General features: G+C 37.3%; 4 protein-coding genes across 7 annotated transcripts in view; 2 read left to right on the top strand and 2 right to left on the bottom strand.

Annotated features, from left to right (window-relative positions):
• KPNA1 (karyopherin subunit alpha 1) overlaps positions 1–25,085 on the bottom strand; it is a 50,419-nt gene extending 25,334 nt beyond the window's left edge. The window contains exons 1-4 of the mRNA XM_011370383.2: positions 24,903–25,085; positions 11,178–11,311; positions 2,133–2,240; positions 222–321 (exon numbers count right to left, since the gene is read on the bottom strand). Coding sequence (XP_011368685.1) covers positions 222–321; positions 2,133–2,240; positions 11,178–11,306 — 337 coding nt within the window. The 5' untranslated portion in view covers positions 11,307–11,311; positions 24,903–25,085. The remainder of the gene's footprint in view (positions 1–221; positions 322–2,132; positions 2,241–11,177; positions 11,312–24,902) is intronic.
• Positions 25,086–34,896: 9,811 nt separating this feature from the next.
• PARP9 (poly(ADP-ribose) polymerase family member 9) lies at positions 34,897–60,156 on the bottom strand. 2 transcript variants are annotated; one of them, XM_011370084.2, is made up of 11 exons: positions 60,023–60,156; positions 57,422–57,525; positions 56,451–56,592; positions 53,942–54,789; positions 51,016–51,243; positions 49,751–49,966; positions 46,231–46,291; positions 43,390–43,770; positions 40,277–40,413; positions 39,442–39,616; positions 34,897–37,546 (listed from the first exon to the last, which is right to left on the bottom strand). In XM_011370084.2, the coding sequence occupies exons 2-11, from the start codon at positions 57,434–57,436 to the stop codon at positions 37,173–37,175; spliced, it is 2,577 nt and encodes an 858-aa protein (XP_011368386.1). In that variant the 5' UTR covers positions 57,437–57,525; positions 60,023–60,156; the 3' UTR covers positions 34,897–37,172. The 2 variants fall into 2 exon arrangements, with proteins under 2 accessions (XP_011368386.1, XP_011368459.1); XM_011370157.2 differs by having other exon boundaries at positions 56,559–56,592.
• DTX3L (deltex E3 ubiquitin ligase 3L) lies at positions 60,157–68,467 on the top strand. Its single transcript, XM_011370265.2, has 5 exons — positions 60,157–60,414; positions 61,252–61,463; positions 63,265–64,815; positions 65,227–65,444; positions 66,473–68,467. The coding sequence occupies exons 1-5, from the start codon at positions 60,225–60,227 to the stop codon at positions 66,540–66,542; spliced, it is 2,241 nt and encodes a 746-aa protein (XP_011368567.2). The 5' UTR covers positions 60,157–60,224; the 3' UTR covers positions 66,543–68,467.
• A 3,112-nt stretch (positions 68,468–71,579) lies between these two features.
• The window catches only part of PARP15 (poly(ADP-ribose) polymerase family member 15), a 35,977-nt gene continuing 35,467 nt past the window's right edge, over positions 71,580–72,089 (top strand). For 2 of the 3 annotated variants that reach the window (XM_023520730.1, XM_023520701.1), the window contains exon 1: positions 71,581–71,816. In XM_023520730.1, coding sequence (XP_023376498.1) covers positions 71,814–71,816 — 3 coding nt within the window. In that variant the 5' untranslated portion in view covers positions 71,581–71,813. Of the gene's footprint in view, positions 71,817–72,089 lie in introns of all 3 variants that reach the window. The other variant, XM_011369971.2, reaches the window with a different exon arrangement.

The raw sequence follows: 72,089 nt of genomic DNA, 5'->3' as shown, positions 1-72,089 counted from the left end.
AATGAAAATAATGCTGCTTTCTGGTCCTGGTAAGATCACACAAATCAGTAAGGAAATCCAAAAGTTAGCCATGGCTCATAATTATTCATGTTTATATGTGTTCTTTTATTCTGTTTATAGGCACACTCCAAAGCAAGTTATCTGTGATGTGAAAACAGGTTATGGGAAAGTAGTGTTTTGTAAATAAATGAAAAAGTATACTTAACATATTCAGAACGCACCTTTTGAAAGTAGTTTTCTGAATTTTTGCGTCGCTGAAAGCTGTTGCTCTGGGCTATTGGAGAATATCATTTCAATCATGTCGGAAGTAATAACGCCACCCTGGGATCACAAACGAAAAGCAAATATAATGAAATTTTAACTTTAATTCAAAGAAAAACAAAGATGAATTGTGGCCAAGTTATTAAGTTAATCACATTTATCTAGAAGAATTACACAAAGGGAGGATAATCTTTTCATGTAGGAAAATATAAAATTATTAATAATGTGATGAAGCCTTATTCTTCATCATTAAAAAGCTCACAACAGTGAGAAAGTAGTAATCTTAATAAATACTAAGACAAGGTGTTTTATTATTCTTCCTCTCCTTGTTCATTAAAGGGCTAGCTATTCATTGTCATTCAGATTAAATGTTAAATTCTAAAAGGTTTTTCATGACCTCTAAATCTATAGCAGCCACTCCATCTCTATCCTATCACTCTATTTTAATCCTGTGTCCAGCCCTTTTCACTATCAGATATATATTTTTCTTGGTTATCTGTTTATTGCCCAGGTCTCTTCCGTATTCTGTAAGCTCCTTAAAAGCCAAAGACCCTATATTACTACTCTACCACTGATAGCTGGCATATAATAGATGCTCAACAAATATTTATTGAATGAGTATAGTCTTGTATAAATCACAGATTCTAGCCACTGCTAAATTCAATAGCTGACTCCTAAATTTATTTAAAATTTCTATTTTTGTTTGATTAAAACTTTTCAGTTTCCTACTATTTTCTTGCTTTAGAACTTTTCTATTTCTCACTACCACCCATCCCCCATATTAGTATTTAACTCTCTTCTCAGGATCATTTGTCAATGGAGTAAAGTTCTTACCATTTCATGAAGGGTTATAGTCAACAAGATAAACTGTGAAGAAAGCTGCACAGAGTTGTAAATGCTAGACAGTAAGCAGTACCTAATACTTAAGAATCCCCATGGGAGAGAATGATGCATTCTGCTATTAAAAGTCAGAAAAGTAACTACTTTGAAACTTACAAGACTGATTCCTGAACAAAGGTACCTATACAATTGTTTTATATATATATATATTTGCTTCCTTTTCTTATCCCCTTATAACATATGATGTACTGACTTTACATTCATAGTATTTAAGTGTCATTAACTTTACATTACAGTATTTAAGTTCCAACACCCAAGAACTCTGCATCCTCTCTTGGGGAAAATCTACAAAATACTGTGCATAATATATCATCATGGGGAAAAAATGAAAGGGGAAAAAATTTATTTTCTCAAAAAGAATAAGAATCTAGTAACAGTGGTTGCCACTGGGCAAAGAAAATGGGTGACTGAGGTAAAAGAGAGTTTTCTTTTTCTGAAAACTATGTATAAATATATATACACATATATGTATGATCTATAAAAACATCAAATTTATTATAAGAAACTGGAAATCTAGACAGGTGTAATCAATATAAAGCACAATTTTTATCTCTATAACCTCAATACAGTTCAAAAATGGGTTATAATAGAAAATTCCAATAGTCGTGATATAGAACCAATTTTGTAAATCATATAAACATGTCCAATTCCGTAACTGAAATGAGAAATGAAATGAGGTTTCCTTTAAAGCATCTGTTAGTCAACTTTTATGGAATAATTTTATTTCATAATTATCTTTGTAAGGGTTAACAGCTGAATTAATCCTCATAATTTAGTTAATCCTGTTTAGTGGTGTTATTTAAAATATAATAAACATTTAATGAATCCTGAGATTAAGTACACAACTTCTTTTTTAAAATGAAATGCCAAGTACGTTTTTTCTTAGCCTGTAACCTTTTTTAAAAAACATAGAGATCAAAACCTCATGTTTATCAGAAAAACACTAAAAAGAGTTTCTTTCATTATCTTACTGGTGCCATCTCCATGTTATTAATCTGAGCCTCATGGAAGCCTCCATCTGACATAACTTCCTCTTCTGTTTCTTCTTCTGCTGTAGCAACATTCCTTCGCTTGAATAACTGAAAAATAAAAGACTGTTACTAAACCAATTCTAGCACAAGGGAGTTCAACAGCCAAACACTAGTCACCCCATTTAAAAGGCAAGAAGGATGAAAAGTTTTGAAACTCATTTAAAAAATTCTTAAGTTAGTGCTGTTTTCAACATTTCCTGATGAAGAAATGTTGCAGTAGATTATAAGACTTCAGACTTCTCTACAGTCTTATAATCTACTGCAATTAACTATCACTTGATATGGTAAAACTTACTGAGATGTCTGACACTGCATGACATAGAAAAAAGGTTGGAAAAAGGGGCTGGGGCAGGCTTGGCCTCTTTCTTCTATGTAAAGTAGGTGACATAATAGTCACAATACATCAGGAGAAATTAGTATAAAAATGATGTCAGGATGACTTAATACTTTCCTCCTAGCCCTCAAAGATAGTGGACTGAGGCTTCCTGGCCTTCCCAATCTGTCTAGCAACCAGTGACAACAAATGACTACTACGTGAACAATTACTTCAAAGCATCCATTAATTTGTATAGGCAAAGGAGAATAGTTCTCTCCAAAGGCAGCCCACTAAGGTGGTTTCCATCACATCCTAACAATCCTAAGCAGTACATTTATTCACCAAGCCATGAGAGTAAAAATAATTTATCCTCTGATCCTACATGACTTTAAAAAAGCAGACAAAAATCCATAAAATAATGTTTCGGCCACTGGACAATGGATAGCACAGGCAATAATCCTTCAGAAAAGAAATAAACAACATTAGTCCTATGATTGCCTCAGTTTATTGCCTGGAGAGTTTCCAGGTTGCAGCACAGGGAGGGTGACCCCAAACAGGACCTGGAGGCTCCCTCAGTTGAGGAGACAAAGTTGAGAACCAAGAAGGCCGAGATCTAGAATCCACAATGCAGAGTACTGAAAAAGAGAGATCAACACAGAGAGAACTCCAAAAATCTGTAAAAGGTTATTCTTCAGTCTTTAGTTTATGCAAGTATGTAAGGAAAAGATCTAAAGCTGGAAAAGGAACATGCAGAACATTTTCAGAGGTCACACAGGTCAAGGAATAGTTTGTTTTGACTGGATGCTATAAAAAAAACCTTCTAATATATGGGGCATTGAGTAGACTACTCAGAAGGGTATTGACTCAGTAGTGATGCTCAATTAGCCCTAGTTAAAGGCTATTCTGGTCCAGCCCACGTAAAAGCAAACTGGTTCCAAGTAACTTAACTACATCCAATGACAATGTCTGAATTACACATATTAAAAGAATACAAAATTATACTTAAATATATATATTAAAAACTCCAACACAAAACAATGTCAAATTCACAATGCTTGACATTCAATCAATAACTACCAAACATGGAAAAGACAACCTACGAGGAAGAGAAAAATTAACACCTAGAAATGACAAAAGTGGAAAACTGGACAAGGATATTAAAACAGTTGTTATAAATATAGCCACATATTCGAAAAGGAGAAGTATAATCATAAGGGGTGATAGGAAAACATGGGGGGGGGAAAGCAAATCAAAACACCTAAGGATGAAAAATACAATTTTTCAGATGAAAAGTAATGCTGGGTGGAATTCACAGATTAGATATGAGAGGAAAAAACATTAGTGGATTTAAAGACATTGCAATAGAAATACTCTGAATTATAAAAGAGAAAAGGGCTGAGAAAATATGTACAAAACATAAATCAGCTCTGGAACAAGGAATATATTTAAACAGATTTCATTAAAAGCAGGTATACAGATGGCATATAAGCATGTGAAAAGATACACTTAACTTTAGCCATTAGAAAAATGCAAATTAAAATAATAAAGCATACTATTACTCACACTTTAAAATAGGTTAAATGAAAATGACTGACCATATCAAATGTTGACAAGGATGTGGAGGAACAGAAACTCCATATATTGCTGATGGGATGGTAAGTAGTACACCCCTTTTTGGCAAATAGTTGACACTACAGGGGTGTACCAGGCAAGTTTTGGGAGAGATAAATATGTTCACTATCTTACAGTGATAGTTTCACAGACTATAAATATGTCAAAATATTGAATTGTACATTTTGTAGTAGGTCAACTATACAGCCAAAAAGTTTTTTTAAAAAAGACAAAAGAAAGTAACAGCTGCAGTTTATTTTAAGTTCTTAATAATATTAAAACACTCACACTCTACTGGGTCCCACTGGAAGATGCTAAGGAACCAACTATTTTGAAAACAAAGGGAGAGAACCAAATATTTCTCTTTCTTATTTGATTAATAATTCAGGAAAACCAAAAACTTGAGGAAAAGTTTTTCTTTAGGATGACCTACCAGCTAGGTAGTAAAAGCAGAATGAATGATAGAATGATCACTGTAACTCTTAGTAATGGATCTAGGCAATGACCATTGAAGATTGCTAAAGGCTGGGGTTAAAAACTGGTGGGTATTGATTAGATACCTGATATTAAGGAACTGTTAACTTTTTTTACACTTTTTATTTATTAGTTTCAAGTATACAATACATTGGTTAGACATTAAATAGTTTATACAATGATCCCAATTGTTCCCTCCCCTCTGGCTCTCCACCTAGCCATTACATTAATGCTAAATGCATTCCCTATGCCATGCTCCCCATCTCTGTGACTATCTATCAACTACTCATTTGTATTTCTTTAACCCTTCACCCCATCCTCCCAGTCCTCCAACCCCCCTTCCCTGCCCATCACCAGATTGTCCTCTATATTTGTGAATCTGTTTTTGATTAGTTTGTTCTTTTTGTTCCTTAGATTCTGTATATAAATGAAATCATATGATATTTACCTTTCTCTGACTTATTTCGCTCAGCATAATAACTTCCAGGTCCAACCATGTCATTGCATATGGTAGGATTTCATTTTTTTAAAAGCTGAGTAATATTCCATTGTGTATATGAACTATAACTTCTTTATACAATCGTCTGTTGATGGACATTTAGGCTGCTTCTATATCTTGGCTATTGTAAATTGTGCTGCAATGAACACAGGGGTGTATAGATTTTTACAAATTATTGTTTTGGTTTTCTCTGGATAAATATCCAGAAATGCAATTGCTGGGTCAAAAGGTAGATCCATTTTTAATTGTTTGATAAACCTCTAGACTGTTTTCCATAGCGGCTGTACCAATTTGCAATTCCATCAACAGTAAATGAGGGTTCACCTTTCTCCATATCCTCACCAACCCTTGTTCTTTGACTTACTGATGAAAGCCATTCTGACACGTATGAGGTGCTATCTCATTGTGGTTTTAATTTGCATTTCTCTGACGATTAGTGGCCTTGAGCATCTTTTCATATGTATTGGCCATCTGTATTTCCTCTGGAGAAATCTGTTCAGGTCTTCTGCTCATTTTTTAACTGGATTGTTTTTGTTGTTGAGTTGTATGAGTTTTTAAAGTACATAACTCTACTCTGGTTTAAGTTTAAAAGTATTTTTTTGAGATATTTAGTGAAGTATTTATAAATGAAATAGCTGATGTCTGGGATTTGCTTCAAAGTAATCCAGTACATTATTTTACTTCCATCTAAAGGATACCCTTTAACAATGCTTGAAGTTCAGGTCTGATGGTAATGAATTCTTTCAGTTTTTGTACATCTGAACACATCTTTATTTCACCACTGCTTATGAAAATATTTTTGCCAGGTATAGAATTCAAAGTTAACTGTTTCTCTCCTTGAGATTTTCCAATGTCTTCTGGCTTGTATGTTGCCAATGAGAAATTTAATGTCACCTTTACCTTTGTTCCTCTGGATATAACATGTTTTCTCTGGGTGTTTCTAAGACCTTTTTCTTTATGACTGGTTTTGAGTAGTTTGGTTATAATGTACCACGGTGTAGTTTTCTTCATGTTTTTGTGACTAGGATTCACTTAGTTTCCTGGATCAGTGGTTTGGTTTTCAACAATAATGAAAAATTTTAGCCATTATTTTTTTCAATATTTTTTTCTCTTCTACCCTCTCCCCTCTCCTTGAGGGACTCCAGTTGTCCACATATTAGGTTCCTTATAAAGTAGTTCTATAGCTCACTGATGTCTTCTCTTCCATGAGTGTACATGCATGTATGTGTATTCTTTCACCTCTCATTTCATTTTGGATAGTTTCTATTTCTATCCCTTGAAGTTCACTAATATTTTCTTCTGCAATTTCTAATTTGACATTGATCCTATGTGTGTATTCTTCTCAGACATTAGAGTTTTTATATCTAGAAGTTCAATTTGAGTCTCTTGTATATCTCCCATGTCTCTACTTAACTTTTGAATATATGGAATACAGTTACAATGATGCTTTAATGTCATTTTCTGCTAATTCTAACATCTGTGTCAGTTCTGGGTCAGTTTCAATTGATTTTTGTCCTCATTAATGGTCGTGTTCTCCTGCTCTTTGTACACCTGGTAATCTTCATATGCCAAAGTCAATTTGACTTTGTTGAATACGGGATATTTTTGTATACCTATAAATCTTCTTGGCCGTTATTCTGGTATGCAGCTAAGTTATAATAGAAACAGTCTGATCCGCCTAGATCTTGCTTTTATGATGTGTTAGGTAGGTTTGGAGCAGAATGAAGTCTATGGCAAATTAATCTCCACTACTGAGGCAAGACTCTCCTCAATACCCTACATAAAACCCCATGAATTCTGAGTTTTTCTAGTCTGGCTAGGAGAACAGGCACTATTCTTAGCCCTGTGTAAGTGCCAGACACTATTCCCTCTAATCATTTGGATATTTTCTATAGCCTTGGAGTTTCCCCAAACACATGTACTGACAGGAATTCTGCTGAATATTCCAGAAAACTCTCTGAAGAGCTCCAGGCTTCTCTCTCTATATATAGGTCCCACCTTTCTGGTATTCCATCCTATGAACTCTATTTACCTTGGTCTCCCTGGATTCTCTCAAGCTCTGTCTTCTCAACTCAGGGAGGCTACGGGCTCTATCTTATATCCTGGGTCCCTCTCCCTGAGTTGCAACCTGAAAACTCTCAGAGGCAGTGAAGTGAGGCAATCACAGGGCTCACTTCATTTGCTTCCATCTCTAGAGATCACTGTCATTCATTGTTTGATGTCTGGTGTCTTGAACTCTTGTTTAAGGTATTTTTATCTACTTATTCTTGGTTGTTTAAGGTAGGAAGGAAGATAAATCTGGGCCTTGATACTGCGCTTCAGCTAGAAACAGAAGTCCTCAAAATACCCTTTCTGATACTCAAAATATCCACTTTTAGCTAATGGGAGCCTGTTCAAGCCACCTCCTGAGTCTTTTCAACACAATTTCAGTGATATTAAATTACTTCTTTGCTTTACGTTATGAAAAAATATTACATACAGATTCATCTTGAACATTCCCTTTCTTTAATCAAGAATCAACTATTTTTCCAAGAAGCCTGGTTCCTGTGAGAGAAAAATTTAAATGACCACAATCTCAGCCTGCTAAGTATGCTCACTGCTACAAGAAAATTCACTATTTCTAGGCCTTTTCAGGACAGAACTGAATGTGTATATGTGTGTGTTGTGTGTATGTGTTTTAAAAAGAAAATACATCATGAATCCCTACTGAAAGTACCAATTCAAAGTTATATAACTTCTTTGATTTTATATTTCTATACTTTCTTAATTTAAAAACTCCAGGTTCCTAAATTAACATAAATACTTATTTGCTGTATCCATATACAAATAGTTTCAGAATAACTATCAATCCTACGATTACTAAATACAGTTGAAGATTTGTTTATACTTCTTTTTGACCTTAAGATATATGCCAGGAGAGAGAATTAATCATATTGCCATATTTTAAATGCATTAAAATAATTCCTCTCTCTGGTTTAGCCACAAGCATGACACACAGGGCCATTTAATTCCTTTTTTAAAAAATTTTTTTACTTTTAAGGATTTCTTCCCTCATTTTGATTTAATTTTGTTTTACAATTACTTAAAACATTTACATGACTCCCAAATCAAACCTAATCACATCTACTGGTACTGCAAAATTTATATCCACAGGCAGCATCTTTAATATGGCATGACAAGATGCTGTTAGTGATCTTTAATTACTATAGGCCATGAGCCATACAACTGCTGATAACAAGTGGAATTTGAAATTAAAAACACAATACCATTTATCACATGTATCAAGACAAGAAAAGAGATGAAAAATTCCCAGCGAAGGGAAGTCCTAAGATTACAGCTATACAGCAAACCCACAGGAGAAACAAAACTGACTGGAGCAAAAGGACAGAAAATGTACAGTGGTGGTCTCCAGAGGAAAAATATTAGAACTGATAAATTATCTGAAAAATTTAACCAAGTAGGAAATCATATAAAAATGATTTAAAAGAGCTGCAGGAGAAAATGAGATGGCAGCCAGGAAGTCAAAGAAAGCCAAGCAGGTAAAAAAATTAGACAATTAACTCTAGGAAACGTATAAGAAAGGAAATGTCACAATATACTATTCAGCTCAGCAACAAATAATACTTAGATATTATAATACAACTATACTAGGAAGAAGGATGTTAAGGGGAAGAGTGGTGTCAGAGCTTAAATCTTCACCTCTCACAATATCTGAATAATATTTTAACTCGGTGAAGTTATATAGTAACATACACATATTACTTAGAAATTTAGTAATATAAACCAGACTGAACAGTTAAGAGAGTCGAAAGTGGTTTACTTGAGATTGAGACTACTGCTGGTTTGGTTCCAAATATTTCACACTATTTAACTTTTTCAACTATGTACATGTATTACGCAGAGAAAAATAGGTTTTTAAAAAGAAAAACACTGCCAAAACAATTATGATTTGTATACTTTATTTATAGACTACATGTTGCCTGAACTTGTCAACCAATTTAACCAATGGGAAAAGCTGGCTGTCTGTAAGTCTGTCGACTTGCTCACTTAACAAGACATTTTTTGTAACTGAAAACATTGAGCAAGCCTCCATCCATCATTATGGTTTTTACAACTTTTCAGCAGCACTGTTACCTACTCAGATTGAGTTAGCAAGGGTCTGTTAAAGTCAAAGTATTTTAACAGTAAATGTAAAGTGTTCATCTTTTGTACATGAAAAATTACAAATACTGGCTCAATCAGAGTAATATCAACTAGTAAATTTTTTTTTGCCAAAAATATAAGTATTAGTTTGGTCTGTCAGTGCCAAATAGAGGTCATTTATACAGTGATCCCTACATAACAGGTATTAAGCACTTGTCTGCTAAAAGGATAGCCCTAAAACATAGTTATCTTTTATATACTCGGCAGCATCAACTCCTATACTACCCTCAAATTTAGCTGTTCTACTGGCCTCAACCTGTGACTTTTCTTGATAGATGACAAAGCAACTGTGGAAAGATAAACAGTACCTAAATAAATCTGTATTTTATCGATGTTTACTACTTTACAAATTAGGCATGAAACAAGTACTGTGGAGATATTAAACCTGATTAGTTTTACCAGTTCTCCCTACATAAGATGGCATATATAAAATAACAAAACTAAGATTCTGAATAGAGCAATATTCCAGAAACTTATCTCAGAAATTTTTATTAAAGCCTGAGCACAATTTCAGATCTCATACAATGAAGAAAACAAAATCTCAATTATAAATGTTTTCAGTCAGACATGTGGGGACATACTTCGGGCAGGTAAATGAGTATGAAATATTTTAAATGAACACTATTAATGGTAGAGTGCCATTACTACAGCTCCAGATGTCTTTATGCCAAATAGGATGCATAGGCTGTGGTTATAGACAGACCTATACTTGTGCTCGTGTGCATACATGTATTCACATTTACATTTGTGAATATAAATATGGCAATGCTGTTGTGATTTCTGAAATTTATCCGAAATATAAAAGCTAATATAAAGCTAATCCAAAGAAAAGGTTCCACTTCAAATAAGACACAGAGATAGAGGCAATGAGAAATCAAGAAAAACTCATTCTTTCACAAATAAGTGGTTACTTTCAAAAATGATAAAGCAGAATGTCAAAAACTAATAACTTAATTTGTTACAGTTAATATAAACTCTATTATAATATTACAAACTCTCCCTGCCCCTCAAACATTAACAGTGATAATTAACAACAATGATAAAGTGTCTGAGTCAAACATCTACAGTCTTAATAAAACACTGAGGTTGTAATGTACTCTTAGACTTCAACTAACTGGATTATCTAGTGAAGTGTTAGTCCAAAGCACAGTTTATGTTGAGACCAGCTCACTATAACTGCAAAATCTTTATAACAGATCACTTTATTTCTCAAGTATGAAGAGTTCTAACTCATTCATTTGCCTTTTATGGAACTTTTGTAGTGTGAGAGTCAAAATGGTCCTTCCAAGTTCAAAAATCTCTCTTTAGCAAAAAAAAAGTCACCTAAGGGTTATATCTTTAAATTACTTCGCCAAAACTGATGGACCATTTGTCCTAAGCATTTTTAGAGGAAGGTAAAGTAAGGGTGAGTACCAGGTTCTCCTGTAGATGTTTTCAAGTTAAAATGAATTAAAAAAAAAAAAAAAAAAAAAGGTCCTAAATGTCCTCTGAATAATAATCAATTTAGGAGTGAAAAGACATTTTTTTTTTATTATGTAGTGTTTTAAAGCAAAATCTCAAAGATGTTTTCAAATTAAAATTTATAATGGAAAGTCTGAGAATTCATTAACATGCACATAAAATCTTAAGGAAGTTGCAACTTCAGAAAAATAAAATACACCAGAAACGAAGAGGCCAAAGTACGAAACAGTGGTTATATTGGAAACATAGGAAGCTAAGAGATTCTTCATCCTTACTTTTCATTACCTCCTCTCCTCCACCCCCAAAACATGTTGATTTTATATAGTAAACATCGTTAAAATTAAAATTAAGAAAGGTAGTTTCAGGCTTAAAATGGAATATTAAGTTCTTTAAAAGGATTTAATAAGGGCAAAGGACTTACCTGCTCTTCTCTTTTCTGCTTGCGTAACTGCAATCCTTCTTCCTCCCTTCTCCTGCGCATCTCATCTGGATTCAGGGACTTATTTTTGTAACTTTTCAGGCGAAAGTTCTCTTTTCCTGGGGTGGTCATGATTTCTACCAAAATATGAGAGGAAGGGAACAAATGAGCTTAGTTTACCGTAAAGAGCTCTGCTATTCTAACAGCTCAGCCTTTTACAGGTATAAATGCCCATGCCCATAACAGAGACACCAGAAATGGTAACTTTTTAAAACAGCTTTATTAAAGTGTATGATTCAATGGTTTTTAGTATATTCAGAGCTATGTGGAACCATCACTACAGTCAATTTTAAAATATATTTGCATCACCTCAAAAAAAAAAAACAAAAACAAAAAAACTGTACCATTTAGCCATCACTCCTATTCTGGACAATTTATATGAATAAAATGTGTGATCTTTTGTGCCTGGCTTTTTTCACTTAGCATAATATTTTCAAAGTTCATCCATGTTGCAGCATATATCAGTACTTTATTCCTTTTTATAGCTAAATAATATCCTACTGTACGGACATACCCCAATATATTTATCTGGTCATCAGCTGATGGACATTTGGGTTCTTTCTACTTTTTGACTAGTATGAGTAATACTTCTATAATTATTTATAAATAAGTTTTGCATAGACACATGTTTTCATTTCTCTTAGGTATATACCTAGGAATAGAACTGCTAGATCATACAGTAACTCTGATTAATCGTTTGAGGAACTGCCAAAATATTTTTCCAAAGTGGCTGCACTATTTTACAGTCCCACCAGCAGTACAGAAGTGTTGCCAATTTCTCCACAGCCTTGCAAACATTTGCTTTCATGACTTTTTGATTCTAGCCATCCTAGTGGACTAGATGTGTTTTCACATATTTATTTCCCAACTGTATATCATCCATAAAAAGTCTACTCAAATTCTTTGCCCATTTTCAAATTCGAGTTGTAAGCGTTCTTTACATATTTTAGATAGAAGACATTTATCGGATATATTTTTTAAATGTTTTCTTCCATTCTATAGGTTGTCTTTTCACTTCTTTAATGGTGTCCTTTGAAGTAGAAGAGTTTTTAATTTTGATGGTCTAAATTCATCTATTTTTTCTTTTGTTGCTCATGCTTTTAGTGTTATACTCAGGGATTATTACCCCTAAGTTCCCAAGAGCTTTAAAGTTTTAGCTCTTATATTTAGGTCTGTCATCCACTTTGAGTTAATTTTTGCACATAGTATGAGGTTAAGGACCCAACTTCATTCTTTTGCATAAGGCTACCCAGTTGTTCTAGCATCATTTGTTGGAGACTATTCTTTCTCCATTGAATGGTCTTGATACCCCTGTTGAAAATCAGCTGACCATAGATATATGGTTTTATGTCTCAATTCTCAATTCTATTCCATTGATCTGCATATGTATCCTTGTGCCAATTTCACACAATCATGATTACTACCTTTGTAATAAGTTCTGAAATCAAGATGTGTGATTCCTATTTTATTCTTTTCAACACTGTGTTGGCTCTTCTGAATACCCTGCAATTCCATATGAATTTTAGAATCAGTATGTCAGTTTCTACAAAGAAGTTTGCTGAGATTCTGACATTAACTGTATTAAATTTGTAGGTCAATTTGCACAGTCTTATCACCTTAACAATGTTAAGTCTACCGATTCTCAAAGATGGGATGTTTTCTATTAACGAAGATCTTCTTCCATTTAACATTTCATAGTTTTCAGAGTGTTTCACACTTTTGTTAAATTTATACATAGATACTTTAATCTTTCTGATGCTACTGGGAATAAAACTGTTTTCATAATTTCACTTTCAAATTGTTGATAACAAGTCTATAGAAATACGATTGACTTCTGTATATGCAAACTTGCTCAACTTGCTTTTTAGTTAATATTTTTTTTTAGTGGACTCCTTAGGCTTTCCCACATACAAGCTCATGTCACCTGCCAGAAAAAGTTTTGCTTCTTTCTTTCCAATCTTGCTGTCTTTTACTTCCTTTTCTTGCATAATTACTATGGCTTGAACCTCCAATACAATGTCAAAGAGAAGTGGAAAGAGCAGATAATCTTGTCTTAATCCTTACCTTTGGGGAAAGATGTTACTTTTAGATTTTTCATAGATATCCTTTTTATATTGAGAAAGTTCCCTTCTATTCCTAGTTTTTTGTGTTTTTGTCATTAAATGCTTTTGTTTTGTCATGTTTTCTCTGTATCTATTGCAATGACAATGTGACTTGTTTTATTTTACTGACATATTACATTTATTGTCTTTATGATCTTATGAAACCCAGAAGTCTACAACTACAGCATGATCTGTCCTTCAGAAAGGTGTGAACCTAGCTATTAAACCCATTACAGCTCTTGGAATCCCTGAAAGAACTCTTGTATTCTTTTAATAAATTTCCACTTTAAACTAAAAAAAATTTTTTTGCTGTAAAATAGTATCCATGTTTACACCAGCAGCATTTCATATATCTCGTGTTTACCACATCTCTTGACTGCATCATTTTGTCTTGTGATTTAATCTTATGTTTGTACAGTAGTAACATGCTGTACAGGCTTGCAGCCTAAGAGCAACAGGCTATAACGTATAGCAAGTATATCGTAGGCTATATCCTCTAGGTTTGTGTAAGTACTCTGTGATGCTAGCACAACATAATCACCTAATGACTCATTTCTCAGAACTTATCCCTATCGTTAAGTGGCACATGTCTATGTATTATTCCACCACCTTCTGGCCTCTATCATTTCTCCTGAGGAGTCTACTGTTATTCTTATCAGGGTTCCCTTGTTAAGTAACTGTTGTTTTTCTATTGCTATTCTGAAAATTTTCCCATTGTCTTTGATTTTCAACATTTTTAAACTGATGTGTCCATTCATGGATTTTCTTGCATTAATCCTACTTGAAGTTAGTTGGACTCCTTGGATATACAGGTCATGCTTTTCAATAAATTTGAGAAATTTTCAGCCATTATGTCCTTGTATACTTTATCTGCTTTCTCTCTCCTCTCTTCTTCTGATACTGTCATTATGTGTATAGTGGTACACTTAATGGTGCCCCACATCTCTCTGATGCTGTTTTCGATTTTCTTTTTCTCCCTTCCCTGAATTTCTATCAATACACTGGCAAGTTTGCTAATTCTTTCTTCTACCAATTCAAATCTACCACTCAGTCCCTCTAGTCATGTTAAGTTTCTCTTCAACTGCAGAAATTTCCATATGGTTCCTTTTTGGGATTTTTTTATTGACAGGCTGCATTTGATTTGAGTTGTCATCATATCTTCCTTCACTTAAGGTTTGCTATGATTCTTTGAATATTTATAGTAGATACTTCAAAAGTCTATTTCAGTTAAATCGAACATCTGGTCGCTTTCACAGTGTTTTTTCTAGTGTTATCAGCCATACTTTCGTGAGGTTCTTCTGTTTGTTTGCTTGTTTGTTTTACATGTCTTGTAACTTTTTATTAGAAACTCAGTATTTTATATAATGCTTTGTGGCAACTCTGGGCAACTTTGAGGTTTCCTCCCCCCTCTCCCCCCGGCCCCTCATTATTTGTTTAGTAATTTGCAGGATTATTTTTTAAAAGTCAATTTTCCCACCCCCATTCCTGTAGTGTTAAGCCTCTCTGAAGTTGATCCTTAGGGAGACATAGTCTGAATATGCCCCCAGTCACCTTCTAGTATGGCAGGGCTCTGTCTCTTTCCCTGACCACTCCCTGCTGTTAACCTGCAATAATCATGGCCAGCTGATTGTTCTACTGTTTTCGACAATGGCTTCCAGCATAAATTGCTCCACAGAAGGAATCAATCAAATTCATGTTCCTCTGAAGGAGCAGTTTCAGAGGTCAGTGTCTGACATACACTCTGATCCCAGGAAGGCTTGCTCTAGCTATCTCTTATCCCAGTTCTCTCCAGCAAGCCGGCTGGCTTGTGGTTTAGCCTCTATCTTCTTGAATCTACAAATCTCCTCCTAAATGCTTTTCACCACAACCTCCATGGTTTTTGAGAGAACCCTTAGGTTTGAACTTTTCCAGGTCTATCGCAAACTCAGTTCCTTAACGAAGACATAAGAAGCTATGTAATTTATGACATGCTTCTTCCCCCATTTAGACTTTATAATAGACTGAAAAGGTGGGTGCAATGCAGTGAAAATTTACAAATAATTCTGAAGGAATCATATTTAACAGTGTTACGAAATGATAGAGAAAGCTGGGTTCCTGAAGCAGGCTGTATTTTGGTTCTGAAATATCACAAAACAGAATAGCAGTGTTGCAATGATGATTCAGGTCAAGAATCAAAAGTTTTAGGTCAAAGGAAGGAGAAAGCTTACAGTAACAGAGCAAGATTTAAAATTTAACAAGACCAAAAGCCAATAAGACAACCGGAATCCTGTATTCAATATGGAACTGGAAGGGCAAGCAATTATGAAAAGGCAATGTTGGGAACACAGTACACATGTACAAAAAGAGAATAAATGATAAAGCAAATGGAATAAAAGGTAAGAAGAACAATTGGGGAATGTAAATTAGGAGGTTTTATTCATTTCTTAAAACTTCTGTAAGCCTGAAATTATTTCAAATAAAAATGTATTTATATACCAAAAAATCTACAAGAAATATTCAAACAAAAATGAACTATTCACTTGTTTCTTTTTATTAAAGTGACGTAAGAAGCAAGTCCAGAGAAGCAGTATGGCCTTAAAGTCCTGTTTTCAAATTTACTTCTTGGCACAATGATGAAGGGAAAACACTCAGCTTTTGTGAGTTTTGGTTTCCTCATATTTGCAGTGGAGATAATACCTTATGAGGTGAAAAGAAGTAACATATGAAATACGTCCATTGTCTGGCCCATATATAGCTCAAACCTGATGTTTGTGTAATGAAGAAATGGCTATAAATAGCTCCAAAGGTTCAAAAAAAAGATCTTTGACTAAAGTGATCAAGGATGGCTTCGCAGAGATGGTGTTCCAAACAGGTTTGTTAAATTGTGGTATCAAAAAATTCACAAATAGCTCTAACATTTAACAATGTCGACCATCCATACAGTGCACTTGTGCCTTTGAAATAGTCTTCCTTTTTAAATTATAAAAAGGCTCAGTTTCCAAAAAAAAAAAAAAAAAATCCAAATATGGAAGGGTATGAAGAAAAAAATTAAAATGTACCTTCCCTGGTTTATAAAGGAAGCCGCCATCGAGTTCTCAGTATAGTCTTTCAAAAATTGGTCATACAAATATACACATATCCCTTTGGTTTTTATTGTACACTGATGGGATAAACACACACAGTTCTAGACTTTGTGTCAATTTTGGACAACTTTCCTTACCAATGCCTATAAAGCTAATATTTTTTAACTAATATAATAGTTAATTTTTATACCATAATTACCAGTCCCTAGACATCAGACAATTAAGCTTGTCTCCAATTTTCTATCGCAAACAATGCTGTAACCAGTAATCTTTCATGTATTTGCACACATTTTGCAATTATATCTATAAATGAATTCTAAACAATGGAACCTCAAGGTCAAAAATATGTACATTTAAAATTTCATACTGTCAAAGTACCCACAAAATATTGCACCAATTTACCAGTGAATATGAGTATCCCAGTTCCCCATAACCACCAGGACTGATTCAAACTTTTCTATATTTGACAATATATGTGGGAAAAAAATGTATCTCATAAAAACTATTTTCATACTACTACTAAGATGTTACATGCTTTTTTCACTTTCACTCATAAGTTTTTCAGAGGCTTCATGATGTGATGGCATCAGTACTCTGATGCCTAATGGAATGTGTTCTAAAATTTTGTTTTAATTTCGAATACAGTAAATGTTAACAAGTACAAAACAATAACAAACAAAAGTTCTTTTGGGTCCTAAATAAGTTAAAAGGATAAAGAAATTCTGAGACCAAAAAATTTGAGAACCCTTGGTCCAGATAATCTTTTCTATCTTGTTAAGAAAAAAAAATAGTCCTTTAATATTCAGATAGCATTCAAAAGGAAATGCAACATCTTTACAACATGTAATTCAAGAACTAAATGTATTTCTATTTAACTTTTTTGTTACAATGATAAATGTGAAGTTTCCTTCAATTACATTCCAACTGCTACTGTCTATATATAGGAAAATTACTCATTACTATATATTAATTTTCTTAAGGCAGTCAATGAATTAAATCAGCTACTGAATTCTGTTTCTAATACTTTCAGCTGTTACTTAATATTTAATATCTGTAAAAAATTATAATTTTTGCCTGCGCCGTTTTAATGTTTGTATCCCATTTCACTTATCTTCTTAAAATATTAACTAGTATTTCTGGGACAACGTTAAGAAACAAAGGTTAGAGTTGGCATTTTTATCTCTTTTCTAATTTTGACCTATGTCTAGTGTTTTGCCACTAAACATAACACTGGGTTTTTTTTTTTAAAGGTCAGGTTTATCGAGGTATAATTTACATACAGTGAAATTTACCATTTAAGTAAATACCACCACAATTAAGGTAAAGAACATCTCCACTACAAAAAGTTCTGTCAGGTCTCTTGCTAGTAAAACTACTCTCCTCAATATCAGGCAATCACTGATTTCTTTTGACCCTACAGTTTTGCATTTCCCACAATGTCACATAAATGGAATTGTACAGTATGCAGCCTTTTGAGTGTGGCTTCTTACACTCAGTATTAACTAATTTAAGATTCATCCATGTTGTCTGTATCTATCAGTAATTCATTTATTTTATTGTGGAATTGTATTCTACTGTATTCCACAATTTGTTTATTCATCAGTTGCCAGACATTTGGGCTGTTTGCAGTTTTTGGTGATTATGAATAAGCCACTATAAACATTCACATATAGTTTTTGTGTGAACAAACATTTTTATTTTTCTGGGTAAAAATCTCAGAGTGAGATTGCTCGGGCATATGGTTAAATTTATGTTTAACTGTGTAAGAAATTGTCGAACTTTTTTCCAAAGTGGCTGTACCATCATGCATTTTAACCAGCAATGCATGAGAGCTCCAGTTGTGTCACAGTATTGTTTTGGGATGGCTTTTTAAAAAGATCACACCTATCCATACCAACTTTACTATAAAGTTTTTAAAACCTGAAATGTGCTTTGAATTATATCAAATGCCTTTTGTTAGTTATTAAAATGGTCACTGTTAATCTCCTTTGACCTATTGAATATAGTAAGATATTAACAGATTTCTTAATATTGAATGATTCTTCATTCTTAGAATAAACGTACCTAGTCACAGTGTGTGCTTTTTAATTCTGTTAATGTTTTCTTAAAATTTTCTATACCAGTATCCATAAACGAGATTATTTATATAATACCCTGCCCCCTCCTCTTTTGAGGGGGAGGACAGGGGTATTATAGTCATATTGAGAGCTTTTTGAAAAAAAAAAAAACAAAACAAAAAAAAATGGGTTTGATTCCAATTATGTAAAATTCTGGAAGAGGCAAAATTTTGAAGGCAGTTAAAAGATCAGTGCTTCACCAGAGGTTTGAGGGGAGGGAGGGAGAAATAGCAGAGCACAGAGGATTTTTATGGCAATGAAACTAATGTGATACATATCATTATACATTTGTCAAAACCCATAGAATGTGCAACACCAAGAATAAACCCTAATGTAAATTATGTACTCTGTGTGATAATGATGTATAAGTGTTGATTTAAATATAACAAACATATCACTCTGATACAAATGTTGATGATGGTGGGGGAAACTGCGAGTGGGGGTAGGAGAAAGATAGAAACTCTCAATTTGCATTCAATTTTGCTGTGAACCTAAAACTGCTCTAAAAAATAAAAATCTACACTAAAAACTTAAGAATGAGCTCTAAGAAATTTAAAATATGGATAAGAAATTTAAAATTCAATAGAAGGGTTGGATGATAACACTGAAGAAATCTCTCAGGAAACAGAAAAGACTAAGTGATGGAAAATAGAAGTGAAAAGAAAAAATTAAAAGAATTATCTTAGAGTTCCAATACTCAAATATACAAATACCAAAAGAGAGAACAAAAAAAATTGATGAGTAAGAGAGTATCGAAGAAACAATGCGTCAAATTTAGAATATCCATTCAATGAAAGAAAACTGGACAAAATTAACAGAAAGATGACAGGGTTAGAGAAAATATTTTCCAAGCCTAAAACCAACAGTCCATTCCTATCCAACCTCCACAAGGAACTTCTACCAACCAAAAACAAAGACATAAAACCCAAAGGATCCAAAAACTGCTCAAAGTCATTTGTAATCGGAGAATGTAAATTGAACCGAGGTGCCACTTTATACCAAATAGACTGGCAAAAATTACAAAGTTGGATAAAACCAAGTACTGGCAAAGATGTGACCAAACAAGAACCCTCCTGCATTGCTAGTAGGAACATAAACTAGTTCTATGACTCAGGTATCCTACTCCTGGGTATATATCCCAAAGAACTTCTTATACAAGTCCATGAGGATGTACAAGTAAGAGTACATTTGTGATGCCAGAACGGCAATTCAGGTATCAATCATTAGGTAATGAAAAGTAAAATGTGGTAGATGTATATTATGGAATTCTACATTATACACAACTATATGTACACACAACAAAGCAAAAAGGTCTGAAAAGCAATGCTGTTATAAAGTAAGAAATAGGATAAGGTCTGTAAAACAATAGTTAACTCTTGAATAACCCAGGTTTGAAATACATGAGTCCACTTATACTCAAGATTTTTCTTTTTTTCAAATATCTGTACTGTTTTCAATCTGTGGTTAGGAGTTCACAGATGTGGAGGGCCAACTGTAAGCACTGACCTATGCCACTTTATATAGGGGAATGGAGCATCCGTAGAATTTGGTATCCAAAGAGAAAGGCTGGGGGGTGGGACAAAGGGTTCTAGAAACAATCCCTAAGGACATCAAAGGATATTAAGTTTTGGGGGAATCAAAAGTTATACTTGGATTTTTGTACTACACAGGAGTCGGTGTCCCTACCCCCAAATTGTTCAAGGGTCAATTATACAGTCATACACCACCTATCACTTGAGATATGTTCCAAGAAATGTAAATTAAGTGATTTCATCTCGGGCAAACATCATAGAGTGCACTTACACAAACCTACATGGTATACCCTACTACTGTAATTGCATGTGGTATACTTTTATACGACAGACAGTGCAGTAAGTTTGTTTATACCAGCATTACCACAAACGTGAATAATGCATTGGGCTAAGACATCATGACGTTACTAGTCAACAGGAATTTTGATGGGATGACCACTGTATATACAATCTGTCACTGACCAAAACATCATTATGTGGTACATAACTTTACATAAACTAAATACACACACATACCCTCTACATATTCCACAATAATTCATATAGAATGAAGCAATGTATCAACCCCAATGGAGTGGATGCCTACTGGAAAGGGTAATGGAAGTAGGGCTCAGAAATGAAAGAGAAAAATTTAAAGGACCTCCCATGGTCTGCTGATAGCATGTCAATAACTGAGAAGCATAACTAACTTCAAAACTTTTTTTACTGGAAGTCAAAAAAAAATAATATTGGAGGAAAGACATGGAAGGCCATATAAAAAAGAATCAGAATGCCATTGGACTTCAATTACAACACTAGAATGCAGAAAACAACAAAGCTATGACTTCTAAATTTTTTAAGCCTACAATTTTATACCCAGCCAAATTATTGATGAAATCTTAAGGTAGAATAAGGATTTTTTTCAATCATGCAAGCTCTTGGAAAGTTTTTATTTCCCTGGTACCCTTTCTCAGGAAGCTAAAAAAAATATGAGAAATAAGAGATCCGCTATTGGAGAGGGGCAAAGAGAATTTTAAGAGTGACACAGAAGTTCCAGGATAACAGCTATAAAGTAGGCCTAGAAAGTAACCAGTCCAAACTGCACTAAAAGGACAGAGGAGTGCAGGACAGTGGTCTCTGGAAATGAACGGGAGGAAAAGGTATTAAGTACTGGAAAAACAAAAATTGGTTAAGTGAAGAAATGATATAATACTCTAGATTATTCAGCTGGGAATATTTAGTTATATTGTAAACACACTGAATACTGACTTAATAAGCACCTATGATACCTATATGGGGAAGATGAGAGAGGCAGTGTAGAGATGTGGAGAAAAGTCAATAATGTCTAAAATAACTATATGAAGAAACAGCAATAGAAGAAAAGTTATTTATAAATATGAAAGAGGAAACAGCTAAAAGAAAGAAAATGGTAGCCTCTAATGTGCAGAGGATGGGACGGAGTACAGTTACTTATTTTTCAGATATTACTCTAAAAAACTGTAGTTTTTTAATGGCCATAAAGCAAGGAACATGAACAGCCTTCCAGCTTTTAGTAAATTAAATCTTCATTTCATGACGCTACACATGAAATGAAGATTTAATTTACTAAAAGTAAACTACATCTAGTTTGTTCTGCTTGAGAATGAACTGCAAACCAAAACATCAAGCTTCAATGAATGATGTGATCATAATACAAATAGGTCTATGTTTGAATCCAAGCTCCACCACTTACTCTGTGAAGTAGAGCAAGTTACCTAACCACCCTGTATAAGTAACCACCTTCTCATAGTGGTTTTGCAAGAATAATTAAGTGAAACCACCTGATGTAATGCTTGACCCATCAATAGACATTAGTAACTTCTCCCTGTCTTTCTGTTCCCTAGCTACAAACCCCCATTCTGATCCCGGCCTTTTGGTCAGAGTATAGAGATCCACAGGCAACTCAGCACATCTCCTGCCTCACACTGGAAAATCAATGATGAGTAAGCAGACTTATCTTTGTATATGAAGGGCAGCATTATCGTTATGTGAAGGAGATTATCCCCATTATCCACATTCTGGATTATTGCCTGCTTTCAAAAACTGTCCCAATTAGTCTACTACATTAGGTCAGAATCATTTTATCACTTGGTTCTGTTCTAGTAGAGTTGCAATAGCTTAAAAAAACAAAACAAAACAAAACAAAAAACCCTGTACTGTTCCATCAGTCTTCATTTCTGCTCTTTCACTACAGAGCCTCGAATTTTTCTAATGTAGGCCCTATTATGGCCCCTCGTTGGCCTCAGTCCATCTCCTGCTTACTGCAGAAAGAATAGAGTGAAATCAGCCCCAATCAGCTAATTGAATTGTTTACCATTTCCAATGTTTTTTTTTTATTATTATGGCTGAATTCACAACACCCTGCGAAGTACAGAAACCTTAAAAAGGAGTAACAAGGAATTATCTTTATTACTAGACCAGTCATCTTTACTTGCACGGTCAAGTCTTAATTGAATTTATACAAAGTATTCACACATACTTCTAAAAACAATTTGACAGATGTAAAAATACAAACATCATAAATCAAGACTATCAATTCAACAAACACTATGCTAAAACACTGGAAATTAAAAGAATAAAATATAATTCCTACTTTCAAATGAAAAAGAAAGGATAAAAACGAAATCGAGAGCAAGAGAGAACCAAGAAAATAGTCCAGGAAACAACAGAGCAATTCCAGACCATCTGGTTTAATTAAAACATAGTTGAGGCTAAGGTTAATTACAAAAATTGGACACAGCTCTGACCCTCCTCACAGTCAAAGTGTAAAGAGAAACAGGATGGCTTACAAAACACAAATGATCTAATAAAAGCAGTCATTTGTTTAAAAAAAAAAAAAAGAAAGAAAGAAAAAGGTCCATCACTGAGGTCTTTAAAGAACTGTCTCTAAGGTCTCTACTCTATAAGAATCAATAAACTAGAAACGTCTTGGAGAGCAGTGAAGATTTTTTTTTTTCATGTTGCCTCTTCTTATGTACCAACCCTAGAAAAGTCAAGATGCGTAATAGTAAATCATAGTTTTGTGAAGAAACTTCTATAAAAACCTAAAGTAACATAATGCAAATATACTATCTACAGGCATTTATTTCTGCCATTTAGTTTATTCTAGATTTTTAAAATATGTGTTTTGTTTCCTTACCAGACTGTAAATTCAAGGCACATGTAGTCTGATTCTATTTTGAACTTCCTTTGCTATTTAATACTTTACTATTTAGTACTTTAGATTTTCTGCTCAATTAAAATGTTATGCAGTCAGTATTTATTTTCATTATGTTAGTCTTCCCTGCTACACTATAAATTCCATGAGAACAGGAACAGTGTCTTGATCATGTCTATATCTCCAGTCTTGGGGCACATGATCACTCCATTAGTATTTGCTGAATGAATGGATTAAATAAAGAAACAACCAAGAAGTATGAAAGAAGAGGAGAAATAATTCTTAAAATGGCAGTAACTTTAGGTTCTAAAGCTAGTTCCAACATGAGCTGGATGACCATAGGTAAGTTACTTCTCTGACCTCTAAAGCTTTCATCTGTAGAACAAAAAAATATCTACTTTAGAGTTACTGTAAGCATTAAATGTTTTAATATACTTAAAGTATTTAGCACCAAAGATCTCAATAAATGTTAATTCCTTTGCTTTCCCTCATGTTCTCCATCTTAAAATCAGGTATTACATATAAAACTGTCCCTTCCAAAAATAAATTATTTCAGTAAAAATACCACAGAATTCGTCCTCACTTTGAAAAGTTAAAATGTCATCATTCAATCTTTAAAATGGAGAGGGAATAACTTGTGGATTACTTTCAAAATGTTACAAATGCGAGAACAAGTTGAGCAAAAAACAATGTCAAGAATGAGCCTTGAAACAACAAGAGGGAGGAAAAATCACTTACTCACCTACTGCTAAGAAATAAGGGTTTTGAAAGAGCTGTTTATTAAAGAAAAGGTAATATTAAATAGTATGTTTCAGAAAAAAATACTAAAATTGTTTACTTTTTAGACCTTAAAAATAAATTACTGTGAAATCTTTCACTTAAAAGTGGAACATTAATCACTTCCACTCAAACCTAAAACATTCTTCTATGACGACTTCCCTGATCCCAGTCATCCTTCAGTCTTCTCCTCCCATTTTGAGCTTAATCTAATACTTCGGTGTTTCCCTCGAATCACCACTCACACATGTTATGTGTAAACTAAGTTGTCATTCCTATAATTACCACACCCCTGTCGGCCGCTTCAGGCCCATGTTGTTATGACATCTGTAAACTGCAGTCGTACGAGACTCCACCCCCGCTCCCACCTCCCTCCACACCACCGGCTCAAGCTCGGACAGCAACTTGTGAATTCCCGAGACGGTCCCTTCTCTCCTGGGGTTAGGATTTTTACACGCCGCCCACCCCCCGCTCTTTCTTGCTTCAGTCACAGCACTCTGCGCTGCCCACCCCCGCCCCCTGCACGCTCGCAACGGGCCGCGGCGCAGGCTCCGCACTCGCCCCCTCTCCACCCCGCTGCCTCGGCGCCCCGCAGTCACCGCCGCGGCTTCCAGCCCCGCCACTGCCGCCACTGCCGCCCCGCCCAGCCTCGAGCAGCGTTCGCGATGGCGATTACACCAGCACTCCCCACCCCCACCCTCCCCTCCGCCGGCCGCGCGGCGGTTAGGACACAGCCGGGCCCATGACGCACGGACGCGCCGCGAGCGCCCGGGCCCTGGAACCCGAGCTCGAGCTCAGTCGGCGCCCGCCCTCACCCCGGGACCTCTCCTGGGTCCCGCCGAGGACTGCCAGATCCGCCAGCGGGAGGGGGAGGGGCCCGGACTGCGGGGCCCCCGCACTCACCAGGCTAACGGCAACCGATCCCAGTGCCACTGCTGTGGTGAGCCGCTTGCTTGCTCGCCCGCCCGGTACTTCTCGCGCGCACCACCTCGAAGAGCCGGCTTGCCCCTCGGCGGTGCTCACCAGGCCTCGCTCTCCGCCGTCGCGCACACAGCGAGACCCAGCTCAGCCGGCGTTCGCACTGCGTCTGCGCGCGGGGTTAGACCCATGCGGCTGCGCACGCCTCGCTGCCCTGCTGCAGAGGCTGCCGGGAGATGTAGTCTTTTAACCTCCTTTCTGTGGAACATCTAGCGGTTAGCCCCCAACTAGTTGAAGAGTTGGAGGAATGGGAGAAGGTCTCGCTGAGAAGATTCGCCGTTGATGGCAACGGTTGTAGAGTCGTAGTGGGTGCACTGACAATGAAACGATACTTCTTAAGTTGAATTGCCAAGTTAAGGCTATAAGCCTATCTTGGAAGCTCTTCCAGGGCGGATCGATCCTTGCTCATTTCTAACTGTATCTAGCCTCTAATACCATTGGTACCTAACATTTATTTACTGAATGAATGATGGAATGAATGAAGGCTAAGGGAGTATAACGAAAGTGTTAAAAGTCACGGCTAAGGCATTCACATGTAGCACATTTGAGAAAACTTCCGAGTATTCCTTTTTTGTTCTCTCTTGTCACCTTTGCCTAATGTATGAGAAGTATCAAAAATCATTAAGAAATCAAATAAAACATAACACTTGTTTACACTCAATTGGTGCTCTCAAACAAAAATTTGGAGCAAATAATTGTTACCATGAAATTTGGTGAAATTCGTTTTGGTGAATTCTTTTTGAGCAGTGGCTTCAAAAGAAGAAAGACTGAAGCCAGACAAGCCAAGGCGGAGAAATAGTAGGTCTCATGTGTGCTGTGGTTTATCAAATTGATTTAAAACACACCCAGCCCTCAGAAGCAAGATGAAAGAAATGGGGTAGCTTAATACATTTATAAGTGTGCGAGAGAGGCTCACACTACCTGAATCCTAAGCTATGCAACATTCATTTGTCTTTGATGTGTCTCCCTGCCACATCAATATTTCCCACTGATGGTGTGTGTTCTAGGATCAGAGCTGAATTTGATCAAGGGAGCTGGGAAAAGGGAAGGTATTCTAGGGGAGAGACTTAAGGGCAAGTATGCCTGACCATAGCCAAGTTCAGGACTGATCCAATCAGGAGCTAAAATTATTCAGAACTGGACTTTAGTCTTCATGAAAACGAGTTTATTTGCAGTTCACCCTTACTCCTAGCTAGGGTATCCCTTGAGGATTCCAACTGTAAAAAAATAATATAAACAGAGCCACTTTAAAATGAAATCAGAATTGCCATTTCAGAGGAACTGTCCTGCACATCTTATGCCTCCAACCTTTGGAATGTTAAAACAGGGCAAAGTAACCCTTGGACTGGGCCTAACGCAACATTGTGTCCCAAAGAACTGTTTGCAAATATAACATGAAAGATGATGTGACTACCAGGCTGATAACTACCAGAGTGAAAGAGTTTTTAAATGTTTGGTATTAGCATCATTATGTTATGTATCTGTACCAATAGAAATACCTTCCTTCTGATGATGTAATTGTCCCCCTTCCCTTTCTCATAAATACTCTTTGCTTTTATCTCCTAATTGGAACACTGTTTGGGTTTTTGCCTAAATCAGTGATTCCCAAATAGCTATTTTTGATCTCAAATAAATGCTTGTTGCCTCTCACTTTGAATGGCCTTTTATTTTTAGGTTAACACAGCCCAAAGTCTGATGTATTACCAGGGCCACTCATCCTCGGCCTCTTCAGCCCCATGAGATAGCAAAAAGCTCTATTCAGCCACTGCTTTCAGAATTCACAATCACTTCAGGTGGAAAAGTGATGACAAACATCAGGCTCACCTCTCATGTCTCCCTTTTCTTCCAGATCTTGGACCTACAAATTCTCACTGCTGCAGTAGTACTTTGATGCCTTAAATTTTGAAAATACTTTGTCCAGTTGTTCTCAATTGTGAGAGGTTTTGTTCAAGACAACAACAGGAGGCCATTGCTGAAAGAGAATTCCTATATATATGTTGCTTTTACAAAAATGTTTTCACACCATACATGGTGTTTTATTAGCTAATGTCTCTCTGACTATATCTTTTTTGCATTTTGAGAAAATTAAAAACTATATAACAATAGTTTTGCTATTACAAACAGTGTTGCTACAAACATTTTTGTACACATATTTGTTTGTACAAGGAAACTGCTAGACCCCAGGACATTACATCTTTAACTTTACTCAATGTGGTAGGCAGAATTCTAAAATGGCCTCCATGATCTTTGCCCGCTGGTGTTGCCATATATAATGCCCACCCCTCTAGTATGGGTGGGACCTTTGACATCTAGCCAATAGAGTATGATAAAGATGATGTGATATCACTCCTATGATCGTATTTCATATATAAATTTCTATCTTAGCAAACTAGAGCTAGACACTTCTTCTGGCCTTAAAAGAAGTGAGCTGTCATGTTTAAACTGCCTACAAAGAGGGTCATGTGGCAGGAAACTGTGGATGGCCTCTAGGATCTGAGTACAGCCTCCAGGTGATAGCCAGTAAGAAGCCAGGGCCCTCAGTCCTACAACCACAAGGAAATGAATTCTGCAAATGACCTGTGAGTGTTTGGAAGTGGACTCTTCCCCAGCCAAGCCTCCAGATGAAGAGATGGCTTGACTTATTTATACTTTGATTGCAGCCTTGCGAAACCCTGAACAGAGGAACCAGCTAAGCCATGCCTGGACTCCTGGCCACAGAAATTGAGATAATAAATGTGTTTTAAGACACTAGGTTTCTAATAATTTGTTACACAGCAATAGAAAACTAATGTATTAGATATTGCTGTGTTATTTCACAAAGTTGTACCAATTTATACTCCACAAGTAATATATAAGATTCTCTTTTCTAAGCATCCTTGCTAACATTTGGAATATCTGACTTTTTTCATTTTTGCCGATCTGATGAGTGTGAAAATAATACTATACTTTAATTAAAAACATGAAAAATTGGTATTTACTTGAAATTATATATTATTAGATTCTTTTTCTGTTATATTCCTTCTTAACAATAGGACCAGTTAAGAATGGCAACTAGTAATAATTAAAAGGACTAATTAAGCAAATAATATGTGTGAGAAAAAAATAACAATATGTTTATGTTTCTGTAATAATTTTTAAAGGAGAACATAAATAAATAAGAACTAATTAAACAGATATTACTTATATTAAATTCTAAAATACAATGATAGGTTTCTGTCCCATGATTCAGTGGGATATTTTTATTTGTTCTGTTTCATTTTCCATTAATACTTTTTTGAACTACCCAGAGCCTTTAGGACAGCTTTCTTTTCTTTAATGTAATGGTAAAACTGAATACAGTCAAATATAAAATTAATTTCGACTTGCAGCTCTGTTCTGCTGCTTGCATTGCACTGATTCCTCTTGTTGATGCAAATGATGTCAAGCTAAATATTCTCTCAACAGAATTGTTTCATCATAGAATACTTAGGATTTTATGTACTAGCATAGCAGTTTTTAAACTTGTTGGAATTCTTTTCTAGCTCTCCAGAATGTCCACCCATTTTGAATCCGATTTACTTTGGTAAACCAACTGTTTGTCAATCAGATCCTTTTCATCTATAAATTAACCATGGATGCTTTTCTAATTTAATGTGCCCACCATTTTTAAAATACTCTGAAACACGTTGTGTGTCATAGTAAGTTAAACCTCTCTTCCTCAGGGAAAATGGTTTTAAAGAGGTAATTTGAACTTGTGAAATTGAAGGTAGAGTCCCAATAAATTCACAGTTTTAGTAAAGAAATTCAGGAATTTCTGTTTAACTTGGTTGCCTTCTTCTAGCAACTTTTTTTTTTTAATTCTGAAAGTCTTATTTACAAAAAAAAGTCTTTTTTTTTTCCATCAAAGTCTTTGTCACAACCTGTATACAACACTGAATAACTCAGATGCAGTTGGTTCATCTTTACTAGACTCCTTATGGTGTCTTCAAAAATTATCAGACAGTTTTGGAGAACCAGCAAGTTTATTTCTGTTTCATTGTAATCTTTCTCTTCATTCTCATCTTCAACATATTTCTAAATTGGAGCAGGTCATTCTTGTTCCACATTTTGAAATATGATTTTTACGGCAGGCCTACATTTTAACATCTTTTCTATGGCTGGCAACAATGATAGCCATCTTGTCACATATTTGAGAAGACTATCTCCTTCTATTTGTATAGTCAAAAATTTCAATAAATACTTCTGAACATTTTGAAAAAACTGAAACAACGAAACACTTTCATTATCAAAAACTCCATATCACAGGTAAGCAAACCACACCTCTCTTTTAACAGTGTTCTGTATAAGGTGTTTAGAAGATGAGATCATTTCATTTTCTTAGGTAAGAAGTTTAGAGACTGAGTAGAAATTTGTCAAAATTAACATTTTTAGTGAAAGCAGACAAATGAGCCACGCCCACTTTGTCTTTGGACAAGATATAACACCTTTTGTTTTAAGTGTTATGGTGTCATTAAAATCTTCATGGATATTAGGAAGACAATTTGAAACTTCACTTTTCAAGTCAAATTGCTTTAAAAACTAGAGGGGAAAATTTTTTTTTTTTCTTTGAAACAGGAAATGTAACCTTACTTAGTTCCATAGAGTAATCAAAGGCACAATACAATAATGCATGTTGGTTCATATGATTGCCCAAAATAATTCAGCAGCCACTACTTTCAACTGAGTGTGGGTGTCTTTTGGGGAAACTAAAAACCTTTTGATTGACTTTGAAGTGCTTGTCTGTCTCATTCTAGACTTATAAATTTCAGTCTCCATATGTTCTTTCACATCTTCTTCACCATACCCAATCCCAAATTCTTTGTATAAAGTACAGTGTGCTGTTTTTGTTATTTACCTTCCTAATCCAGCTATATTGTCCTTCCATCTGTTATTAACATTATACAATTATCTACCTTTCTTTTTCATGATGTCTGGGCCATGTTGTTGTTGGTATTATAATTATTCTCATTTTCATTATCTTAACTCTTATAAAGCATAGTCACCATATTCATAGTGTTAAAAAATTTAAGTTACATGAGGCACATTGGTTAATTCACAGGCAAAATCAAAGATGGACTGCTAAAGCTTATGATTACAACACACTTAAATTGCACACTTAGGTCACATCCCTCAGAATGACACACCAATGAATGATCATTACTGTGAAATGCAAATCATGGTAATCAATATCAATGTTTGGGGACAAAAACAATAATGTATCCGTTTGACACTAAAAGCAGTGTTACTTTCAGCCCCTATTTTGGGAGGCAGTCATATGGATTTTGTACTTTTTACCCAACCTCCCACACCCATCACAGAAGACCAGGATTTTTTTTGGTATGTCGTGGGAGGGTTGCCTAGGATGTGGGTATTTCAGTGTTAAAACCTGGAAGGTCAGACGAATCAAGACAGTTGGTCACTCTTCCCACCTATACTGGCCAGATGTATCCCCTTCGTCTAAGCAGTACACCCATTTCCCTATCTGCTGTGAGTGCTGGCTCATAACTCTCAGCTGCCCGCTTCTAGAAGAATTGCAGGCCCAACAGGAGCCACCTTGCTAGAAGGCTCCCATTCCCAAGCCCAAGGACAGACCTAGGCCAATAACTGACATCAGAGTTCAAAATGCCAACCCTTGCTACAGTGTGGGACTTGCTCTAAGGGTACAATTTGCGCTCTAGGGCTTCCTTGGAATCAACTTAAGCTAGCCATCAGCTGAGACCATATTCTTGCTAGCTTTCCCCCTTGCCCTATGCTGTCTCCTTTATTCCCATATTCCCTAGAGCACTTCCCTCAATAAGTCACTTGAACAAGAATCCCTATCTCAGGCTTTTCTTCTAGGGAACTTGACCTAGGACATGATCCGAAGTTGTTTTCCATTTCCTTGACCAGTAGTCCAAGACCACCTACTGAGATTGATCTATTGTGTTCCCAGTGATTTGCAGTTTCACTTGTCAGTCACACACACACACACACACACACACACACACACACACACACGCAGCTCTATATTGAAAAAGTATGTGTATTGATAATCACAGGATACTCAGAAAATAAAAAAGAACCACTGAGCAAAAATGCAAGCATCAAATAGTTTTGATTTGAACATGGAAACTTTAACAAGAAATCAATTGTATTCTTTATCATGTAAGTACTGACTTTTAAATGGTACTTAGCTTTTAACTGAAAATATTTCTTGGAAATTTTTAAATATACCATAAAAATATTGACATCATAAAACAATGTGAAAATGTGCCTCATAATTATTGCAGAATTTTTATACATATATAATTTATATAGTATATATAATACATAAACTTGAGAGATGTATGTATCATGAATACACATATTTATAAATTTTTATATATTTTACATACATTTAATACATATGTAAAGATACACATATAGAGAGATATATGTTTAAGATACATATGTTCTCAAGTTTCCATATTAGCACATATTTGCTTTAGAGATTTCTATTCATTTGGTTTTCCTTTTTTTTCTTTTCTTTTCTTTTCTCTTCTTTTTTGTCTATCCCTGCATCAGTAACACATCTCGATTACTGTAGTTGTATAAGTCATGATTTATTGTAGATCAAGTCACCTCCACTTTGTTTTTCTTCTTTAAAATTGCCTTAGCTCTTCTTGGGCCTTTTTATTTAACATAAATTTTATATTTATCCCATCAATTTCTATGGAGAAAATCTGGCATGATTATGATGGAAATTTCATTGAATTGATAAGATTCATTTTTGGAGAATAGACATCTCTATTACATCAAGTTTTCCTCTAGATGAATATATAGTATAGCTCTCCATTTATTTAGTTCTTCTTTAATGCCTTTCAGTGGCATTTTGCAATTTTTTTCATGGGTTTTTTATACATCTTTTGTTAAATTTATTTGTAGTTACCTTATTTTTTTGCTGTTGCTATTGTAATGATAAAAAAGTCATTACATTTACTGTTTCTCATGCATAGGAATGAAATTGATTTATGTATAACTTCTATGTAGAACTTTGGAAATGCTTTTAGTAATTCTAATAATTTGTCTCCAGATTTTCTTGGAATTTTTATAGACAGTCATATTTCCTGTGATTGCCATTTTTATTTATTCTTCTTTACTATGTTTGACAGGAGCTCTAATTTATTTGCTAAATATAAGTGTTATAGGAAGGCATACTTGTCTCATGCCTGATTTTGCAGGGAATTGTTCTGTTTTACCATAAAATATGATGCTTGCTCTGGGTTTTTGGTACATATCCTTTTATGAATTGTTTATCAAACAGTTTTCCTCTATATATTGAAATGAGAATACACTTAAACATACAGTTTGAATCGCGCAGGTCCACTATGTATAGGTTTGTTTGTTTGTTTTTTTGATAAATACTCGTACTGTTTTCTATTAGCAGTTGAGAGCCTGCAGATGCAGAGAGCCAACTGTATGCATTGATCTATGTATGCCATTTTACATAGAAGACTTTAGCATCCATAGATTTGGGCATCCATGGGGGTCCTGGAATCAATCTCCTGTGGATACTAAGGGACAACTTAAGTTTTTGGAGAGTCAAAGTTATAAGCAGATTTCCGTGTGGGGACTGATGCCCTTAACCTGGTGTTGTGCAAGGATCAGCTGTATTTACGTGGTGAGTTATATTAAAGTTAAATTATCCTAGCATTTCTGAGATAAACCCAAATTGACTATGATTTATTTATTTATATAGAGCTAAATTATATTTAATATTTGATTAGGATTTGTGCATCTGTTCACATAAATGAACCAGTCTGTATTTTTCATAACTACACTGTCGTCTATTTTTGGTGTCAAGGTTAAACTAGCCCTGAAAAATTTGATAAGAGTGCTCCCTCTATATCTGTTCTCTAGAAAATTTAATATAAGATTGGAATTTTCTGTTTTTTGAAGATTTTGTAGAACTCAGTAGTAAAATAATTTAACCTGTTGAATTTATTTGTTTCCTTGGTTGGTAAATTTTCAATTACTAATTCAACTTATTTCATATATATTTAAAAATTCAGAATTTCTATTTCCTCAATTTTGCTTATATTTTTCTAAGAAAATCTACATTTTGTCTAATTTTCAACTTATTAGCAGAAAATTGTTTCTAGTATGATTTTACTACCTTTAGATCTTTAATGTATCTTATCTTTAATGTATCTTTAATGTATCTTATCCTCTTTTTATTCCTCAAATTCTTTATTTGTACCTTTTCTTTTTTTCTTGATCGGTCTTATCAAATATTTGCCTATTATTAAAATCTTTACAAAGAAACAGCTATTGACTTTATTACTTCTCTGTTGTATGTTTTCTGTTTCATTATTTTGTTTATTCTTTCTTCAGATTTATTCTGATTTTTTCTTAAGTTGAATGCTTAGCTGTTTAATTTCTGCCTTTATTTTTTTAATATTTTTAATATGTTTTAAAGTTATAATTTGAGTACTATTTTAGCTTTATGTCACAAACCGTATTAGTAATATTTTCACTATCATTTGGTTCTAAATGATTTCTAATTTGTTACATTTTCATGACCCATGAAGTATTATGTTGTACAGCTAATCTCCAAATGTTTATTTTTAAGCTATTGTTTATTATTGATTTCTAAGTTAATTACACCATGGATGATGGTCAGAGAACATGGTCCAATTGAGAATGTCTTTAAAATTGTTGAACTTAGAATGTGATCAGTATACATAACTGTTCAGTGTATACTTGAGAAGAATATGTGTTCTCTAATTATTGGGTGGAGGGTTCTATGTATAAATGTTAAGTAAAAATTGTGTTGTTCAAGTCTTCCATAATCTAATTTTTTTAAACTACTTATCTACTAGTTACTAAGAAAGCTATGTTAAATCTCTGTGATAATGGATTTGTCAGTTTTGCCTGTAATTCTGTCAGTTTCAGCTTTTATGTAGGTTAAGGCTGTATTATTAATAGCATACACGTTTATCAATTTATCTGTTGCTGGTTAATTGAATTTTTTGTTATTATCAAGAAGTCGTCTTTATTCTTAATAGCACTCTTTAAGGTCTATTTTGTTGTTATTAGTAAAGCTACACCAGATTTCTTTAGGTATTTGCTATTTACCTTTTTCCATCTTTTTATTTTCAATCTTTCTGCATTTTAATGATTTTGTTATATCTCCTATAAACAGTATGTAGTTGGATTTTTAAAAATCCAATCTATCCATTTGTGCATTAAATAGCAAGTTAAGTCCAAATTACACATATTATGGTCACTTATTTGGAATTATTTCTACCATTTTGTTCAGTGTGTCTCACTTTTTTCTTCTTGATTCTTTTTTTCTCTCTTTCCTGCTTTTCCAGCCTTTTTTTGGATTTATTTCCATTTTCTGTCTACCATTTATAAGTTAGAAACTTTATTTCTCTTTTAGAGGCTGCCCTTAAATTTTAATCTGCATGATAAACTTAATGCTAATCTTCTCTTGAACACAAAGACTTTAGACTCCTTTAATTGTAGTCATCACACCACCATTTACATGGTTTATTTTTCAATATTTTATTTCAATCTTATTTTATTCCAAAAATTAGACATTCTTATTACTGCTCTTTTTATAAAGACAATAATTGTTTACATGTATCTATATTTACCATTTCTTTGCTCATCATGCCTTCTTGCAGCTTCAATTTTTCCCCTCCTTCTCGAAGTACATCCTTTAAATTTGTTTATTAAATGAGAATTTATCTTTGATAAATTTAGTTTTTAATGGTCTGAGAGTACCTTTATTAAGGCAAAATAAAAGTCTAGCTAGGTATAGACTTCTAGGTTAAGTTAATTTCTCTCGACTCTTTTGAAAATAGTATACTGTCTTCAGGTTTCCATTGTTCCTGATAAAAAGTATATTACTTTTCTATTACTATCACAACTCGAGTGGCTTAAAAGAGCATGGCTTTATTGTCTCACAGTTCTATAGATCAGAAGTCAGTCATGGGCCTCATTGGGCTAAAATCAAAGTGTTGGCAAACTTCACTCCTTTCTGGAAGCTTTTGAGTCCACTTCCTTGCTCACTCAGATGTTGGCAGAATTCAATTCCATGCAGTTCGAGGACCAACATATTGTTTTTCTTGCTGGCTGTTCACTGGGGGCTATCCTTAGCTGCTAAAAGCTTCTCTCTGGTTTTTACACGTGGTCCCCTGCATCTCAGGACTAGCACAGGGCCTCAAATCCTTCTCATGTCACTGTCCCTTTGATACAGCTAGGAAAGTTTCTCTACTTTTAAACACTCATGTGATTAGATTGGGCCCATCTGAATAATCCTGGCTAATCTTCTGATTTGAAAGATAACCTTAATCACGTTTGCAAAATTCCTTTTGCCATATAAGGTAACATGATCATAGATTCAGAAGATTGAAGTGTGGACATCTTTGCAGTGGGTAGGGGGAGGACATTATTCTGCCTACCACAAGATGTATGCTGTCAGTCTAATTGCATTCCTTTGTGGATGATTTGGCGGTTCTCTCTGGCTGCTTTTAAGATCACCTCTTTGGTGGTCTACAGTTTCGCTGTATTTCTTGTTAGTTCTTATCCTCATGAACATAGCCTCTCCTCCATTCTTTTTTGAAATCCCTTGTAAACATATACTCGATCTTTCAAATCTGTCCTGTCACCCTCAGCTCTGTATCATAAGGCCTCATCTATAGGCATGTGAACACGTCAGCCTCATGTTCAAGCCCCATCCCTGCAAACAGTCACCCCTCAGCCATACTTGATGCCGACTGTGGCACAGTCACCCTTGGGAGGAAAGACCCAAAAAAAGAGGTCCAATCGGGCCCTAAAATAGACTTAGAGTTATTTAGGCAGGAAATGTTGGAGTTCTAGGTACCTAAAAGATGGTTTCAGAGTGAGGTGTACAGGCTCCAAATGGATACATTCTCTTGACCCTGTGGACTCTTCATTTTGTGGAGATGGGCACAGCTGGAGGAAGGTTAGAGTAAGGCCCTCTTGCCCATATCCAAGGGCAGCACCATGTGAGACAATAAGCATGCTTCTTTCAAGAGGAGGAATGTTAGTTACAATAAGATGACGAGGAGAAAGTGTTCTATGCAAGAGACTGATGATGTGAGGGTAAGAAAGGTTTGGAAATATAGAGAAATATAGATTTCAGAATAGGCAAGAGAGGCATGGTGAGATGAGCTGGCCTCTACATTGCAGAACTCTGAAGCCAAATTTGGGCACAGCCATAGTAGATTCAGCCTTTATAAGAGCTATTCTTTCTGCAAAAAATACTCCTCTGACTCTGCTCTTGATTTGCTGTATCCTTTATTCAACTAATCCTTAAAAATTCTTTAGGTCTCAGTTTGTTTCACTTTCTTTAAAAGGTCTTCTTCCCAATCCCTGATTAATTTATCCTTCTTTTCCTTACATTTTCCAAAGAAACTGCAGTTCTTTTTTTTTAATACTCTATCACACTTGTTAAGTAAGCTATCCATAGCTGCCTTTCTGATTATTCAGGCTGAAAGCTTTATGAAGACATTTGTCTTGACCAGCATCATATTCCCAGCACCCAGAAAGTAACTGAAACACATCTGATGATCAAGAAATATTTCATAAATTAATAATTTGGCTTCATGGTGCTTAAGCAGCATTGCTTGATATGGCTGAATCCAAACAGGATTAACAGTAGAATATCGGACTCTTGATGTCCTTCCATTACAAATAATTTCATTTTATACATAATTTTTCAAAGCCAGTTACACAGGCGAAGGTGATTTATTTTGATATCTAAAGCACTGTATAAGATTCTCTGGAATATCTAAAATCATACTGCTGCCCTAGTATGTTACACTATCATCATTTTAGAAAACAGAAGTCTTAGATTCTTAGATTATATACTAGAAAAATTTCTTCATGACATATAAAACATTTTTTGCTATTATTTATAGTAAAGGAGATAAAAGGACAACTTGAAGGAGAGGGATAATCCTGAAAGTGTTTTAGTTGATATTTACTCACACCAACCCCAAGAGATAAAGACAAAGATGAAGATGCTAAAATGCTAGTGGTATGTGGCTGGTGCTTCAATAACCCTATCGGTCCATATGGACAACGAGTTCGACATAGTCGAACTACCCTTTAAGTCACTGATGGTTATTATTTGATTAGTTCCTCCAAAGCAAGGCCATGTCAGTTGTTTAAATGATGTGAAGGTTAATCAACACAGGAACCACTTGAAAATTCCCCCCCCAGAGGCTGTAGAGGCAGCATCCTTGGTTTTGATGAGTAATCCTGTGGCCATACACGGGTGCAAGTCCACAAATATTGGGGCATGGCCTGCACACTACTAAAAATAACAAAGGTTTCAGGGCTGGGGACATTGTCAACCACACTGTCATGGCTATTTATGTCCCCAGGAATCAATGGTGGAGGAACAATATTTAATTCATGACCCTGACAGAAGGAGCCTGTGAGTACTTCAGCCTCAAAGACGTAGATCAGGTTATTTGTGGCAGATGTCTTCTTGACCTGACATGCTAGGTTTTTGAGGTTCTTGGTGAAATATATGCCAGCTCCATATCTAGGGTCTGATAAAAGAAAAAAATTTAAAGGTTATTATGATCTGGCAAATCATATTGCCTATTTGGGTACTAATATATACTCTCTCTCTAGTCCTCCAAATAATCACCACCTTCTGGTCCTAAGTCTCTGTGGCAAAGACACTCAAAGTTGCTCCCTTGAGACAAATTATCACTGATATCATCAATATAATAGTTTACACTTAAATATATCTAGCTTCCTTCCTTCCTTCCTTCTTTCCTTCCTTCCTTCCTTCCTGCCTTCCTTCCTTCCTTCCTTCCTTCTTTCCTTCCTTCCTTCCTTCCTGCCTTCCTTCCTTCCTGCCTTCCTTCCTTCCTTCCTTCCTTCCTTCCTTCCTTCTTTCCTTCCTTCCTTCTTTCCTTCCTTCATTCCTTCCTCCTTCCCTTCCTCATCTCTCTCTTTCTTTCTTTACATTTACTTGGGACTTAATCAAATATGGTTTCAGGCTCCAGAGCAGCACTGAACAAGAGAAATGCAATGTGAGCCACATATGGAATTTTAAATTCTCTAGTAGCCACATCAAAAAAGGTACCAAAAAAAAAAAAGTGAAATTAATTTAATAATAATGTTATTTAACCTATTATATCCAAATGTTATCATTTCAACATGTAATCAATATACAAAATTATTAAGGAGATATTTTACATTTTTTTTGACAGTGGTCTTTAAAACACAGTGTATATGTTACATTTACAGAACATCTTAATTCAGATGAAACACATTTCAAGTGCTCAATAGCCACATGCATCTGGTGGCTACTATATTGGACCATACAGCTCTAGAGCTTCAAAAATGACTAAGACATTGTCCCTATTCTCAAAAGTTCACAAAGGGAACTCCCCACATGTAAACATAAAATATAGTACAATTTTGTGTGACAAGGAAATATTTTGAGATAAAAATCAAAGCTTTCTTTCCTACAAGTTTCTTCTTGCTCTTTGTTCCTCTACCTAATGAGCTCTTGCTACTTATTATCTCAGGGGCAAAAAAGAATAAAGCTTAGAACAAATTCAATTGAATATACACATATGGCATATATTTATCATATATAGAACATATAATTATTTTTAACAGAAGCAGAGAATATGTGACTTGAAAGTATGGCTTTTCAAAGTTAGATTTTCTGAGAGAGGAAAAAAGGTTTTTGAACCAAAATGATAAAAGCCTGAAGGATTCAGAGCATGGATTTTATACTATATATAACAGAGGAGAGAAAAACACAAGATATTCTAAGAGCAGTTTTTTCACTTCAGGATAAATGAAAGTGCTTCCTTCTACCTGATGGGAAGAGAAGAATCAGAGAGAACACTACTAGAACTCTGGGGGACTCTGAGAAAGGGCTCACTTCACTGTTCCACTCCCTCAAGAGAGCTCTGAGGGTCAAGATAGTGAAGAACAATAGAAATCTCAGAAAAACTAAAGGCACTTCCAGAGTAGAAGGGACCGTTGCCTAACTCTGCTGGGTGCGGCCCCATTATCCAGCCTGGCATCTGAGTGGAAAGTAGTAATGGCTGGGGACAATATCTAGAACAGGTGAGGACTACCGCACACAAGACCTCACATTTCAGCTCGGAGGTTGTGCACATTCAAAAATTTTCTGTGCTGTGGAAGGGGCACATCCATGAACTGGAAAGGAATTCCTATGGCAGAAGAAACAGAGTGCCCTGTGTAGATACTACCTAAGAGCAAAGGGGGCTAGGAATTTAGGTACAGGAGGGTGCTAATGACTAAAGCCCAGGGTGGTTTATCTAGCAGGGGACACTGAGAGGCAGAAGACAGAGAGGGGCCATGAAGTAGACCAACTTCCCTCCACTGTCTGTTCCATCATCAAGGGTACTCTCAGAGAGAAGAGGAGCCCCAATTATGAGGGGCTGACACCTACCGCAGGGCACTGAGTACATTCTTTGAAAGCCAACTCTGCATACCACGTCACAGAACTGCTGCGGGACTTGCTGAAACAATCTGTGGCTCATAGGTTCCCTTTGAGTTCTCCCTTCCATCATTTTCTTCTTTTTTTGGAAAGCAGCCATGAGAACCTCATTGTCTATCTTCTCCACCTATAACCCAAGAAAATGAAAAACTGAAAAAGAGATTGGAGCACTGCTACTTGAATTAATTGTCTGATACACTGCTTCAAAAATGAAAGCATTTATGTGCATATTATTTTGCATGCAATTTGTTTTTCATGTGAAGTTGCATAAGAGTCTCTCCTGGCCCCAACCCTCTCTTACTTTGACTTTTATCTTTTCAAAATTCCCTGTCCCTTCCTTGAAAATTCACTTAATAATAATTCACTAGCAATCACTATGTGTAGGCACTGGCAAATGAAATGGACCACAATGTAGATACCATCTTTGCCCTCTTAAAGCTTATAGTTTAGTGAGATAAAAATAGGTAAACGATTATAATGCAATGTGATAAATGCTATTCCACTTCTTTTCTTCTTCTCTTTTTTCTTTTTTTGCTTCAAGATAGTCAGATAGCTTTTTCCTGGGTCTTGATCTATGCTTCTGCACATCCTGACATCATTTCTAACTCCTGATTCCAACTATACTCCTCATCCCTGCCCATGCCTGCCCTCCTTTCAGTTTTATTCCTGGGATTCCCACTTAGTGAGCAGCTAGCTAAGAATCATCAGCAAGTTAGTTTTTCTTTTGGCTACAGAAACAAATGGATTAATAGCAAAATAATAAAATCTTTCCCTTAATTACATATACCTTTATAACCTGCAAACCACAGTGTTCAAACTGTTTCATTCGATCCTGAATTTCTTGAGTAAAAGGTGTTAGACATTTCTGAAACTTATTTTTTTTCATTTCATCTTGTGTTTTTGGTTGCTGACCAGTCCATTGTCCTAAAAATGAGTAACAGAAAATTTTTTCTCAATGTTCTGTAAGAGGGAAAAGCTTTGTAAAGAAATTTAATAAAATAAATTACAGAAATTTGGAGGAACGGATTAGCCAGTTTAAATTGTACACCTCATATGTTTAGGACATGTAAGGAGAGCTATGATACTATGAGAAGTAACAGGATAAAATAGAGGGTTACTAAATTTGTCCTCAGATGGTTTGGATTATGAGGCTGAGGGGATGAAAGAAAAAGGGGCATTAATACATACTCCCCCCATCAATACTGTAATGATAATATATAACTGTGTTGCTCATAGGAAATGTTTGTATTTCCAGTCAGGATGCCCATCAAAAAAAAAAAAAAAAGACAGGCATAAGAAAATGTTAAGGAATAATGGAAGACAATATGATGTTTATAGCCCACTTCAGGGTTTTTAAAGAGATTTCTTATATCTACCTCATTTGATCATTATACCACCACCAATAAAATAATTAACACAATTTTGCAAATAAAGAAATTAAAACTCAGAGACTTAAGTGACTCATCCAATGTCACACAGCTTATAAGTAGAGATCCAAGATTATAAACCTGGCTTTCACCAGTGCTTTCTATAAGGGGCAAGGCAGAATATTTGTTATATATATATATATATCACTCAAATGCAACTACCCAACTAAAAATAGCAAAATTAGGAGGTTAATAGTTTATCATGTCATGTCTTTCTTCCCTTCCTTCCTTTTTTGTTCCTTTCACCCTTCATCAACTTCCTTCCTTCCTTCCTTTTTTAAATTCAAGAGACAACCTATTATTGTCCAGAGCTCCTTATTAGACTAAATATACAGGTAGACAAACAGAAACTCTCCAAAAGGCTTACTTTCTTTCAGTTTATTTTCAGTTTGACTTTAGACCAAGTATACTAAAATGACCTTATCCCCAGCACATTATCTCATTGAGTGAGCTCAGTTTAACTACAAAAAGCAGATGATAAATCTGGAGAAACTCGTTAGAGGGCCAAATTGTAAATCTGGAAAGCAGGAGGGACAAAATTCCATAGCAAAGGAACTCCAAAGCCAGGAAATTTCAAGGGAAGAGACTATAAATTATATCTGGAAAGGATCAGCTCACATTTATGTAGTATAGTATTAAATTCAGTTGACTTAAGTTCAGCAAACATTTATTGAGCTCCTATAACATGCCAAGCGCTGGCTGAGCGCTGACGCAGAGATCCTCAAACTCCTGCTATCAGAAGAGCTCACAGGAAGGATTTAAAGAGCAACATAAAAGAGAGGAGATATCTAACTTCTATTATTTAAATTTTATTGTTCTGATGGATAGTTGATGTTCCTTGTAGTAACAGCTCACTTCAAAATTATTCATTTTGCTAACCAAGATTTTAATCTGATTAAGAGAGAGCGAGTCTGAATCTCTAAAACACTGCTGCGGAATAATATGTTTAGTCACCAGCTACTAAAAATGCCACCTTGCAGCAGAACAAGGGACTTACATGACTAAATTGCCAGTAGCTGGGGGGATGAGTCAACCTTACAAATGTGGTTCATTTAAAGTAACGCCACAAGCTTTATAGGAGATCAATATTGCTTTGTCCATTGTTCTCTTGAGAAGTATCAGCGTCAGTTTACATAACCACAGTCATTACATTTCACTAAAAATCATAATCTTGGGTCTCATTGTTGTATTATTTTTGTCCATTTTTTTGACACTGAGTTTTCTGTGAAATGTGGATACAAAATTTACTGCAAACTCCCACTCACTTTGACCATTTCTGCCTAAACTATTTGTACAAACACCTGGTGAAAATAAGATGTCCTTTGAAATTTTGCATCTGAAAATCTTTACTAAATCCATTCTCCATATTATAACCAGTGATCTTTCTAAAATACAAGTCTGACCTTATCTTTGCTTAAAATCCTTTACGGCTCTGCATTCGTTTCAAGAAAAACTCTAACTTCTTTCACGTGACTTATAAAGTTTTGCATAATCTAGGCCTTGCTATGATCTGATTTCTTGAAAGTTTCTTTCTTGCCTTACTAACTTCTACTTATTCTTCAGTTCTCCATGTATGACACTTCCTCTGAGAAGCTCTTCTTTGTCCTCCCAAGTCTAGGTTAGGTGCCTCTCTCAGGTCCTCCCAGAGCTCTTTCACCCTCCTCCTCTTTCACAACCCACCCTGCTTACTTCTCAGCATCCTCAATTAGATTTTGAATGAAAATAATGTCCATCTTATTACTGTATCTCCAGCATCTAGGACATTGCCTGGTACATATCAGAGATGCAATATATATTAGTTGAATACATGAATGAAATAGACTCTCTCTCCTAAGGTGGTGTTTTCAATGGTATAATTTCCTAGTTAGCTCTAGGGCTATGTTAAAAAGATCTCAAACTCCCAGTTACCCTGATGAATTTTGCCTCATTGAATGGGTGATAAGTGTACTTAACAGTATCAATGAATAATTTATTTTGGTGAGAAGGCTCAAAGAAGTAAATCTAGGGTTCCCCAGGCTTCCAGCAACAAATAAATGCAATAAAACTCAATTAAAGAAATTAATCAAGTAGAATGTGTCTACATTTGAATGCTCTATCTACAGAATTAAAGATGTACTTTTTTTCCCCACAGCCTGGGAGTAGGTTACCCTAGAACTTTCTATGTAATTGCCACTTAGGCAATCCATGTCACCATAAGTAAATTCAATTGTGTGTGCGTGTGTGTGTGTGTGTGTGTGTGTGTGTGTGTGTTCATTTACTAATAATTAACCCTGCTGGTAGAAGGAGAGCCCAAAAATGGTTATAAAAGTTTATGGCCTAACACAAAACCAATACGGTTTCTCTTTCTCTCTCTTATGCTCTATCTCTTACACACACACACACACACACACACACACACACACACACACTCACAATCACACTCACAAGGACAGCTGGGAGAGTGGACTTTCCAACCTAATAGAAAGTTACTCACCTAACAAGTTCCAAAGGGCTTGCTCCTTTTTTCTTGCCATTTTCTCTTGAACTTCACATAGCATATGCTCAATGTTTATAACCACCTCAACAATGTCAGCCTGGGCTCCTTTAATCTCTAAAATTGCCTTTTCCTGGTCAATAATCTCTTTGATAGAGACCCTTGAAGTGTTCTGAAGCTGAGACAAAATGTCATGTTCCTTTTTCTCAAGGTAGAGGATATGATTATTCTCAATGACATGCTTGTCCTGGGGGGTCAGTAACCTTTTGATCCACTCTTCGGCCTCATTCATCTTTTCCAAGTTGGATGTCATCAGATTGATGGCAGGAGATTTAGCCTTGAGCCCATTTTCTCGTTTTTCCTCTCTGGTCTCCCAGGGGGCTGAAAAGACCATCATAAGCAACCACAGAAGGCAAGTGGGTTTTAAATCAGAGCAGAACAAAACACCAGGATATCATCACTATTGTCAGCAGTAGCAGCTTTGATTAAGCTCTCTGAGAGTTGTGCTGGGTACGAAGAAAAATCTAAAGAAAATCTAAATGTATAGTTTACAGTTTCCTAGAGAACACAGTTTATCTTGTAAGGAATTGGTTTTATCATGTCTTGTCCCTGTTATGTTGCATTTATCAATTCACAGATGAGTTCACCCTACACGTTAATCAACTTGACCAGCAATAAAAAGTAGTGAACTTTAGCTACGTGGATAAATCTAATTAATATATTTTGAGGGGAAAATATAAGTTGAGCACTTATTATGTTCCAGGCATTGTTCTAAGTGCTTTACACATACCATTTTATTCAATCCTCACAGCTCAATGAGATAGATACTATTTGCAGCCTCATCTTACAAATGAGGAAACTAATTCTGAGAGTTATTAAGTGGCAGCCAGGAAGTTGGTAGGTGTGGGCAGTCTGACTGCAGCGCTCACACAAGTCTGCCTCCCAGTGAGTGATCTCAGGACCACAGTGGTGATTCACATCTTTTACTCTAATATAGTAGTTCAGTTGTACCAGGAGCTATGACAAAGTACCAACACAGACCCAGAGGCAAGAAGGGGAGGATGACCTCCCTCAGAGTAAAAACAAAAAACCAAAGTTTTATACAATACTAAAAACTGATGGGGACAGATGAATGGGGGATTGGTTTCTTAAATTGGAGACATAACATTTTTTTTTTTTTAAGTCTCGTTCTGCCTGGGACCTTACATTACTTTTTAGAAGAAAATAACAATAATTCCTGATTATACTTCATTTATCCATCATTATCAGGAAAGAAGAATTGTTCTTTTAGGTAACTAAATTGTTCAGATCACTAAAGGATACTTTTCTAACACCAAAAACATTTAATTTTAAATATTTATTAATTAAATATTTCTAATGGAAACACACTCCCCTGCTTTCCTAAAAGGTTTTACTTTTCCTTGATAACTTGATATCATCACCATCAGTCATTATTAATCTCAACTATTGTCTTATGCTATATTTCCTCTACAGATGTCCTCAAGATGTACTGAAGTAAATGATAACACCTGGCTCCACTATTCAGATTAATGACATAGACACATTTGTCTGTTCCTTTTCCATATTATCCTCACCCTAAACTCCTCCTACCTAGCTCCTCTAGATTCATTCCCAAACATCCACTGCACTTGTTTCTTTCTGTGGGTTTTCTTCACTTTGGGTGCCCCACCCCATCAACTCTGGCCACTGAAAATCTTGCCATCCTCAAAGCCCAGCTTGGAACTGTATCATCCATGAAACCATTTCTGATCCCTTACAGTCAGAAAGAATCTCTCCTTCCTCTGTGCCACTTGGGGACTTTGTCCATCCTCTCATTCATTATTTATCCCCTGGCCATTTAATGCTTTGCAACTGATGGAAAATTTTTACATCTATAATCTCTAATTATTCTCACAATGGTCTGTCATCATCATCATTTTATAGATAAATATAAAAAGGCTCATAACAGACGCAGTCACAGACCAGAGCTCTTAAAGTTCCCCGTTCTTCATTTCCAGCATTCCTGGGTTACTGAGCATTCATAAGTAAACCTGTCTATTTAAGGGTATAAATAAATCATTTTGATCCTAATGGGACATATCCTAACAGTTTCTATTGCTGATTGAATGTCTAGTGTTCTTAACATCTATAGAATACTATACATTAAAAGACGATTTCAGAAGTACACATTCTAGTTGTCATGAGGCAATTCCATCTCAGTCCACTTAAATTCCACTAAAGGAATAGAGTTATTAGACAAAGTTAATCCTTTTCCAGCCCCCAACAACCAGAATTGGTTTAGTTCAGTAACAAAATTGGTTAGTGGGCATTGAAAAACGTATGTGCTTGGCCCAGACCGAGTTCCTGAATGAGAATCTGCAGAGTTGGGGCTTATACATACTTTTGTTTGTTTTTCTAAAGTTTCCATCATGATCCCAATGATTACTCAGGCTCGGTAGCATTGAGTTAATCCACTTATTATCTGGTATTACTGAGATGTATTTTCTATAAGTATTAAAAGCGTTACCCCATTTCTGCTACTTAAGAGCAGAAAAAGTGCTGGCTTAGTAAGCTTGAGAAGGGCAGAACTTTTTCTTAGAAAAAAGCTGTAGATAGCGTTTGTGAACTATCCACACTGAGGGTTACCTACTGCAATGTAGTCTCTCTCTGTTCATATCCTAAAACACGGTCAGGTATAGAATAGGTTAGTATCCAAGCAGGAGCACAACAAAATATATTTGGCTTATTTATTCTTCTCCCCTCCGTTAGTTAAGATGATCAAGAGTATAATAAGCCTATGGTGGGAGACATTGGTTCTAGGTCTGTAAATTTCTTACTTACCCCTGTTACTGCTGAGACTCTGCAGTTTGGACTTAGCCCTCTCCATTTCAGTGCTGAAAGCCTACCAGAAGCAAATCAGAGCAGAGAGTCGTAAGCGAGGCATTTGGTCACTGTCATCAAAATCCCTCTCTCCACCTGTACACACCACACTTTACCTCACCCATTCTGTCAGACTCCATTTCTACTGCCACAAATCTAAAAGCAGACTTTAGGAAAGTCTTGGGCAACAGCAACTGCAGCACCACAATCACTTAGAACATGTAGGGGGGAAAAGTATAGGAAAAATGGAAAGAAACTCAAAATCTGGCATCAAAAAGAATTGTATATTAAAAGCAAAATATTATCACTCATTTGTTCAACAGATATTAATGCCCTGCTTACTGCATGTTAGACACTGAACTAAAGGTGTGGTTATGTCACTGAAGTAGAAAAATATACAGGCCAATGCTCTTGTAATTAATAAAACATAAACTCATTTTTTTAAAAGTTATACACACAATGCTTTCTCTGTAGATTGAATAAATATCAATTCCTGTAAAGTGTTTATATTGTACCTGGCACGTAGTAAACATTTAATATGTTAGCTATTGTTGTAATTATTATTATATGACAGTCTGTGGACAAACATTTGTATATTCTGCCATGCAGATCCTTTAACATGGTGTCTATTTGAAAAAACTCATCTCTCCTAGGGTTTGGAACCACCATATCCAATATCTTCTTTTTTTAAAGTTGACTCAGTTGGCAGTTATTACTTCATTGAAAAGATGGTAGATAATGAGGTAAAAACTAAATTTTGCTTTGCATCTGAACTTTAACAATAAAATTTCTTAATCTGTAGGACATTTTCTTCATGAATTATATTTGCAGCTGCTATTTCCAGAGCAAAAGGCTCTTGATCTTACCATAGTGTGTATATGGAGAGGTCACAGCAGGGAACTTCCCTGCGCTCCCCATCTAAGAACTTGGAAATAAAACAAATGAGATAATATTATCTGCTGATAAATAGACTCAGAATAGCTGCCATATGCAAAATGGATAAAAATCAACCCTCTCCCAAAGTCACTTTAAATGTCAGGATGTATTACAGGGTTAGAAATGAATCAGGCAAGCCTTTTGAATTGAATGTGAAAGAAAACTGTAATTTAATCAGTATCAATAACTTAGAAGAATATGTGGATAACAAGCAGATGGTCTGCAAAGAGTTTGGAAACGTAGATTTGGCAGTTCTTCTAGCTCCATCCACAAATGACCAACACCTAATGGGAGGGATGCTAGTAGTGTGTTCCTAGAGAGGTGTTCCTTATTCTGAGACATAATATCTGACATAAGGTATATATGCAATAAATATTTGTTAAATAACCAAAAGAATGACTATCCACCACCATTTACAGATACTCAGCTCCAACCAGAACCCTTATCACCATGAAATACTGGTGGACACCAGTATTCGACTAGCTGTGTGTATATTATTCTCTGGGCTAATATGTTTTCCCATTTGTAAAATGAAGATGACGACAATGGCTTCATCACAGGATTGGGGGGAGAATGATATGAGACAGCTTGTTAGCACAACACCTGATTGACGTAACACATGGCAGCTATTTTTATTCTTAGTCCCTAAGGGAGACCTCAGACTGTGGCTGATATTTCCTACTTTTGTTGAACTGCCATGTATGAACTTTGAATGAACTATCTTTTCTGGATGTGGTTAATTCCTTTCGTAGGGATATGGTGTTTCAGGAACAATTCAAAGATGTAGTCATGACACCTATCTAGGCTCAATGATACTCCTCTGCTTGGGAGAACTGGTGAACTTCATTAGAAGGACAGGATGATTCATTTTGTCAGGAAGGTGGGCTACTTCATTGGGTAATTTGGCACCAGCTTGCAGGTCAGCTGTGGATGAGACACAGCAGCATACTGGAGCTGGCTGACGGCGGTTCACGAGAGCCCATGTGAACATCTCTTCCCAACTCCACCTTCAGTGGTGTCACATTGATAGTGTGAAGTCAGCAATGAAAATCAGCAAATACTATAAACCTCCTTGTGTCTAGTCAGACAGCAAAAGGAATAAGAACCCTTACATTTGTTCCAGGAAAGAGCAAGCTAGAACCAATATGTTTATTTTCCTGTAGGGACAGATAAAATGGCAGACACTCACATGGAGACAAGTTGGGTGGTGGGAAAGTGAGCAGTCAGAGAACTAATGTTCAGAGCCCTCTCACTGCCAGGCACTCGACGAGGTTGTTTATACCCCAAATCCAGACACATGCCTGAGAAGTCACACTAGTACTTCAATGTTGCTGTTAGCAGAATCAAAAACTTGTATCTTTGAAACCTATTTAAAGGTGCTTTTTCTTATCTCATTTCTTTTTTATTCTTCCTTAACTTCATTAAAGTCCTTTTTAAAAATACCAGCCAAGTGAGAATAAAACAAAGAGATGGTGCTTTAAAGGCAGAACAGCACAGCAATATGTACTAATTATGCTGAATATATCAGGGACCTATTCACATATGAACAGCTCAACTTGATCTGACCACTCTAAAACAAAAAGCTGAGATGAAGTGAAAACTAAAGAAGCTGGACACAAGATCTCTGCACTCAGACACATAGACACACTCCCCTGCATACATGTCCCTTTATTTGTGTTAGCCCACAGCTGATTTTCCTCTGAGGTCGTCTATAGATGAGTTAAGAAAGAAGAGATTGAATTTGAGGGCAGTGCTAGGGACATGGCAAAAGTAGCCAGATATACCTTTGCTATTAAAAAATTTATAATCTAATTGGGAAAAAAGATAATAAACAATTCATTTAATTTTGTATTCATTTCAGCATTCAGTGAATTAAAGCTCATTACAACCAACATGACAAGCTAATCTTCATGGAAGTCTTACTGTATGCCAGGTCCCATTCTAAGTGTTTTACATGTATTAACTCATTGAATTCCCATCACAGCCCCATAAGATGGTAGTTATTATCCTCATTTTAAAGTTGAGAAAACTGAGGCACAGTGAAGCAAGTTAATTTTTCCAAAGAAGTAGATCGATTGAAGAGGAGAGGACAAAGAATTTGTTTTAAATACATTGGATTTAAGACGACAGTAAGATAGCTAAGTAGAAATGAGAAAGGGTTGGGGATATTGGTCTGAAGTTGGCTCTGAAGATAGGACTCTACAGAATTCATGGCAGAGGTTTAAGAATAGTTGTGCTCTTAGAAGAAGAAAGAAGAGGGAGAAGCAGAGGACCCACATTGAAACTAGGAGGTTGCTTACCTTTAAGGACCAGAGAGAAGAAGAAATGCCAACAAAGGAAAAGAGAAAAGCTAAGTAGTGGGGTAAACATGGCTTCTATAATGGCATTCTTCGCTAAGTCAGAGGTGGACAATTTGTAAAAGTTAAATTTCACCAAATTAGAACATCACCCTCCATATCTTATATTAGGGATACTAAACAGATGTTGTTGAATAAATGAATGAATGAACGAATGAATGTAGGACATTTCTAAGATATTCACTTACCTTATATGTCTCAATTTCTACAGGAAAGATCACAAACTTTACAGTCAATTGTTTTCTATGTTTGCAGGCAAACATTAGAACTTCATCAAACATAATCTTTGCTGCTCGTTCCTTAGACACACCAATGTTTCCAGTCCCAAGGGCAGGAAAGGAAATGGAAGTTAAATTTAGCTCAAGGCATTTTTCCAAGCACTTCCTCACTGCATCTTTCAATCTCTGTAGGAAAAACACAAATTTAAGATGAGCCTTCAAGTCAAAAATAAAATTTTACTTACCCCTTGATCCTGCCCATATTTTATAATGCCAACCTCCACTCTCCCTCCGGGCCACATCCATGCTTCCTCAGAAGGCAGGAAAGGTCCCACTCATTACAGCTATAAGGTTAGATGATGAAAAAGAAAAGGGCTTGGAAACTGAAGTAATTGAATAGATCTTTTTGTGCTATTCAAGACATTTGGGTACCACGATTTCTCTTAGTTTACATAGTCTTGCTCATCTTCCCAGGTCAGAGAGCCAACCATCAGTTTATCCCCAATCATCTGCCACTTCCAGGCCAACAAAAAGAGTTTTTGGTAGTTTAATAAAGGAGGTTGAGGTTAAAGTAAGTAAGCAGCATTTATTCAATGTCATTAAGCTCTGTCATGTAATTTCTTGGGAAGTGCTAGTGTATTTGGCAGATTTATACTTTCCATCAATATTTCAACATCCAAACTGAATACTAATACAGGACAGTTGTCTGTGGAAGGACCTTGGAAAAATAGAGGTAGAGATGATTGCAGGATTAATTTGGGATTAGAGGGCCCTGTAGCCAAGAGAGGACCAGAAATAGTGACAAAATGAAGACAGACAAAGGCAGGGGGAAGACACCACAGGTAATAGATTTGACTGGAATGGTTCTGGGAAAATGGTGAAGGGAAATCTCAGATTCTCCTGGAATTTAACAGCTGGAGGGAAATATGAAGAAAGTGAATCACAGGCCCACTTAGGAAAAGAATAACGTGTGGTGCAGACTAAGGGAGCCCTGATGTTCCTGTGTCTATTCTTGGTATGTCCACTTAAATGTGTTAGGTCATATTTTAAATCAAACTTCTTAAGATAACTGTGACAACAATAGTTACTTGGTATTTCAAGTATGTGCAAGAGTGGTAAAAAAATGGGGACTATATCACTTTACGATGTTTCATGAATGTAATGACATGATAAAAATTCAACAAACACTACAGAGACTATGGGACTACATAAGGATAAATTTATTTTGACCTTACCATATCTGTTCTAGAAGATTCTGAATCCCACAATACATGGAATACATATTGACAGGACAATTTAAATCCTTTTGTGACCAGTACCAACTGGGAATCCTGAGACGTCCGAGGCATGTTTTTTTGAAATTCCCGTTCTATTTCATCCCCTGCTTGTTGTAGAATTGATTGTGACACAGGACCAGCTCCAAAATAATGACTTGGAGTTACAGAATTAACAATTACATCTGTCTGAAAAGGGAAAAAATGAACAGGACCCATTGTTAAATTATTTGTTGTTAAATTATTAATTAAATCTTTATTTCCCTGAAAGGCTTTGAAAAATATTTGTGAAGATTCTAAATCCACAAAAATAGCAGTTAGTAATGGATAGAAATTCATATTTCCAAAGAGCGATCATTTGATCAGTCTGCTTATCCTATTCAGTAATTAGGTAAAATGTGTGGATGATACAATTTTTATTGCAAACATCTGTCAGCCCCTTGCTGGTTTATACCACCACCACCACCACCCCATTCCCAGATTCTGAACATTCCCTGTGATTTATTTTAACCCATAACCCATTTAGGAAAAAAAAGGGCAACTTGCTGCCAGCGTTAATATTACATAAACACACTCTTGAGGCTGAAGCAAATCTAACTGGTTTTCAATGTGGAAATAAAATATAAAAACTGTTCTTGGAGTTATTTCTAAACAGAACTTGTCTCTAATCCTAATGTAACAGAAATGTATACATAAATCGGATTCATCAAATAAATCTTCGTAGCTTCGGCTGACAGCTACTCCAGATCGATGTTAACTTCATGCGTAGGAATGCTACATTTTCTAGGATTTGACATTTTCAGCAATCGAGAATTACTATATTTTGTAAATGGAAATATCACTGCTAAAAACAGATTGCTATAAATAGAATGATGTCATTTGTTTCCAAAGACTATTCATATACTAGAGCAATGCGAAAATAATAATAAAAGTGAGATATTTCATAGCAAACTTTGGGGGTAAGGTTAGGACTATAATCTGCAAGTTATCTTGGGGTAAACGCAGCAGCAGCAAGGGCTGCTGGCAAGTATTCTTGGGGCAAATGGGAAGTGGGTTAAGATTTATCAATAAATAGTTTCATTACCTGCCCCACTGTCATCACTTTTTGCTATTTTTGTGTGAATTTTGTTTGTGTTTTTTTTTTTTTTAAACAGAGTAGAAATAAAATTTCTCAGGAAACTTCAACCTCCTAATTTTTTTAAGGTAAGTGGTACATAGGTAAAGAAAGTACAAATGAGACAAAAATGTCTTCAGTGAAAAGTCAGCCTCCCTCTAGGTGGGGTCCTGAGATCCCTCACTCATTCACTTATGCTATAGGCAACCATTTTTACCAGTTTTTCATCTGTCCTTTCAGAAATAGATTATAGGTACACATGGGATATATTTTAATTACTATCACCTCCTAGTTAGCTCTCTGAGCTGTGCTAAAGGGGTTGCATCCTTCTTTCCCCACCATGGCCAAATCCCCCTAAATCATCTGATGGCTTTGGTTCCCTTTGGGGGTAACTTAGGTACTTCTCAGAGATATTAATGAATGCTTCACTTTGAAAGTGCATTCGGAATTTGCAATTGGGAGCACTGGCATCCTTTAAAAAATTTCAGGTTCCTAATGTTCTTAGTAGTAAATAAATACAATAAAAAATTTTAGTTAAAAAGATAAGATATTCAACTAGGATGTTTCCACTTTAATTTTAAATTGGCATATTAGTGACTGATCATATAAATATTTTTTGTGAGGGGTCTCTTCAGTCTTCTTTCTAATTGTCTTGCAGGCAATAATTGGTATTTTTTCATTTACAATTAAGTCTATTTGATTGTGGCCACAGGAGAGTCTTAAGTATGACATCACTGATCTGGAAAAGGAAAAGAATATAGCCTTATATTCTTTCTCTTCCTCTGCAGTCCCTGTTCCCCATTGCTCCCTTCAGTTATTCATCAATAATTTGCTGAACATCTAGAAGAAGCATGCCCAGCCAGGCTGTGGGGCTACAGAGATGAACAAGCCATGATCCCCATCCTCAAGGTGCTCTCTGCCTTGCAGGGGAGCCGCACTAACACAGAAATACCTAGGTTTGCTGTTACCTTGATTTCCTTTCTTCTCTGTCAGGACCCTCTCTTTTGTGCCCAAGGAATCCTAGCACAGAGCCTTATACTCAGAATACAATTTACAGCTCTACCTAGGTCTCCTGACTGGTCCAGCCCATTATTTTCGGTCCGTTAATTCCTCTATGTCTCTTTGATCAAGTCATTCTAACAACCAGGCCTCTCCTCCTGCCAATTCATATTTACCATAACTTGAGATGGGATTCAAAACACACATCTTCCAAAGTAATCTTTCTTGGTCCACTCCACTCTACTCTTGTTACAAATTTACATATTCTTAAATATTATGAATTCATGTTGTATTAAGACTTTTTTGTTTACTATTGATAGGTTGCTTCAGAAATGTTCAGATGGTCTGTCTCCCAATGAGATTTTTCAAACAGAAAATTTTTTACATAAAAAGAATATAATAGATTTAAAGTTCCTTGGAAACAAAGATTGTTCTATTTCCTCCTGGTGCCTAAGAATAACAATAAAAGTTATAAAAGCCCTATTCTAAGCATTTTATGTATATTGTTTCTAATTCTAAGATACAAGTGCTATTATTACCTTCATTTTTTGGATAAGGAAATCCAAAAGATAAAGTAACTCGATTCCATCACTCTTTAGTAAATGGCAAAGTTAGTATTCAAATCCAGATGATCCATTTCTAAAGTCCATACTCTTAACCGTAACAAGATTAAATAGTAATTTGAAATAGTATATACTCAAAACATACTTGATAGGTAATGAACAGTTCAGGGATCCCCTCTGGTGGTGCAAGAGAATAGAAACAAAGACTTACTTCCTGCAGTTCAATTCGGCCCTGGACAATATGGGCAGTCAGGTTGTTCGTAACCATTGTATTGAAAGGAGCAGTGGCTTCTTGATTCTCCCAGGACCTCAGCTCGTTCATCCCCAGGATGCTTTCTGAAGCAGATTTAAAGGCAGCAACAGTAGGGTCTTCATTGCTTACCAGGTGAATTTCTTTCAAATTACGTGTCCATTGTACCTCTTGCAAATATAATCTGATAGTTTTCACAATGATGTGTGTACACAAATTCAGAGGGAAGTTGAAAATCCCAGAGCTCAAGGCTGGAATTGCTATTGTCTCAAGGCACTCATTGTGAAAGATGGCGTAATTCAGAATATTTTTAATGGCAGTTTGCAGTTTATGGAAGCATCTCTCTCTATCCGCCGAGGCCCACCGAGGCCCAACAGCATGCATAATGAGTTTGCAGGGAAGCTTCCCTGCTCTTGTGACGGCTATATTACCAGTTGGTACTTTACCATGTGTGGAAACGATTCTTGTGCTCTCCTCTTGGATTTCTTGGCCGCCAGCTTTCACCAGGGCCAGGGCCAAGCCTCCCCCATGCTTAAGATCTTCATTGGCTGCATTCACCACAGCATCAACAGCATGTCTGGTGAGGTTGTCCTTCCAGACAGATAACGTTAGCCCAGGAGTAAGCATTTTTCTGAAGACTTGCAGAGACTCACTGTTACGTTCCTGGACTGGAGAGACCAGGGTAGACATACAGCCAAATTTATCCTGGAGGACTTCACACAGCTGATGCTCATTCTTTTTTAAAATTTTGAGGTCATCGTGATTAATGGGTATTTGCCAACTATAGTTTTCTCCAAGAATGTCAGTCTCTGGAAAAGGAGAGAAGATTAAAAAAAAGAAGAAGAAGAAGAAATGAGCAAGGGTTCCTTTGAAAAGGATGTAATTCCACTTCATGTCAGAAGACTGAATTCCCTATGTGCAAAAGATAGATAAACTTCTAGTCTCCTTCCTGATTTTCTTTCTCACCTAGACATGTAATTAAACAAAGGATATCCAAGATTTTTCAATGGTAAGTCACCCATAAAGAGCTTAGTCTTGAGGCTAGCATACAGTAACTACTCCATGAGTGGTAGCTACTATGATACAATGATGGTAATGAGAAAACTGTATGGGGGCTCATGAGTTCCAAAATCTATGTAAAAATGGTGAGTGTGGGAAGAGTCATGCTTAAGACACAACAAGTATTAGAAATGACTTAATTATGAGTCAAAAATACAAGGAGGCTTTATTTATAAATTGTTTGCTTTTGTCAGTGTCTTAGTCTGGGTTTTCTCAGAAGCAGACTCTGATATAAGGATCTGAGTATAAGTTTATTTTGAAGGTGATCCTAGAAAACACCAAGAGCATGAGATGGGGAGGGCAGAGTAGAAAAGTAAGACAGGGAAGGGAAGGAAATGAATAGAGGACATGTTATGAAGCAAAGGAAGCTTAACTCCACTGGGAGACAGTGTGTCTCAGAGTTATACCACCAGAAGGGTAAAGGAGCTGGAATATTCATCCAGCTTCTATCAGACATTGGTCAAGGATGCTCCTGTGAGGGCATGGTCCAGCAAATGGGTAGAGTGTCATACTCTAGTCTCGTAGCACATTTTTAGTGGAATTAAAACCGATTGACTAAAAACTACTTACTCTATGTGGCAGAAAAGAAGATATGCAGCTCAGATCCCCCTTCCATGTGGTTATAAAGGAAGGAGTATGGTTAACTAACAACCTCCAGTTGTTAGCCATCTCAGCTTTCCAGCCAAGGTCATGCTATCAATGACTAAGCAAGGCCATTTTTGTCCATTGGGGGCCTCCCCTCATGGGCAATCTCAGGCTGGCAGAGTTTTGCCAGATTTTCCTAACAGTCTGATGGCTCCACCTGCCAAATTTGGTTTCTTCTCTTTTCCTTTCACAATAATCCTTTCGTATTCGTAACTCCATCTCAGTTTACGCTTCCTTGAGAACCCAACTTGAGACACTGTATTTCATGGAGTCTAAGGCATCATTATTATATGCCACTGAAAAAGGAAAACCGATGCGAATTAAACGATGGCACATTACTGATTGATAGGGAAGAGCTTTATTTCAGAAATGTGAAAAAAAAAATGTGCCTCTTAAAATAGGTAAAATGTGGTGATGAATTATATTTTACTTCAACTCCCATTTCTAATTTGAGCCACCTAGAAAGATCTCTGGTGGCTTCAATTACCTAAAAGAAGTGGCACGTGGTCTGTGTGTTGGTTGAAAATCTCAAGGGCCACCCCTAGGATTAGGCAAGCTCCGTTTGGCTCTTACAGCCCTTGTTGGTTAGCGGGTCACCACTTGTGACCAATATCAGTCCTAGGGCTTTGGTCAGAAGAGTCCCACATCTTGTGGGCAAAGGAAAGGATCAATTAGAGCCCCAGTGTGGCTGATGCCACACTACCTCTGAAGCAGTCCCCCTTCTGAGGCATGTATTGGGTCACCACAAGGTCCTGCAATCACGCACCTGAGCACTTGTGGGAGAGACAGTCTCCTTCTGTATTCCCCTTTCTCCACTGAGGACAGAAATGAGCTAAGATTTTCTGTAACGAGGCAGGGAGTGAGGCAATCCTACCTGATTTCTCATTGTAAGCTGCCGTTCCAGCACCCTGTGAAAAATGAGAGTAGTTTAAAAAAAAATTGAAACCAAACGACTACAGATTACTGATAAGAAATACAGCCTAATAAACACAAAGCAACAGAAACTCTGCTAAAAGCACTGGGTTTGAGGGGGAAGAGGAACACATTTGTTTGTTTAATCTGTATACCTGAAACTCTTAAAATACTAAATATTCTAGCAAACATGGACCCTACCTCATTTTCCTAGAGGTCAAAGAGTTTCTAATTCGGGATGAACTGAAGGGCTAGAGATTAACATTTGAAAAGACCCAACGATCACAGACCAAAATGACCAAAAACTTTCAGACAGGCGTCCAGTTTCCAAAGGCTAGGGGTTTTTCTACACAGAACAGAAAACATGGGGACATGAGCCTCATCAGCTATATACCTCCTCATCTACCAGTAAGGACCCACTTTCAGTTGCTTATTTCATGACACAAGCCTGAATGTGGAATTTTACAATTAAACAAATGAAATGTCATTTTTCTGTTCCCTTATTTTTATTCTTCCTCCATCATCCTCCTTCCCACCCCATCCTGCAAAAAAATCAGAATTGTTGAATGAGTAGAACAAATCAAAATGATACTGAGATCATATTTTAAAAAAATCATCCATTCTCATGGTGACTCTGTTGATTAGATTAACATTTTCTTGATTCCCATCTCACATGGCACAAGAAAAAAACTTTTATTGGGCTATTAAAACCAAATAAGAATGTCAAGTAAAACTGAAGACCCAGATTTCTTGCTGTTATAGGAAGACCTATTCATGTGCTGAACAAAGTTCATGATTTATATATTTATATAAAAGTACTTTTACCTTGGGAAAGTCCATTCTCCAGGTCCTTGGGGGTCTTTAAATGTTTATACTCTGTTTTGTGTTTCCGAGCATAGACCGTTGTTCCCAAATACAGTGTCCCACTTCTAGGAATGAATAGAAAGGATGCAGTAAGCATTGACCAGTATCTTAGGGGATTTGCTAAGAATATGCCATAGGAAGATAAATATGATTTCTGATCTTGAGTAGTTTTTAGTTTTACTGATGAAGATGCACTATTGTTTTGCTTCTGTAGTTATTGTTTACCTTCTGTCCTTTACAGAGAGGTTCCAACTGAAACTGTAACGGCTGCTCAGAGAAGGGAAAGAGCCATGCGGGCTACAGCAGGTAAAGCTTTACGGAGAAGGTAAGACCTGAGCCAGATCTTGAAGGATGGAGCAGATTTTTACACAGTTAGAAGAGAATGACACCAAGTGGTAAGACTGAGCTCAGCATTCAAAGAACAATGAGGAAAAACCAGCCTTATTAGTGAGCATGAAGATCTCCGAAGAGTGTTTGAAGAAAGGGAACTGTACTTATGCCTGTCAAGGGTGTGTGTTACTGAGTTTGTGATAAATTCCTTGATTGAATTAGAAAGGGGACTATTTGGTTAAAAATCAGAATCTTTGGAAAAACATATTTTAACGATTTTCAATCTACTGGGTAGGAATTAAAGACTTAATTTTTAGGACACCAATGATGAAAATACTTGACACAGTTACCTACATCTGTTGCCCACTTAGTTGCCATTAGACCTCTGAAATGATTTCTAATGCCTTTACAATTCAGAAATTTTGTACAACTATCTAGAGCATCAGAGCACTATTATTCCTACGTTTCAGGAAAAGCACCAAGTCCAGTACAATCCTGAAGGACGAGAACAAGATGCGTTTTTGCCTCCAGAGGGCACTGGTGTTTTCACAAAAGAAGAAAGTCTGTTTGCTTTGTCTGGGGGCATCCGGTGGGCTTTTGCTTTAGATGGTGTCACACTTGTTTTCTTCTTTAGACCAAGCTTTAAAGGCCTAAGGATAAACATGGCGGGTAGGGAGTTAATTAACGCCAAAGAAATTAGAAACAAGGAGCATATTGCCCAAAACATTCAATCCCTTCCATTTTAAAAACAACACCAATTAACAACAAAAGCCTTCCCAACTTTCTATCTCTAGTTCCTACTGTGTTCTTTTCTCTGCATAGGCAGCATGAAGAAGTTGATTCCTCCCCATCCATCTGCCTCTTCAGTCCACTGTAGTGGGCTCCAAAATACATTTATGGCGATTTAAATGTATTTAATTTTACATTTTATTGTTTGAATAGATATTATGTTTACTGGTTCAAATTTAGAAAGTATACAAGGCTCCCTCCTACCCTAACTGCAGAGTCATAAAGTTGACGCAGTTGTAATTCCGATAGTACTGCCAAATTACTCTCCATAAAGACTGACCCATTTCTAGTCTTACCAGCCATGTGCAAAAACCTATCTCAGACCTCCCTGCCACCATTCAGCCCTGCTTGGAAATGTATCTTCCACATGGTTGTCAACACCATCTTTTAAAATGCACATCTAACATGTCACTCTCCTGTTTCCCTCGCTCACAATGCTTCCCTTTCTCCCGACTGATCTTCAAGACCCTTCGCCATCTAGACCTGTGCTGTCAAGTGTGGGCCATTAGCCACAGGCAGCTCTCGAGCTCCTGAAATGTGTCTAGTCCCATCTGAGTGAGGTGTGATGGAAATATGAGATAGATAGCAAAGGCTCAGTATGACGAAAAGCATGTAAAATATCTCATACTGTTTTTAACATTGATTATATGCTGAATGATTATTTTGGAATACACAAATGATTTAAAAATTTAGGATATATGGAATTAAATAACATTATTCAAACTAATTTCACCTGTTTATACTTTGTAAAATAAGCTATGTGGCTCTCGTTATATTTCTACTGGACAGCACTGATCTAGACCCTTCCTCCATCATCTCCCTCACCCATTTCATCTCCTCCAAGGCCCCATTACTCCCTCTCTGCTTCAGATCACAATGACCCCTGTGCTTCAGATGCTCCTTCCCCCTCACCACACCCCCTCACACTCATACACAAAATTCTCTACGATTCTGCTTCACACTTCCTCTTGGGGGCCTTCAAGAGATTTGCTTCTTTATTAACAAGTCCGCCTCCCTTTACGAGCCTGTAAGGTCTGCGGCCTTCACATTAGGCTTTGTTTTCTAGAACACAGGGCAGCATATAGTCCAGTACTGTTAGCCAAATCAAGGAATGAGGGCAGGAAAGCCCCAAGAGCCAGTCAAAAAGATAGAGGCTGCAAAGAGGTAATAATGGGCGATACATAATAACGCAGGTGAACAATTAAAAAAAAATAATAATGTAGGTAATTAATATGAATTCAGAATGTAAATTACATTTTATCATAGTAACAACAATAATGTTAAAAGTAGTCACGCACTCAGGATAAACTTTCTTTGACTTCGGCACCTGCCCCGTTTCATTCTCACCCCACCCCCAACCCTCTGCCCGCAGCCCCTCAGGAGAGGACATGCGAGAGCCTCGGGGGCCCATGGTCCCGGGAACGCGGGACTGGACCTACTCACCTGGAGTACCGCAGCAGGAAAGGCGGCCATGAGAGGACGAGGAACGGCTCTGCCGGGAACGGCTCTGCCGGGAACAGGGAGGGATCTTGGGGAAAGCGAAACTGAAACTTTGCGGCCCAAGGCGACAGGGCGGGATCCACCCCTGCCCCAGTCCGGGCCCAGCAGCGCCCGGAGCCTCTGTGCCAGCCGGACGCGGAGAGCCATGGCCTCGCACCTCTGCCCGCCGTCCCCGCTGCTCGTGCGGGTGTCCGAGCCCGGCATCTCGCTATCCCTACACAGGAAGCTGAATGCCTACTTCCAGAGCCGGGACTCGGATGGTGGGGAGTGCACCGTCCGACCTTGGGGCCCCAGCGGCCAGGGTACCTTCCAGGTGCAATTCTTGGAAAAGGAAGGTGAGCCGTGGGCCTGGGTTGCGGGTGAAAAGGCCGTCCCTGCGGCCCAGTCCCGCGGGATTCGGGGCAGACCCAGGGTGAGCTGATCTGAGAGGGCGGGAGAAAGTATGGCAACTCTCTGGTGGGGACAAGAACCAGGGGCTCGTGCTACCAAGAGACGCAGCCCACAGCAGCGGAGGATAGAGCCCCTCCGTGCCCAGTTGGTGATTTGGTCTGACTGCGCCTTAAAGTTGACGCTATCCGGTATCGTCATCCTGACATATTTCTCAGCTCTCGGAACACCTCTCCCTCCCCCCATACGCCTGTCACCCCTTGCCATTAGGTGTTCCACTTGTATATTTTAAATAATTATTCCATTGATTTATTTTGGGGGATGCACACTGTAAAAAAGAATAAAGAAGAAAACTACCTAGAGGTAAACAATGTGAACATTTTCATATATTTCTTCCAGCCTTTTTCTATGAATGTGAGTAAACACATGCGTATATTTACAAATTATGAGTCTGCATATTTATCCCCTGCTTTTTTTTTCACTCCATTTTATATAATGAGTATTATTCCACATTATTGAAATGAGAAACTGAGAGTTTCAGAGACATGACTTTTAATGAGAGGACAATGTTCCATTATCAATGAATTTTCATTTCCATAGTAAAAAGCTACCCATTCGAGAGTTCTGAATAGCACCCTCACATCCCCTATCACCATCCCACCACCCCAGGATGCAGGGAGCGGCCCTGACTGAGAGAGTGCTGGGGCAGGGTACAAATGCATGAATAAGAGGGTTATTTGAAATCACGCCCATGTCTATGTGTGTGTTTAATGTCTCCACTAAAGCCAAGGAGAGAGTGTTGAAAAAAGAAAATCACCAAATGTTGGTTGACAACAAACTCGTGACTATTTTCCTGGAGCCCACTAAAAATCCAGTAGAGGAGAATACCAGACCTGGAATATCTTCGTTGACACTGTCACAAGAAGGGATGAGGTCTGGTGAGAAGGATCCAAATGAAAAACATATTCCTAGTGCTGTGGATTCCTGTGTCGAAAAGGTGAGTATTGAAAGAAAGAGCTGGGTATGTGTCTGCAACTTCCTCTCCAGTCACCATACCTTTCATTACTGGTCCAACAACCATTGGCTGAGGACTTGCTATGATCCAGGCACAGTTTTAGGCACTAGGACACACAGAGGTAAATACGACGTGTCTCTGCTGAGAGTGGGGAGGTACATAGGACAATAAGCAAGTAAACAAAAATAAAACAATTTTAGAGAATGATATGTGCCTTAGAGAGTGACAGGGCCAGGGTGAGGACAGGGAAAGAGGAGGTGCTACTTCTGACCAGAAGTCAGAGATTTTTCTAAGGTGACATTTGACCTGAGACTTGAATGATGAGAAGGAACCAGCCATGAAAAGAATCATTTGACGATCAATACCAGCTATCTACTGTGTGCCAGACACTGTCACAGGAGCTGGGGATACAGCCAGGAGCATAGGAAACCCTGCCTTCGGAGACCTTACATTCTAGTGATGGAAGCACACTAATAGTAAAAAACAAAAAACAAAAATCAAAAAACAAACAAACAGAAAAACAGATTTATCCTAAAATGTCTGCCAGTGATAAGTGCTGCAAAGAAGAATAAAGCAGGATAAATGGCAGACAATGACAGGACCACTGCTTTTAATACGTTATCAGGGCAAACCTCTCTAATGAGATGGCATCTGAATAGAGGCATGAATGAAGTAAGGAAGCTAGCAAAGTGGATTTCTGAGGGAAGAATGCTGTAGGCAGAGGGAAGCACAAGTGCAAAGGCCCCAAGACAGGAGCTTACATCTTGAGCCCCAGGGACTTCAATGAGGGAGGCCAGTGTGGCTGGAGGGCAGTGAGCAAGGGAGAGAATGACAGGAAAGAGGAACCTCTCCAAGAAGAGTCTGGTCTTTGGGGATGAAGGTAAAGATTTTGGATTTTAATTTAAATGTTAGGGGATTATCAGATGGTTTTGAGCCAAGGGAGTGGAGTGATCGGATTTAAATCTTCTAAAGGATCACTTTGGCTGCTGTGTGAACTGAATGTAGGAAGGAGCCAGAGTGGAAGGTCAGAGTGTAATTAAGAGAGGTTGCAGGGGGCCAGGTACAAGATGATAATGGCTTGGACTCTGGATGGTCCTGATGGAGGTGTGAGAAGTGACTGGATTCAGGAAACATGTGGAAGGAAGACCTAGGAGAAAGACGTTACATGCAGAGGAAATGGCATGTGAAAAGTCTTCGAAGAAGGAAAACACATTGGAAATCTTGCTTTTGTATTACAATCCATTTGCCTGTCTTTTTTAGCCTAGTCTGGTGTGCTTGTCATATTTGAGATTCTAAAGGCTAGGGTTTAGAGGGCCCAGCATTAAACGCAGTTTGGTGTTTATTCATTTTTTTTTTTCCTTCAGATTTATGGCTACCATCCAGGCTCACAGACTCTTCCATGAGAACCACAGCAGCTTGCCCAGAAAGTCCAAGTGCCTTCCCCTCCATCCTGTCCCCAAAGTCAGAGAGTGGCAGCTCTAGAATCTAGACTTCTTGTTCCACAGAGCTTTTAAAAATGCTCATGCCCAGGCTCTACATTTATATCAGAATCTCTGGAGGTGTGCCTGGGCCTTGGCTTTTTTTCCGCCCCCCTTTTATCTCCCCAGGTGATTCTAATGTGCAGACAGGGCTGGGAACCTTGGAGCTGTAGTGCTACATAGTCTATGAAAAGGATTTGAAAGAAGTCACCTTCTGCTAAGGGTTGTTTCTCTAGTCTCCAGACATTCTCTTGAGGAAAAACTGTGGGCCTGAGAAATTTTATTTGTTCCTTTTAAATTTTCAGATCTTTCTTGCTGTCACAGCTGACTTGAACTGTAACCTGTTCTCTAAAGAGCAGAGGGAACACATAACCACTCTCTGCCCCAATGTCAAAAAATTGGAGAGCTACAATGGAATCGAGAGGATGTGTGGTGACTTTAAAGATATTGAAAAAATATATGGCTTCTTGAATGAGCAACTCCTAAAAAGTGAGCAGAAACATGGATCTTCCCCTTTGAGAACAGAGAGGGAGCCAATCCATCAGCAGGACCAGAACCGCTGTGTTTCTCCCTTTGACCCAAAAACCAGGTCAGAAGAGAAAAGCGACCATTGTGAAGTTCCTTTGCCTTTGTCTGAATACTCCAAATATCCTGAGAAATATCCTGAGAAAATGGACTCAAAAGAGAAAGGACTTGCTGTAAAAATAAAAAGTCAAGAGAGTTCTCCGAATTCAGTCTCTGCAGACTTCACCTCAAGTCACTTAGGTAACCTCAGAGCAGCTCAAGAGTCTTTTATCAGTGAAACTCAGAAGAGCGTGGGCACTCTGCAGCAGGAAAGTGTTGCTTTAGCAGACAGTAAGCAGGCAAATAAAATCAAACAGGAATTGAATCGCCAGTTCACAAAGCTCCATATAGAGGAGCATGGAGGAAAATTAACTCTCCACGGGACTCAGGACAACATTTCAGCTGCCAAACATTTTCTTGCCTCCCCGATCTCTGAAAGTCTTGTCAAGGCACCTGTGAAAATATTGAATCTCTGGAGTCCTATGAGACGAATTACGATTACCAATGCTCACTATAAGCTTTTAGAAGCTGAATTACTCCAGGAGATATCAGAGATAGAAAAAAGATACAACGTTCAAAGTAAGATTTTGAGCGAAAGTTGGAAAACTCACATCCTATTTGAACCTAAGGACAAGGAGTTAGATCTGTCTATGCATGCTTATGCAAGTTTCATTGATGCCTATCAATCTGTCTCATGTCAGCTAATGACAGAGTTTCTTTCACTGAAAACTTTGGGCAAGGGAAGAATGCACTTAAGTGGCACCAGCTTCACTGATGACTTTAATAAGAGGCATCCAGATGTACACTTAGTGCTAAATCAAGAGTCCATGACTTTGATTGGGTTGCCAAATCAACTTGCAAAGGCAAAGCAGTATGTCTTAAAAAGAGAGGGAATGTCCTCATTACCTGGAGAGAAATGGAATGAAGATAATGAAACGCCCATGGACATCGATGTTAATGACTCAGAAATAGCTTCACCAACATTTCGGTGCTCTGCCAGTTCTGGGGCATCAGGATTGGACAAGGAAGAGGACATTTGCGTCATCTGTATGGAGCCCATTAGTAACAAACGAGTGCTATCAAAGTGCAAGCACCAATTCTGCACCCCTTGTATCAACAAAGCCATGACATATAAGCCAGCCTGTCCTGTGTGCCTGACTTCCTATGGTGTCCAGAAAGGGAATCAGCCAGAGGGAACCATGGAAGTCATTTTCGAAAGACAATCACTTCCAGGTTATCAACACTGTGGCTCCATTATGATTAGATATAATATGTTTGGAGGCATACAAACAGTAAGTATTTCTGAGATCCATGGGTTTCTTTCCAGTGTGCTAGGATTACTAGAGCAAAAGAAACTATTCTGTTGCCAATTAGTGGGGTTTTCAAGGACTTATTTCCATGGTCATATGCAAGGGCTTTAAATAGTGATAAAGGTAGCAATGTTTGTGTACAATTCAGATATTTGTGTCTATTAAGGCAAAGAAAGGGTGGGTAGTGATTATATGTTAGGGTTGGGGGGATTCAGGAAGGTGGATGATATTTTCAGCAGGAATTTGGAGGAGGAGAAATATGAATATTGAGAATATGAGCAAACCTTCAATACTTTTTTTGATTTGCTCTAACTGCAAATGAACACATCTATCTATACAGTAAAATATATACACTGGAATGTTTTCATGTGACATTTTCTTGTCTTCATACAGAAAGACCACCCAAACCCAGGAAAAGAATATAAGGGAATACAGCGAACTGCCTATTTGCCTGACAATGAAGAAGGAAGAGAGGTTTTGACACTGCTTCGTAGAGCCTTTGACCATAAGCTGATTTTCACAGTGGGATGTTCTCGAGTTTTAGGAGTTTCAGATGTCATTACATGGAATGATATCCACCATAAAACATCCCGGTCTGGGGGACCTGAAATGTGAGAACCTTTTGAAACAATGAATTTATAGGTCTTAAGATATGGCAATTTGAGGATGTAGATATAAGGAGACTGTTTATAGTAGTGGGATTGGATACAGTATTTTGAAGCATGCTAATCTCGAAGGCAGAAAGGTTGGTTCCCATTACCTTTTACCTTCCCAACTACAAAATATCGTACAGTTACTAAAATTTGCATCAAAAGAGTCTTCAGAATCCAAGATGAATGGTATCTCAGGTGACTTAATTTGGGGTTTGCTGTCTATTTGAAGGGTAGATCCTAGGAATATTATTTACTTTGCCTTCTTTTAAGATCACCCTTTCTTCTATCCTCTCCTCCCATTGGTCCATAGAAATCCTAAATTCACTTGGCTAATAGTACTCTAGAAAAACTCTTATTTAATATTGTGGGAGTTGTATTATAAGCAAAATAATTGTTCTTAATGAAATTCAGAAAGGATGCCTTAGACCCTTCATATTCAAAAGGGAACACATTCTGAGACTTTTGCAGATTTTCCAAATTTGAAAATCTTCCTGTGGCAGATACTGTAATACACACACACACACACACACACACACACACACACACACACACACACACACACACACACACACACACACACACATGTATGTATATATATACACATATATATAATAAAAATATATACTATACTGTATTTTTATATATAACATGTATCTATACACATTTCTTCAGTTGAAATATTAACTGCCAATTGATCTTCTTTTATATATGCTATATATAAAAACATAGTATAATATAACTGTATGAGAGCCACTGCTTACTATGAGCTGAAAATAAAAAAGTCTTATTGAAAGGCAGATCCTAGGCAGACAGCTCAGCTCACTCACTAGCTAAATGACTCATATCTGCACACTTATAAGTGATTATAAGTCATCTGCATTTAAGATTGTTTGAGAATGTTTGCAACACAATTTTTATGCCAAGGCTTACTATACAGATTCTTTAAAATCATGTGCGATGAAGCTAAGGGGCTTTTGTTTCTGCAGGTATGGCTACCCTGATCCTAATTATCTGAAACGCGTCAAACAGGAGCTGAAAGATAAAGGAATTAACTAAGAAGACTGCTGGAAGGGCGTCTTGAGCCAAGCTTTCAAAAAGACATGGTCGAAGAAGCTGAGAAAATGCCCATTTAAATCATTATGTAGAAATACCTTTTAAAAATGTTCATCTCAAAAAGGGGTTCGTGTAAAAGTAAGAATCTGATAGTCTGTTGTTTTCAGAGTGTCACTTGTTATGGAATGTGAAAGCCCCGAAGATCTGTGTGATGTTGCTACAGAGGTGTTGTGCCTCATTCTTTTTTGGGGGGAGAAGGGATGGATGAAATGCTGTGGGTATGAAATCATCTTCTGTGGTCTTCAGTTAAAATACTAACTGCCAATTGATCTTTCTTTTTACTACCATTTCTGGGGTGGTTTTTTAAGTTTTTTGTTGTTGTTGTTGTTGGTTGGTTGGTTGCCCTTTACTCTAAAGTTAAAATCCTGGTACGAGGTGGGGTGGGGTGGGGCTTTGATTACAGAAAATTAAGAGACATTTCCTTCCCTCATGGCCAAAAAAGTGGCCAGGAGCAAAGATTGGGCAACCTTTGATAATAGATAGCATAAGGTTATTATTCTTCATGACACAGAGCCAGGTATACAGTTGATGCTTAATAAATTTTTGCTGCCTGACTCAGGTGGCTAATCATCCAGCAGAGGCATTTTTGGCTTCCCAAATCTTTAGCAGAGGTAGGAGTAAGGAAGCCATTTCCGAGGTCCTCACCACTGATTTGGAAAACTGAGTTTCTTACTCTAGAGCACTTGGCCTCTGAATGCTGACCTCTGGACAAGTTTCCAAGCTAGTCCTTGCTCTCCGATGACCCTTGTAATCTGCTATATGGGGTGCACTTGCTACACATTTCTAAACCATTTTTTCCTCTGAATATATTGCACTTTTGAGTATACCCCACTTCCAGTTTTAACAGATAATAACCTACCTTTAGTTTCCATAGATTATCATTTTCTTAGTAACTGAGGCCTCCTAAGTGGACATTTGTCCATTCTTTTACTAAATCTCTCTAAGTCATGTTTTCTCTCATGAAATCTTTCTCCCTGATACTCTCTGGACACAAGAGGCAAGAGTTGAGCCTACTATAAGGAATCTATGACATGTCAAAATTTGCTTTTAAATAGTTCTCCAGCCACAAGAAAGTTAGAGTAGCAAATTATCTGGTCATCCACATCCCAGCTTCTCTCCAAAAATGATGAACGAGATGTCTTTTTCTTTTCCTAAAGATATACATACACACACATATACATTTTTGGTCAGAAGGTAATAGTTAATATTTATTGTGGACTTATTTTGTCCCCTTTATTTGAGCTTTATCTTTGCGTAATTGATACCAGTAGTATCCCCATTTTATAACTGAGCAAACTGATGTGCAGAGAGGAAACTTTAACAAAGGTCACACATTAATAAGTAGAAATGCTGAGATTTGAAAACGATAGTCTGGCTCCAAGGCTTCTGCACTCCAAGGTCATACTGCCTCCCACAGGGAGACTTCTCATCCAAGGAGCAGGCCGAGGAGTTCCCATCGTTCCGCACCTCTCTCAGAAATGGATTCCTGCATGGTGCTCACAGCAGATTTCCTCCAAGGAGATCCTATTTGAAGAACTTTCCTCTGTCCAGAGTTGAGGGAGCTTATTACATTAGATGATATGTCTTTTTTTTTTTTTTAAATCAGGTTATACATTTAATTTTTAGTGATCATTTATGTCTTTACTGTTATGATTAATTGTTTTGTATCTACTGATCTTTTAGCTAAATTTGCTTCAAAAAAACCCAAAAGTTGGGTCCTCGCTGAGGTCTGGATCCTTGATCACAATGTAGTATATGCACAGGCAGCTTAAGGGTATGAGTGGTTCGTGAGTCTTTGCATTGCTGCTTTTGCTCTGTGGAAGGTATCCGTATCTGCTTTAAATAAAGTTATATCCATATTAGGAACAGATTGTGTTCTTTCTCCACTTCTTTTTTCTTCTTTCTTAGGTTAAGATTCTGATGGTTTCCAACAACACATACAGTGTACAGCAAAACTACTATTGACTTCACTTCTACCACTTTCAGCTGTGAAAATCATATTACTATTTTTCCTCCTTAACATATAAAATACTGTGAAGGTAAAAGTAGGCTTCAGGTTTCATCTCTTCTCTCCTAGAGAAAGCATCTGAAATATGCTATCAAACTACACTTGCCCCCTTTCTGCTCCTAGAGTTTCTGTTTCACCTCTCCAACATCAGTGCTGGGTTACCCAGATGGTTCACTGGGCACCAGCAAATCAAGGCACCCTTCTCTCCAAAGAAAAAAGAAAATAGAAAATAATATCAAGATATTTGCTATTTCCATAAAGAAAGTAAGTTTCTGCACCCAATTCCAACATGAGTTTTTTTTCCCATACAACCAAGTGATTCTCTGACACCAGCTGGGTGTCCTATAATACAACTCAATTGTGACACTATCTACCAGGGGATAATGTCAGATTCCACAGTCTAAGGGCTCAGTCCCCACAAGACTGTCCTCCACTTCAGATGCCAAGCACAAGCCCAGGTTTTTACCTGGGTTTCTGTCTGAATGGCTAAAAGTCTGAGGTTCCCATGATCCCTTCCTTGGATTCAATTAATTTGCTAGAGCAACTCCTAGAATTCAGGAAACCAGTTTACTTACTAGATTATCAATGTATTACAAACAGATATAACGGGTACGAGCAGATTATAGAGGTGCACAGGGCAAGTTATGAGGAAAGAGTGCAGAGCTTCCATGCCCCCCAGGCATGCCACTCTGCCAGCACCTCCCCTTGTTCACCAACCCAGAAGCTCTCTGAACCCTGTCCTTTTGGGTTTTTATGGAGGCTTCATTACATAGGCATTATCGATTAAGTCATTGGCTGTTGGCGACTGAACTCAATTTCCAGCCCCTCTACCTCTCCCAGAGGTTGAGGGGTGGGACTGAAAGTTCCAACTCTCTAATCTTGTGGTTAATCCTCTGGAAACCAACCCCCATCCTTAGTCGCCTCATTAATATAAGCCACCTCAGTAACATAAAAGACATCTTTATCACTCTCAGCTTTCAGGAAATTCCGAGGATCTTAGGAGCTCTGTGCCAGAAACAAGGACAAAGACCAAATATGTATTTCTTAAAAATCACATCACAGATAGCCACTGCCTCACAAAGAGTCTTAAAAAGACACAGCAGGTCACCCAGCACCGCTATTTACTTGGCGTAGGAGTTGAAAAGACTGAAGAAATCATCTTGTTTAAATGCTCTAATTTGTAAAGGAGAATACTTGGTTTTATTTCCTGGGAAAACAACGGACAACATAAAATATATTACAGTTATAGCACATTAAAACGTAGTCTTAGTGGCACCTTTGGCTTCTCTCTCTTGTCCCACATGTCCATAGTCACCAGTTCTGCCTCCCCTTTTTCATAGTTAGAATTTTCATAGCTCTCTTACCAGAATGATGAAAATACCCACTAAAAACTCTCTCTGTTCCAACTTCTTCCTCCTTCCACTGCAAATTACCTTTTGAAAAAAATCAGCTTTGATCTCATCTGTCCTCTGATGATATGTATTCAGTGACCCCCTGATGCCCAGAGCAGTGCTTCTCAAACTTGATCTTGTGTCAGAGTCAGTTGGAGGGCATGATAAAATGCAGATTGCTGAAACTCATCCCAGAATTTCTGACCCAGTATGTGTGAGGTTGGGTCCAAGAATTTGAATTTCTAAGTTCCCATGTGCTGCTGCTGCTGCTGGCAGTCTGTGGACCCATTTTGTGGACCACTGGCCTAGAAAATAAAATTCCACAGCATGGCATCAGGAGTTTCTCATTCTGCTTGCTCACCCCATGTCCTTTCCTCCCCACCAAGCCCCTATGAGCTATTCACACCAGACTGCCAGCTTTTCTATACTTTTATTCTTCTGGCCTTCGCTCTGTGTGTTCTCTCTCTGGAATGCCTCTCCACCTCTCCAAAACCTCCTGCTATAGGAACTTTCCTCCACTCTTGTCACCGAATTATGAATCACTTCTTTCCCTGTGTTCCTGATAATTTGTATATGTCTCTATTAATGCAGATGTGATATCAAAATCCACTTACTCAGCTTTTAGCCTTGGGGCGGTGCTGGGCACTGGCCTCTATGAACTGCAGCAACCCCATTCCTGTGTCCTCTGTTTACTGGCTGGGTTCAGCAATGGGAGTTACCAGCAAGAGATTAGAGGGTGGGAGGCAGGGCTGTTCCCCCAAATCAGCCATGGTTCCCGTGGAATTGGCTCTCTCCTGTAGCTATGGCCCTGACTAGGCTCAGTGTATGCCCTGCCCTTCAGTCTAGATGATAAGGGGAGAGTGGGGCTGCTTCACCATTTCTTACTGATTTCTCTTTACCCTGAGCCCACACCTAAGTAATTCCTCTATTAAACTGTCTTCAATGACCCGTTTTGAGTGTATCATCTATATTCTGCCAGGACCTTTCATGATACACCAGGTAAATGTGTACTAGTCTTTTTTTTTGTTTCCCTCTTCTTATTTCCATCCTTACCCCAGAGAGAAGGCATCTGTGTCCAATTCAGCTTTGTAATCTTAACACAACGCCAGGCATATCAAGGGCCTTCAATACATATTGGCTGAATTAAATTAAATGTCTTGTCAGACTAGACCTGATTCCAGCCGTGTCTTAGTGTGCATAAAAGGACCCAGCATATTTTTCTGAAGATGAGTGTTTAGGGAAAGTGAGGGTAGGTAGGAATGGGATGCCCAGGAGAAAGGGGAGCTAATACTGATTTTTAAAATATATGCCAAGCACTCTACAAATTTTATCTCATTTAATCCTCACAACAATATTGTGAAGCCGTTATGGCTATGCCTATTGTAGATACCATCGATGGACGTTACTCTATGAACTCTAGAGCCCAGGACTTTGGCCCAGAATTTGACTGACAGTAACACCTGTCCCAAAAGGATTTCAGAAATCCTAGGCAGTTCTTGTTTGCTACTTCAAGACTGTAACCTACAGCAAAATCAGTTTTCACAGAAATGAAAGCGAAAGGTCTAGGCACAAGCCTGTTGGGTGGGGCGGGCTGGCAGTGCGAGCAGACCAGTCAGAGTTGAGGATGGCAGCGAATAGCCCCCCGCTGCTGATCTGAGAGGCCTGGGGGCTCTGGAGCCCTGACCTCCCCTGAAGAACTGGAACACAAGTTGCAGGTGTACTTCCAGAGCCTGAAGAGGTCCGGCGACCGGGAGCGTGAGGTTGACCAGGAGCCGGGCAGCCCGCCTCGCTTCCTGCCGCTCATCTGCCGGGAGGATGGTGAGGGGCGCTAGGGGTAGGGGATAGGAGGGGCGCCAAGGCTGACTCTCCAGGCGCAGGCGCGATTCTCGGCAACACAGGTCTCTCTCTGCGCAGAGACCCCCAAGTGCTTCAGAACCTTCTCTTCTAGGGAGGCGCTTACCACTCTGACTTGTCACGGAAGAGAGTAGAGTGCGGGGCGTCTTTTTCCACAGAATGTTTGGGAATTTCCCACTCAATTTTTAAAAGTTTCTTGTAAATTAGAAATATTGGTCTTTTATCTGTGATATGGGT

Source organism: Pteropus vampyrus, unplaced genomic scaffold, assembly GCF_000151845.1.
Source record: "Pteropus vampyrus isolate Shadow unplaced genomic scaffold, Pvam_2.0 Scaffold1, whole genome shotgun sequence".
Taxonomy (NCBI): domain Eukaryota; kingdom Metazoa; phylum Chordata; class Mammalia; order Chiroptera; family Pteropodidae; genus Pteropus; species Pteropus vampyrus.
Note: the sequence above shows the minus strand (reverse complement) of the source record. Positions and strands in the feature narration are given on the sequence as shown.

Bases quoted from the DNA above. Each gene is read 5' to 3' on its own strand.
- PARP9 (XM_011370084.2), bottom strand. The intron at 51,244-53,941 runs GTAAGTCTTTGT...TTCCCTTTTCAG, and splicing joins GCCGAATTGAACTGCAGGAA to ACAGATGTAATTGTTAATTC. The intron at 49,967-51,015 runs GTAAGGTCAAAA...TTTTTCCTACAG, and splicing joins AATCTTCTAGAACAGATATG to AGATTGAAAGATGCAGTGAG.
- DTX3L (XM_011370265.2), top strand. From the start codon at position 60,225: ATGGCCTCGCACCTCTGCCCGCCGTCCCCGCTGCTCGTGCGGGTGTCC. The intron at 64,816-65,226 runs GTAAGTATTTCT...GTCTTCATACAG, and splicing joins TGTTTGGAGGCATACAAACA to AAAGACCACCCAAACCCAGG. The intron at 65,445-66,472 runs GTGAGAACCTTT...TTGTTTCTGCAG, and splicing joins CGGTCTGGGGGACCTGAAAT to GTATGGCTACCCTGATCCTA.